Source organism: Oryx dammah, unplaced genomic scaffold (assembly GCF_014754425.2).
Source record: "Oryx dammah isolate SB20612 unplaced genomic scaffold, SCBI_Odam_1.1 HiC_scaffold_11, whole genome shotgun sequence".
NCBI lineage: Eukaryota > Metazoa > Chordata > Mammalia > Artiodactyla > Bovidae > Oryx > Oryx dammah.
This window is the reverse complement of record NW_024070195.1, coordinates 21,749,231-21,820,596: the sequence shown is the minus strand read 5'-3', so window position 1 is coordinate 21,820,596 and position 71,366 is coordinate 21,749,231. Positions and strand designations below refer to the sequence as shown.

At 41.4% G+C, this 71,366-nt stretch overlaps 3 protein-coding genes and 6 non-coding genes across 9 annotated transcripts; 8 read left to right on the top strand and 1 right to left on the bottom strand.

The window, feature by feature from the left end:
- The first annotated feature begins 7,203 nt into the window (after positions 1–7,203).
- Positions 7,204–7,275, top strand: TRNAA-AGC. Its single transcript has one exon. It is a non-coding gene; the product is annotated as a tRNA-Ala (tRNA).
- Positions 7,276–7,782: 507 nt separating this feature from the next.
- On the top strand, positions 7,783–7,856 carry TRNAT-CGU. The gene has a single exon. It is a non-coding gene; the product is annotated as a tRNA-Thr (tRNA).
- A 2,279-nt stretch (positions 7,857–10,135) lies between these two features.
- On the bottom strand, positions 10,136–10,208 carry TRNAM-CAU. The gene has a single exon. It is a non-coding gene; the product is annotated as a tRNA-Met (tRNA).
- A 3,866-nt stretch (positions 10,209–14,074) lies between these two features.
- Positions 14,075–14,156, top strand: TRNAL-AAG. The gene has a single exon. It is a non-coding gene; the product is annotated as a tRNA-Leu (tRNA).
- A 3,675-nt stretch (positions 14,157–17,831) lies between these two features.
- TRNAT-UGU lies at positions 17,832–17,905 on the top strand. Its single transcript has one exon. It is a non-coding gene; the product is annotated as a tRNA-Thr (tRNA).
- Positions 17,906–24,009: 6,104 nt separating this feature from the next.
- Positions 24,010–24,954, top strand: LOC120870368 (olfactory receptor 2B11-like). Its single transcript, XM_040250027.1, has one exon. It carries the CDS (start codon positions 24,010–24,012, stop codon positions 24,952–24,954), a length of 945 nt encoding a protein of 314 aa, XP_040105961.1.
- A 1,371-nt stretch (positions 24,955–26,325) lies between these two features.
- Positions 26,326–26,398, top strand: TRNAF-GAA. Its single transcript has one exon. It is a non-coding gene; the product is annotated as a tRNA-Phe (tRNA).
- A 5,071-nt stretch (positions 26,399–31,469) lies between these two features.
- Positions 31,470–42,686, top strand: ZSCAN23 (zinc finger and SCAN domain containing 23). Its single transcript, XM_040250001.1, has 4 exons — positions 31,470–31,521; positions 36,408–36,880; positions 37,130–37,277; positions 37,630–42,686. The coding sequence occupies exons 2-4, from the start codon at positions 36,503–36,505 to the stop codon at positions 38,241–38,243; spliced, it is 1,140 nt and encodes a 379-aa protein (XP_040105935.1). The 5' UTR covers positions 31,470–31,521; positions 36,408–36,502; the 3' UTR covers positions 38,244–42,686.
- A 12,823-nt stretch (positions 42,687–55,509) lies between these two features.
- ZSCAN12 (zinc finger and SCAN domain containing 12) lies at positions 55,510–66,952 on the top strand. Its single transcript, XM_040249972.1, is given in 4 exon segments — positions 55,510–56,928; positions 61,148–61,292; positions 63,477–63,641; positions 63,644–66,952. Coding segments are annotated over 4 exon segments (1,848 nt in total). The 5' UTR covers positions 55,510–56,505; the 3' UTR covers positions 64,759–66,952.
- The last annotated feature ends 4,414 nt before the right edge of the window (positions 66,953–71,366 follow it).

The following is a 71,366-nucleotide window of genomic DNA, read 5'->3' as shown; positions in this document are numbered from 1 at the left end:
ATTAAAAAAAACAAAGCTGGGCAGGGAGGACTTCCCTGTGGTCCAGTGACTAAGACTCCGTGCTACCAAGATAGGGGGCCTGAGTTCAATCCTTGGTCCGGGAACTAGATCCCACAAGCTGCAACTGAAGGGCCCACACGCTGCCACAAAGATTGAAGATCTTGTGTGCCGCAGCTAAGACCCAGTACCGCCAAAAAAAAAAAAAAAAAAAGCTGAGGCTTCCCTAGTGGTTCAGTGGTATAAAGAATCCACCTGCCAATGCAGGAGACACAGCTTTGATCCCTGATCCAGGAGGATCTCACATGCCCCCACATGCCACAGAGTGACTAAGCCAACGCACCAGAACTATTAGGCCTGTGCTCTAGAGCCCAGGAGCCCACACCTACCAAAGCCTGGGCACCCTAGAGCCCATGTTCCCCAACCAGAGAAGCCACAGCAATGAGAAGCCCAGGTCCTGCAACTAGAGTAGTCCCTGCTTACCACAACTAGAGAAAAGCCCTAGAAGCAACATGGACCCAGCAGAGCCAAAAATAAATAAAATTATATATATTTTAAAAAACTGAATGTCCTTGAACATGTCTGAATCTATGACCTCATGAACTGTAGCCCACCAAGCTCCTCTGTCCATGGAATTTTCCAGGCAAGAATACCGGAGTGGGTTGCCACTTCTTACTCTATGGGAACTCCCTGATCCAGAGATCAAACCCACATCTCTTGCATCTCCTGCATTGTCAGGGGGATTCTTTACCACTCAGCCACCTGGGAAGCCTGTCCTGGGTCATAACCCACAGGATTTGAGACCCCATACATCTTTTACTGGGCCCTGTGTTATTAGGGCAGTGACAGGATTATAGAACCAGCTACCAGTGGTGTTGAAAAATGTGTGCTTCATTTCTTAGTGAGGATGATGGGATGATACAATGTATAAAATCCTCTCACGATACTGGTCCAGCCCAAACCAGGAAACTAGTTGGACAAAAGTGGATGCCCCAGGGGAGCAACATCCCCTGTTCCACAGTGAAGACCTAAAATGATGAAGGCAGAGAACTGTGGCTTGACCTGAGTCTGTTACACTTGAGTGTCTAGGAGGTCTCAATCCTGCCACTGCTCTGGAAAGTCCAGATGTCATACCCCTTATGCCCTCCAGTGGCTGGCCCTGAAGAGAAAAAAGAGAGGTTGTTTAGGGGATAGCCAAGACCAGAGAAATGAAAAAAAAAAATTCCCTTGCACTGGGACATGAGGGCAGGTGAGACACAGGTGTGAAAGCAGCAGTCCTGATCAGAATATTGCTTCTGATGACAATGATGGTAGTCTTTATAAAAAGAAAAGATCAAGAGATACAACTTTCCACTTCTCCCTTCCTCACCAATCCATGTAACAGATCTTAGCCCCAGAGAAAGCCCCTGGGAGGGGCAGACTGCCCAGGAGGGTCTCAGGAACTCTAGTCTATTACAGCAGTTAACACTTGACTGTGACTATCATGGTGATCATCATTTTCATTACTGGCACTACTACTGCTGTGAATTTTTTATTTTTTTGAACCAGAGGTTCGTACTATCATGGAAAGACCTGAGCTAATTGTTCTAAAACCAGTGTTGTCACATGAACCTATTACCGGAACACACCATCCAGCAGGCATCTAGAATCAGTAAGGCTCTGCTAATCACAGAACCTTTGAGGAGAGTCCCTGGGGACAGTGTTTAAAGTCCCAGAGAACCAGGACTCAGACTTTCTCAAACTGTCCTTTCCCAGTTTGTTAAGCAGCCCATCCCTGGAAGTAAGACCCCAATACAGTCTCTCCCGTGAGAGATACTACAGAGATGTGGTATTTTCCCTGTGGACTGTGTGATTCTTAGGCTTTGAAAGTCCCCACGGTAGTTCTGGAAGCTGGATTCCCCAAACCTGATAAAGACTAGCCTAAGTCTCTTCCACAGCACATTGAATTCTGTGATCTCATGAATACTCCTTGACTTGGCTTCAGGTCCCAGTAGACAGAAGCTGAGACTAGGATTCAGGTACACATAATTTATTGACAGAGTAGTCTAAGGGAATCAGTGAAGAAAGATAGGATAGGGGAAAGAGAGATGTAAGGATGCAATTTCTGATGGAGTTTAGCTTCAGATAAATTGAACTATAATTATTTCCACCGTGAAGGAAGAGAGATGGACTTTTGTAACTCATGTCCGTCAATCATTAGCTATGGGCTCTCCCTCCAACCCGAGAGGAATAACCAATGTGAGACGGCTCCTCTGCTGCTGCTGCTGCTAAGTCGCTTCAGTCGTGTCCGACTCTGCGACCCCATAGACGGCAGCCCACCAGGCTCCCCTAGGTTAAAGGAAATTCTCTGAAGAAGATGGAGCTGAGGATAAATGAAACTTGGCTTTAGAACTGCGACGCCCCTGAGAAGAGTCTCAGGTTTGCCGGGGGAGTTTAGGGGTCAGCGAAAAGAAGTTACATTTCTTGTCCGCAACAGGAAAACAGACGAGTTCTCCTCCCCACTCCCAGCCCCCTCATGGCTGCTGCTGCTGCTGCTGCGAAGTAGCTTCAGTCCTGTTCGACTCTGTGCGACCCCAGAGACGGCAGCCCACTAGGCTCCCCCGTCCCTGGGATTCTCCAGCAAGAACACTGGAGTGGGTTGCCATTTCCTTCTCCAATGCATGAAAGTGAAAGTGAAGTCGCTCAGCCGTGTCCGACCCTCAGCGACCCCACGGACTGCAGCCTTCCAGGCTCCTCTGTCCACGGGATTTTCCAGGCAAGAGTACTGGAGTGGGGTGCCATTGCCTCATCTCTAACCACCTGGAATTCGAGGCCCGACCTTTTAAAGAACCTGTTGTAAAAGATATGGAAAGAAACATCTGTGCGACAGACGCCCTTTTTCGCGGAATACGTTCATGGCCTTAATTCCCAAAGGTCAGGGCTGGGGTCCGTGATGCGCATCTTCGTACCCACCCGGGCTCTGCGGGTTCCCACCTTAAGGACGGAGTCTGGACCGCTCCTCGGGTCTCTCCTCCCCTGTCCCGGGCCTCCCTGCCCACGTCAGCTCAGTCGTCTCAGCTCCCGCCTGTCCTGGGGGCCCCCAGACCCGCCCCAACTCCCACGGCCCTTCTCCCACGCACACGGGGCCTGCCGGGGACGCGCAGCTACGAACCTGCGCGCAGCGCCCCCTAGGCCGGCTTTCTGCTCGTGCCCCCCAGGGGTGGGAGGGGATGCGACCGAGGGTGGACGGCACCGGGGACGCGGAGGGGCTCACCGCGGGGTGCAGGGATGCTTAGAGGGGAGAAGGCGTTACCTTTTCTACGAGCTGATTTTCAAGACTACCTGAGTCCGAGAGAAACGGAGGAGGACAAGAAGTCGGGGGGAACTGAAGGGAACAGTCTTTTTCCGGGTTGGACTTTTTCAAGCGCTCACCGAATTTCCTGAGGCGGAAGCTGCCGAGGTTCCTGCCGACCCCTATCCCCGCTCCCACCTCCACACCCGTCTCAAAAGGCTCCGGGTGGAAAGGTGTCACCACAGATTTTGACCGTGCTCTTGAGAATGACAGCGCGGGATTTGAAGAGAACCTGCACGGGCTGACACCTGTAGCTGAAGGAAGATGGCCCTTGGGTTCCAGCCCCTCGGCTCCACCCGAAAGATGCAGGTTCCTCCTCCCACCAGTCTGGCACCTTCAGGTACCTCAAATGAGTTACTTTATCACATATGGTCCGTTATTTCCTGCAAATCCTTGAAGGTTTTTTTTTTTTTTTTAGATTACATATATTTTTTAAAAAATACATATTTTAATAGTCGTTCTCACTTATTTCCTAGCCGCGACTTTCTGTGACTCTTTTCCTTGGGATAACAGAAATATCCTTGTCTAATGCTCCACCTATTACTGTTGCTGTCCTATTTTTCTGCCTTCAACACGTTCTACAAAGTGAAACATCTCCCTGGAGTTGGCATAGTACAGCATAGTTTCGGAAGGCAAAAGATTAACAACTGGATTGTTGTTTAGACGCTAGGTCCTGTTTGACTCTTTTTCGAACCCATGGACTGTAGCCCACCAGACTCCTCTGTCCATGGGATTTCCCAGGCAAGAATACTGCGGTGGATTGGCATTTCCCAGGCAAGAATTGTGGGCTCGGTTGCCATTTCTTTCTCCAGGTAATCTTCCCGACCCAGGGATGGAATCCCCGTCTGGTGCATTGCCAGGAGGATTCTTTACCACTGAGCCAACAACCGGATAGTTGTTGTTCAGTGACTAAGTAGTGCCCGACTCTTTTCGACCCCATGGACTGCAGCTCTCCGGGCTTCCCTGTCCTTCACTATCTCCCGGAGTTTGCTTGAACTCACGTCCATTGAGTCCATGCGACCATCCAACCATCTCATTCTCTGTCACCTGCTTCTCCTCTTGCCCTTCTCCAGCATCAGGGTCTTTTCCGATGAGTTGGCTCTTTTCATCAGGTGGCCAAAGTATTGGAGCTACAGCTTCATCATCAGTCCTTCCAATGAATATTCAAGGTTGATTTCCTTTAGGATTGACTAGTTTGATCTCCTTGCAGTCCAAGAGACTCTTGAGAGTCTTCTCCAGCACCAGAATTCCTAAGTATCAATTCTCCATGGCTCAGCCTTCTTTATGGCAACCCAGCCCACTATTCTTGCCTGGGAAATGCCAATCCACCGCAGTATTCTTGCCTGGGAAATCCCATGGACAGAGTCTGGTGGGCTACAGTCCATGGGTTCGAAAAAGAGTCAAACAGGACCTAGCGTTTAAACAACAATCCAGTTGTTAATCTTTTGCCTCACAGCTGTACATGATTACTGGAAAAACCATAGCTTTGATCACAGGGACCTTTGTTAACGAAGTGATTTCTCTGCTTTTTAATATACACTGTAGGTTTGTCATAGCTTTTCTTCCACGGAGTAAGCATCTTTTAATTTTGTGGCTGCAGTCACCATCCACAGTGATATTGGAGCTCAAGAAAATAAAATCTGTTACTTTTTCCACTTTTTCCCCATTTATTTGCCATGAAGTGATGGGACTGGATGCCATAATCTTAGTTTTTTGAATGTTGAGTTTTAAGACAGCTATTTCACTCTCCTTTCATTCTCATCAAGAGGCTTTTAGTTCCTCTTTGCTTTCTGCATGAGTGGTATCATCTGTATACCTGAGGATTTTATTTTCTTGGGCTCCACAATCACTGTGGATGGTGACTGCAGCCATGAGATTAAAAGACACTTGCTCCTTGGAAGAAAAGCTACGACAAACCTATACCAAACCTGCTAAAAAGCAGAAACATCACCTTGCCAACAAAGGTCCCTATAGACAAAGCTATATTTTTTCCATAGCTTTTGTTGATATTTCTTGATTCCAGCTTGTGAGTCATCCAGCCTGGCATTTTGCATGATAAATACTCTGCATATAAGTTTAAACATGGTGATGATATACAGTCTCAATGTACTCCTTTCCCAATTTTGAACCAGTCCATTGTTCCATGTCCAGTTCTAACTGTTGCTTCTTATCCTGCATACAAGTGTCTCAGGAGGCAAGTAAGGTGGTCTGGTATCCCTATCTCTTGAAGAATTTTCCAGTTGGTCATGATCCACACAAAGGTTTTAGTGTAGTCAATGAAACAGAAGTAGATGTTTTGTTTGAAATTCCCTTACTTTTTCTATGGTCCAACGGACGTTGGCAATATGATCTCTGGTTCCTCTGCCTTTTCTAAATCCAGTTTTTATATCTGGAAGTTCTTCAGAAGTTCCAGAACTTCCTCAATTTTGGAAGTTCATATACTGCTGAAGCCTAGCTTGAAGGATTTTGAGCATTACTTTGTTAGCATCATCTATTACTCACTGGGAGAAGACATCTTGATTTAGTTCAAGTGTACTTGATCCTAGATTTGAGAAAAAGTTTGGAACCAATCAATTAAATGGCATAAAACAAGAAAAAAGTTGAAACACTCACCCCAGTTCCTCTAGTTTGATGGGTAAAGCAATGTATGTTCTCTCTAGAGAAGAACATGGGATTTTGAGGTAATTTCAATGAAAGAAAAAATCATCCCAGTGAAACCATTGGCTACATTTTTGTTCCCTTAGATTTCTCCACTCCAGTACTCTTGCCTGGAAAATCCCATGGACAGAAGATCCTGGTAGGCTGCAGTCCATAGGGTCGCTGGGAATCAGACACGACTGAGCGACTTCACTTTCACTTTTCACTTTCATGCATTGGAGAAGGAAATGGCAACCCACTCCAGTGTTCTTGCCTGGAGAATCCCAGGGACGGGGGAGCCTGGTGGGCTGCTGTCTATGGGGTCGCACAGAGTTGGACACGACTGAAGCGACTTAGCAGCAGCAGCAGCAGCTTTCTCCCACCATATTCTACAAGGCAGAGAATCTGTGATCAGTTCCTGGTGTTCAGTCACTGCTCCCAAAGTTTCCTGCCCATTCAATGGAGCCATGACAGCAATCAAGAGATAATTGCCCTATTTTAAGATGTTGTGGTTACTTGTATCTTCTAGCTCACCAGTCTTTCAGGCAACATTGATGATCACAAAATGGCCCTAGATTTTTCTATGAATGAAATCACAATGACTGTATGGAGTCTTACTCTAGCCAAAATACATGAGATTTTAGAACTTTTATTCAACAAGTGTCTGACTAGTTTGTTTGGGCACTGGTCCCCCAAGTCAAACTTAAGCTCAGGAAGTCCCCAAGGTCTTTGAAAGACATCATAACTACTCTTTACCATCCTCAGAGAAAAAGCTGGGGATCTTTTTATACTGGCCACCTCCTCACTCACACCCAGTAATTCAATCATCTTGTCTAGAAATAAGTTGTTCAGATTTCTAATTTATCAGTGACTTGTAAAACAAAAATCTTAACTGACCTTTCCTAGTTTACAAATTTCCTCCCTAGTTACTTTGTTACTACATTGCTCTAAATTTGTAGTCTTCAAAGCAATAGTTACTTCTTTAAGGTTGTAAGGAATCTTCCTTTAATCAACTATATCCCTAGAGTAGAACAGAATAAACCACTGCAAGTCGATAGATGTTACTCTAGTTTCTAGCTCTTCATACTCTTGTAGAGCCAAGAGCTTCATATGAGGAGGGCAAATGCATGGACAAGATTCTCCAGAACAGAGCTGAGTTGCACTAGGCTAGGGCTCTTGAAAAATAAGGCAGATAGCTATTGCCATTAAATATTTTCCACAAAGTAGGTGACACTGTAGGGGGTGTAGCTCAGTGGTAGAGCGCGTGCTTAGCATGCACGAGGCCCCGGGTTCAATCCCCGGCACCTCCAGTTTGGACTTGGCTTCTTGTGTAGCAATTCGTCAGTACTACTCAAAATGGTTTTTCGTTTTTCCTACCTGTTGAAACTTGTCACTCATAACTCGTGCTGATTTGCTCAAACTTATTTGTCAATCTTTTACTTTTGTAATTGGAGAATGTTGCTTTACAATATTCTATTGGTTTCTGCCCTACAACCATGCGAATCAGTCCTAATTATATACATATCCCCTCCTTCTGGAACTTCCCTCCCTTCCCCCTAGCCTTCCATCTCCCATCCCCCACCCTTCTAGGTTACAACAGAGCTCCAGGCTGGACTCCCTGTGTTATATAGCAACTTCCCACTTTACGCATGATAGTGTTTATATATGTCAATGCTACTTTCTTAATTCATCTCAGAGCCAACTACAGGGTACTGTAGTCTTTTTTTTTTTTTCCCCCTTTAGGCTCCCCCGACCCCTGCTCCCTACTGGAGCAAAGTAAAATGAGGTAGATTTAACTCTTCTATAGATGCTCAGGTGGCTCTATGGCTTAGTTGGTTAAAGCGCCTGTCTCGTAAACAGGAGATCCTGGGTTCGACTCCCAGTAGGGCCTCACCTTTTTGCTCGAAGGTACGGCAAATTCCTGAAAATTTTATTTTGGCTAGTTAACTGTGTCTTCTTACTGATCCCCCACAAATTCTCAACCAAAGTTAACAGCCCTAGAACTCTATCAGATACGTTACAGCTTGTTTCATTGCAACTGCTTCAGAATCCTTATTTTTAAAAAGAAGTAAATTCTTAGGAGATGACAATTCAAATGCAAACCACCTAATACTGCATGTGACTTTATATCTCAATCACTTTTCAAATAGGTTTTGCATTAAACTGTGGTAAAATGTTTTTGATCACCTACAGTGTGTTACTGTTTAAACTATCCAGACAGAAAATATGTATAAATCTCTCTAGACTTTAACAATCTCTAGCTCTACAATTGATTTCATTAAATAAGGTAATGAACAATGAATCTATTACTAGCTACAAAGGAAAATTAGGATGTTTGCAGGGTCGTGCTTGACATTTTGAAGGGAACATGAGGAAGAATAGTATATTCCCATGCTATCTCTCTTAAGGAAAACATTAGAGTATTTCAGGAATGATGATCAACTGGAAGGAAAAATGTCCTAGATACAAACACCCTAGAGCTAGGACAAAGTCGTTGTGAAAAGAGCAAGCTGGAGAATTCTGCCAGATATCTAAAGAAACTTAGATTCAGCCCTAGAGACTTACGGAGCTTCCTTGTCTTTTTGTCTCCTATTGATTCATCAATTAATTCAACAATGTAAGCTGCTGGTTTTTTATATACCAGGCATATTTCTGTCTGTCTTTCCTTTTATTTTCAGTTACATTTTTTCCCATATTATGGGAACTTTTAAGATCTACTGTCTTAGCAACTTTTAAATATGCAATTCAATATTGTTAACTATAGTCACCAACCTGTGCATTACATCCCCAGGACTTATTTATCTCATAAATGGAAGTTTGTACTTTTTGACCACGTTCACTCATTTTGTCTGCCACCCCTCATCCCTGCCTCCAGTAACTACCCGAGGAATATTTCTAAGGGCAGGAAATAGAGTAGCAAACAAAGCTAACAAGAAGCACTGCTGTCATGGATCTCACATTCTGCTGGGGGTGACATGAAAAATAAAGAAGTTAATATATAAAATAAGTAAGCATATAAGATACTGATGAAATCTGTGGAGAAGAATAAAGCAATGTAAAAGTATGAGGACAGCATATGTGAGAGCTGGACTAACCAGAGTGTCATCTGTTCTTTAATAAAATCACTGACATGTTAAAATATAATTTTTTAACTTTTTAATGAGAAATAGTTACAAAGTAGCTACTATTATTACTCTAAGAACTTGAGTAGCAATATTAAATAGAAAACTGATGCCCCTCCCCCCAACAATGCCTGGGTCTCACTTCTGTTCATTTTGAGAAGGAAATGGCAACCCACTCCAGTATTCTTGCCTGGAGAATCCCATGGACAGAGGAGCTTGGTGGGCTACAGTCCACGGGTCGCAAAGAGTCGGACACGATTGAGTGACTTCACTTTCACTTCACTTATTTAATTAGTTCCCACTGCCTGTACTCAAATCTCAACTGTTCCAGTTATCTGGAGATAGGGAGATTATCTTGGATATTTGGATGGCTCTGTGTAATCAAAGTGCCCTTATAAGAGGGTGGTGGCTGGGTCAGAGTCAGAGAAGGAGATGAGACAACAGAAGCAGAGGTCAGAATGATGTGAACACGAGTCAAGGAAGAGGAGCATCCTCTAGAAGCTAGAAAAAGCAAGGAGTGATTTCTCCCCAAGACCTCTAGAGAGAGGGCAGCTCTGCTACACCCTGATTTTAACCCCAAAAGACCCATTTCAGACTTCTGAACTCCAGAGTTGTAAAATAATAAATTTATGCTATTTTAAGGTGATAAATTTTTGCTAATTTTCTAGTGCAGCAAAGAGACAGTTAATCCAGATATATGGTTATAGGCAACATATTGAAAAACTTCTTTGCTGCCTAAGGAACCTGCTGCTACTGCTAAGTTGCTTCAGTTGTGTCCGACTCTGCGACCCCATAGACGGCGGCCCACCAGGCTCCCCTGTCCCTGGGATTCTCCAGGCAAGAACTCTGGAGTGGGTTGCCATTTCCTTCTCAGAAATCAGCTAAACATCTTGAAGGACTACAGTTCCATTTATAATCGCATCATGGTCACTGGGAGTTAGTTCTGGGGCCTAGATTTCACACAGAACTTGATTGGTGGGATAGGGAATTTTGTTCGTTACCCTGCTTCTTTCTCAAATGCGAGTTTGTAGGAGTGACAAAACTACTGTGCCTTCTCTGAGGCTCGAACTCAGGACCTTCAGATTATGAGACTGACGCGCTGCCTACTGCGCTAAGAAGGCTCTGAAGCAAGAAGGTTTCAGTAGAATTATTCTCTTTCATGTTTATACAAATTTTCTGAGAAGTTATATTTTTCAAACAGTGCAAGATAAGAGTATGTGCTGTGGCATATTTACTGTTGCTCTGAGTATGTCACAATGATCAAAATTATTTCAGGATTTCATCCTTGAATAAATATGCAACACGGTGAAATTTTTTCTCCCACAATGCTTTAAATGGCAACCTACTCCAGTATTCTTGCCTGGAAAATCTCATGGACAGAGGAGCCTGCTGGGCTGCAGTCCACAGGGTCGCAAAAAGTCAGACACTATTGAGCGACTAACACACACACACACATGCTTTAAATACCACTTACTGCTGGCAGATATCAGACTTCATTAAATTTCACTGTGCCCTGCTTCACAACTACGCGTGTAGAAAGTGGCATACAGATACAAGGGGCCTGAGTTGGGTCCACAGGCAGGAAGATTTCCAGACTGAAACAATGAGGGGCACAGAAATATGCTTAGCTCTGCTGAGAGCGAAGCTGGAGTCTCCTTAGCTAGCTCTGCATCTTCCTTGTCTGCCAGTATTCCCCTTAAAATCTATGTCTGACCAAGTCCGTGATCTGAAGGCCTTTCTATTCTGGCTAGAAGTCCAGAATAATGTAAACAGAGGCGAGATAAGGTGGAAGAAATGAGGTGAGATGATTGAAAATGGAGAAACAATATACTGGATTTCAATCTGGCAAAGTGAAAAATGTCCTAAAATAGATATTGTAGGATTGAAGTGTAAATCTTGTGTGTGCCATCTATTAAGTTAGGAAAAATAATTCACTTGGTTTTTCTGAGAATATGTCAATTTTTTAAAACTTCATTATCTGTAAAATAGGATATTTCACAGTATTATTTAAAAGACTGCGACACACAAAAAAGTTGTTCAATGAATACTAATAAATGATACAAATGATGATAGCAAACTGTACTGAGTGCATATTACAGGCAAGGTACTCTTATATGTATGTTACATGTAGTGGCCATCTATCTATCACTGTAGGCAACTTTTATTATTGTCATATCATTTACATATGATAAAAGTAAGACCAAATAAGTTTAAGTGACTTGCCGATAGGCTTGTGGCTACTCAGTAGATGAGAAGCAGTAGAACTTGGGCTCACTTAACTGTGACTACTATGAAGTCACTCGTGTTCGACTCTTTGTGACCCCATGGACTACATAGCCCAGCAGGCTCCTCTGTCCATGGAATTTTCTAGGCAAGAATACTGGAGTGGATTGCCATTCCCTTCTCAGGGGATTTTCCTGATCCAGGGATCAAACCCCAGTGTCCTGCATTGTTTATTGTCTGTTTTTTCTTCTAGAATATAAGCTCGACAAGGGCATCGACTTTGTATTTTCCTTGTTCACCGTTCCCGTCCCAGAACTTAAAATAGTGACTGGTACATTGTACGGTTTCAGTAAGTTTTTATTGGATGAAAACCCCTACCTTAATGTATGGGTACTATACAACTGACTAAAATTTTACTGAGTACCTATGATGTGTCAAGCCCTGTGCTAGTAAGGTGTAGTGACAGAGTGGTTATCATCTGTGATTTTACAGAACTAACAATCACAGATAAAATTTCAATTTTCTACTGAACAGGAATATTTTATTATTGATAAACTGTTATGTGATTACTTCATTAAAATTCTACATAATTTAGTTCATTTAGCAACACTTTATAACAAAAGTTTATCTTCAAAATGCTGTACTTTTTACCCTAAGATCCCAAATATTTCACAAACTATTTCAGTTACTTTTAAAAAACATCCCTGTTCTTCCATCACAGATTTAGTGATGTCAGCAATAGTAGTAGACTGAATATAGCCTAACTAGTCTCTACTTTCAAATTGCTCTCAGGCACTCTCCTTTGATACTTTTCCATACATTTTCTCTTTAACTAAAAAATATAGAAAGCCTTTGACTGTGGATCACAATAAACTGTGAAAAATTCTGAAAGAGATGGGAATACCAGACCACTTGACCTGCCTCTTGAGAAACCTATATGCAGATCAGGAAGCAACAGTTAGAACTGGACATGGAACAATAGACTGGTTCTAAATAGGAAAAGGAGTACGTCAAGGCTGTAAATTGTCACCCTGCTTATTTAACTTCTATGCAAAGTACATCATTAGAAACGCTGGGCTGGAAGAAGCACAAGCTGGAATAAAAATTGCCGGGAGAACTATCAATATCCTCAGATATGCAGATGACACTACCCTTATGGCAGAAGTGAAGAGGAACTAAAAAGCCTCTTGGTGAAAGTGAAAGAGGAGAGTGAAAAAGTTGGCTTAAAGCTCCATATTCAGAAAATGAAGATCATGGCATCTGGTCCCATGACTTCCTGGGAAATAGATGGGGAAATAGTGGAAACAGTGGCTGACTTTATTTTTTTGGGCTCCAAAGTCACTGCAGATGGTGATTGCAGTCATGAAATTAAAAGATGCTTACTCCTTGGAAGGAAAGTTATGACCAACCTAGATAGCATATTCAAAAGCAGAGACATTACTTTGCCAACAAAGGTCCGTCTAGTCAAGGCTATGGTTTTTCCAGTGGTCATGTATGGATGTGAGAGTTGGACTGTGAAGAAAGCTGAGCGCTGAAGAATTGATGCTTTTGAACTGTGGTGTTGGAGAAGACTCTTGCGAGTCCCCTCGACTGCAAGGAAATCCAACCAGTCCATCCTAAAGATCAGTCCTGGATGTTCATTGGAAGGACTGATGCTGAGACTGAAACTCCAATACTCTGGCCACCTCATGGGAAGAGTTGACTAATTGGGAAAGGCCCTGATGCTAGGAGGGACTGGGGGCAGGAGGAGAAGGGGACGACAGAGGATGAAATGGCTGGATGGTATCACCGACTCGATGCATATGAGTTTGGGTAAACTCCGGGAGTTGGTGATGGACAGGGAGGCCTGGCATGGTGCGATTCATGGGGTCTCAAAGAGTCGGACACGGCTGAGCGACTGAACTGAACTGAACGGAATCTCATTTTTCGGAAAAAAAAAAAAAAAGGACCACTTCTTCCCTGTATAGAATATAATCAGACCTTTTGAAGAATTACACACCGCTTCCCCTGATCATAGTAGGGCTCACTTAAACGGTGCAGCATATAATGGATCAGGCTGTTCAGCTAGAGGATGAGCGGTCTGGAGACAGTGATTAGGTGGGGGAGGAGACCCGGGGACTCGCTAAGTTCTCATAGGTGAGGTTGGAGCGGGTAGAACAAGTCGTCTCTGGGCTTGGAGAGTATGCTACACCACGTACTGAAAGCAAACTAATCCCCTCCCTGAACTTTGTAAATTAAGACCATGATCACATTCAGCGAAAAGTAGGTCGGTTTGCGCAGTTGTTTTCTTTAGTAAGAAATCACACACAGACACACAAACTCACAAACACACAAACCCAAGTTCCTTGTGAGCGGGGAGAAGAGCGTCTCTGTTTTCTAGGTGAAGAAATAAAAAATAACTTTCCACTGCTGACTCCCAAACGCAGTTGACAAATTGGAGACTCCTGATCTCTGCATCTCGAGTTTCGGTGGGTGCTGTGCCGGCGATTTCTAATCTTTTTTTTTTTTTTTTAATGACTGATTCGAGTTTATGACTTCGAGTTTGAGGGATGTTATGCATTGGCTGCGTCTCCCTTTACTTTCGAGTATCAGAAAAGTAGCACAGAAGGCAAATGTGAATCTCCCAAAGTAGGAACCTATTTGCGGATTTTATTCTTGGATGAGATGAGAGTTGTATGTGGAGGGGGAAAATACGCTAGGAAAAATAACACAGGCTTGTGCAAGTCTTTTCAACTGCTAAGAAGTTTCAGCAGCGTACTGACATGGTAGCGTGGCCGAGCGGTCTAAGGCGCTGGATTAAGGCTCCAGTCTCTTCGGGGGCGTGGGTTCGAATCCCACCGCTGCCATCTCTATTGTAGATCCACTTTAAAGCAGTCGTTTGACCACTTTAAAAGTTTCTGCAGAGAGTATGTCAACTGGTTTTGAAATGTTCTTACAGATTTAAGAAATAAACAAAAATAAGAAATAAGCAGAACTTTGATAGTTATTAGATGAGCAGAAATTGGTTGATAGTTATTAGGATGTTTTAATTGAAAATCAGTCTTCATCCTATTTCATTCCACTCCAGCACTGGATTCTGATTCCTCACACAAACATATAAGGAATGATAACTTCACGCCTGAAGTTAAAGGTGTGCTTTTTGCTTACAAACCAGAAGAAGCCTATTATTTTTCTCATATTTTGCACTTTTCAAATCTATTCTATTGCACCTTGCCTTTCAGTTCAGTTCAGTTCAGTCACTCAGTCATGTCAGACTCTTTGTGACCCCATGGACTGCAGCACGTCAGGCCTCCCTGTCCATCACCAACTCCCAGAGCTTACTCAAGCTCATGTCCATTGAGTCGGTGATGCCATCCAACCATCTCATCCTCTGTCATCCCCTTCTCCTCCCACATTCAATCTTTCCCAGCATCAGGGTCTTTTCCAATGAGTCAGTTCTCATCATGTGGCCAAAGTATTGGAGCTTCAGCTTCTGATCATTCCTTCCAAAGAACACCCACGGCTGATCTCCTTTAGAATGGACTGGTTGGATCTCCTTGCAGTCCAAGGGACTCTCAACAGTCTTCTCCAACACCACAGTTCAAAAGCATCAATTCTTTGGTGCTCAGCTTTCTTTATGGTCCAACTTTCACATCTATACCTGACTACCGGAAAAACCCTTTGACTATAGGGACCTTTGTTAGCAAAGTAAGGTCTCTGCTTTTTAATATGCTGTGTAGGTTGGTCATAGCTTTTCTTCCAAGGAGCAAAAGTCTTTTAATTTCATGGTTGCAGTCACCATCTGCAGTGATTTTGGAGCCCAAGAAAATAAATTCTGTCACCATTTCCAGTGTTTTACCATCTTTTTGCCATGAAGTGATAGGACCAGATGCTGTGATCTTCGTTTTTTGAATGTTGAGTTTTAAGCCTCCATTTCCATATCAGCATAGAAATAGCTTATTTTTCTTTTGTCTCAAAAATATTCCATGTTATGGATATATTTTTATTTAACAAGCCACATTTAACAATATAAACAACACAAATAAATAATATCTGCATTTCATAAGTGTGTGTATTATAGAAATTTCAGAAAATACAATTGCTAAATTAAATATGTGTGATGGTAATTTCGGTGGTTCTTGTCTTAGTCTTTCCTAAATGTTACTAATTTATCCCCAGAGAGCCAAGGAAGGGCTTGTTTCCTTGACACCATGACCCACACAGAACATTGCTGTGACATTGAGAATTAACAGCCATTAAATTCTTACAAAGCCCCAGATATTGTCATAGTTCTTTTATATTCTCAGTAATATATAAGAAAGTTCATATTATTATTCCTATTTTATTAAAAGAAAGAAACTGAGGTTATAACCAGTTAACCTCTTGTCTGTAGGTGGAGGAATCAGGATGTTTCTACTGTAGGGCAGACTGAAAAAATGATCCTTCAAAAAATATTTCCATCCTACATCCTAATTTCTGGAAGCTGTCAATATTACCTTATATGGCAAGAAGATAAAAAATGAAAAATGAGAGCGTCTTTGCAGAGGGGATTGAGTTTGGGATCTTGAGATGGGGAATTTATCCTGGATTATCCAGATGGAGCTTGAATGCCATGCCAAGTGTTCTTAAAGGAGAGAGGCATAGGGAGATTATGGAACAGAAGACAATGTGAATACAAAAGCAGAGGAAATGCAAGTACAAATCAAGGAAGGCTGGTAGCCACCAGAAGCTGGAAGAGACAAAGACAGATTCTCCCCTACAGCCTCCACAGGGAGTATGACCCTGTCAAAACCCTGATTTCTGCCCAGTGATACTGACTTTGGACTTCCGACCTCCAGAACTGTGGGGAAATTAATTTCTGTTCTTTAAAGCTACTGAGACGTGGTAATTAGTTACAGAAGCCAGAGGAAACTCATACAATGACTTCAAGTGCTAATAGGCAACACTACTACAATTATTTTTGTTTAGTCTGCTTGATAGAAAATATTATTTCATTGTAGTTCTTTAGTTTGAATGTCTCTGAGAAACTCCATGAACTAGGACAGAGGAAAGGACTGGATTAGGAAGGTTTCCCACCCTAGAGAAGGAAGTGGCAACTCACTCCAGTATTCTTGCCTGGAGAATCCTATAGACAGAGGAACTTTGTGGGCTCCAATCCATAGGGTCAGAAAGAGTCCGACACGACTGAGCTGCACACACACACCCCCACACCTTTAGCTACTTGCCCTCGGTGAAAGAACTCTTACCTAAACTAATTCCGGAAGCAGGAGTTTTCCTTTAGCTTTTAAGGAAGGGCCTATTTACTTAGGTTCCATTTGCGGACCTGTGGGGCCTGGGATATGGGAGTGGGGTCTGAACCCATGTTTCTAAAGAAATGAGAGACTTAATTCTGCATCCTAGAAGGGCTCCCACACTACCTCCAAAAGGGCTTTAAATTAAACATTTTTCTCATTTCCAAAACTTATTAAGAAACTTCTGTAGTCTGTTTAAATAGACTGCTTTTTTTGCTTCCTTTGAACAAAATAGGAGATTTGATTTCTACCCTTGAGAATATCAGAGGCCCACGTGCTAGCTTCACCTGCTTTATCCTACCACGATCCCCCCAGTCAGCTACCTCTGTCGCCTTCCGGGCGTTCAGGCGGACCGCAGTCGCGATCAGGGTACTAACCTCAGACCTAGATCTCGGCCTGTCCCTGCCGGGGTTGCGACTTGGGAGAAGGAAGGGCGGGTCATAGCGGAGTGCAGGAACCTGGTTAGAGGGAAGAAGGCATTGCCTTCTTTGCGACTTGAGGACCTATTGGCCTGGAAAGCGGGCCCTTGGTGGGCAGGGTTCAGTGGGTGATTCTCTGGAACTGTAAGGCTCTCCACCTAAAGAGGATGGTACCTGGATCCAGTGAACACCCTGTGGTCCGCAGGGGACCGTTAGGCCCTCTCCCCGTTCAGCACTCCGAGGGGCTTTACAACTGTGGTTGTGTGATCTGAGTCTTTACAACCACCTTGACGCTGGCGGTTTTGGATTTTTAGAGGGCGATGTGCCTGACTCTGTAGCTGAACTCTACACTTCCAGCCGCCTTCTCCGCTCGCGGTCCTTCCCCTTCAAGTCACCGCTTGCTGAGTGCAAACGTGTAGGAACGCTAGGTGCCCCCACTCGGCGGTCTAACGGGCTTAGACCCGTTAGTGGAGTTCCATTTTTAGAGCCCCTCATTTAGGTTACTGGAATGAAGAAACTCAGTTACAAAAGTCGAGGTGCAGTAACAGCAAAGTTTGCTTTTAGAAGAATTTATCCCTTTTGGAAAAAGTGAGTAGCTGCGACTTTTAATGACGATTCCCATTGAATTAGTTGAAGTCCTGTTGGTTCCAACATTCAAGCTGCCTGAAACTTTTCCAGCTTGTATTTTTCAGCAGCGCGTCTAAGTAAGCAAAACGTCTTCTTGAAGTTTGTCTCTTTTCTCACAGTAAACTGCTCTAAACCCCACAAACTGCCTCAAAAATATTTAATCTCACGGTAAGGACAGACCGAGTATAACGCGGGCTTAAGTGCGGGCTCCATGGCTTAGTTGGTTAAAGCGCCTGTCTTGTAAACAGGAGATCCTGGGTTCGAATCCCAGTGGGGCCTCTACTTTTTTTCTTCCCTTTTCATAGGGGCCCAAATTCTTCATTAACTCCGCACTGCTTCTAATTCTCCAGTGTACTAGGTATTACTGTAAATTTTGATTCAATCACGCAGAAGCAGCTGTAACTGCAAAAATTCTCAGATCTAAAGATAAGGCGAGGACTTCCCGACATTCCAGCCTCAAGCCGCTGCCCTTCCAATGCAGAAAGTGAGGGTTCATCCTTGCAGGATTGGAGCCAGAAACAAGCAAACAAACAAACAAAACTTGGAAGAGAAGATGGTGGGTCACTTTATGGAAACAAAGAAAATGGCCTTTTGTTTTTCATCTTTCCCTGTCCTCTCATTTCTAACTGGGAGGTGGGGGGTAGGGTGTGGCGACAAAACTGTACCAACTCTTAAAGCCTATTTCTGAGCTCCCATTGCAATTTATTAGTGATTTTAGGGAACTCAGCATTATGTTATCTGTTTTATATATGATTTTCCAAATATTACTACATTATAATAATGGTAATTTACATTTGCTTATGTTCCTTCAGTCTTCATGGAAGGGCTTTAGTCCCAAAGGGAATATATAAATTGGCCCCACTAGAACCTGAACTTTAATTTTATAATTAAAAAGAAAACAACAAAATGATTCTATAATGCAATGATTCCCAAGCCCAATATACATTTAAATTGCCTTGGGAACTAGTTAAAACTCATCCCCAGAGGTTTTAATTCTGTTTTGGTGGACGTCCCAGATATGTGTGTTTTTCACAAGCACTCCAAGTGATTTTGAAGTAAGTGAATCACATTTGCAAGTATCTAGCTTAAAATATTGCACACACAACAGAACTGAAAGTGAGGTCACTTTTGTACACTATTAGCACTTTTGTACTGATTCATGAACATCTGCTTACTCTCATTATCATCAAGTTACCATTATTGGAAGTCTGCTACATTCCAAGGGTTTCCAGACATGCCGTCATCTAATTAGCCCAACAATCCTATCAAATATGTGTTATAATCAGTTCTTTGAAGATGAGGAAACAAATTCAATAATATTCATGGTAACAAAGTGACAAAATTAAATGTCAAATTCAGATCTAATTCTGGAATCCATGCTTTTCTCATGATATCTATCTTCTAATTTCATTAGAGTCAAGAATGAAGTTTTTGGCCACAAAGCTAAATAACATTAAGCAACTTAGACTGATCTCAATCCTTAGTCCTATTGGTTAGGGATCCTGAGATAACGTTCTGTTTTCTGCTGGAAGATAATCAGCCCAGTGAACAGTTGCTTAATGCATTTAACTTAGGGAGGAGGAAAATATAAAACCTCAGAAGTCTCTGTAGGAGGTTCTCCATGAAAAAATGAGCAGGCCATATAGACAAATTGAATTAATCTTCTTCATCTCCTAGATTCTGTTATTTGGTTGGTTTTGGTTTTGTTTGTTTGTTTTTGTTTTTTGCCTTGGACATGCTCTCTTCATGCCCTGATTCTTTAGATTTAAATATAGTGTATTATTCAGCTAGTGAAAAATGATGGTGTCTCAGTCATGACCAGCTCTTTGTGACCCCGTGGACTATAGTCAGCCAAACTCCTATGTCCATGGAATTCTCCAGACAAGAATACTGGAGTGGGTTGGAATGAGTAGCCATTCCCTTCTCCAGGGGATCTTCCTGACTCAGGGATCAAACACAGGTCTCCTGCATTGCAGGCAGATTCTTTACCGTCTGAGTCACCAGGGAAGCCCTATTAAGATGGAATTAATGAGTGGAAGAACTGATGCAATCTTCAATCGTGACCAAAAGTGTAAACAAAAGATAGACAGTATCTCCAAGGAGATTAATTCACCAATGACAGCCCCTATGGCATCACTGGCACACTGGATGCAAACTGGTTTTATCTGCTTTTAAATCAAATTTGGAACCAATACAGATCATTCGATGCCTCCAGAATCACATTCACCCTACTTGCATATCGAGACCCTTAGTGAGTTTTACTGAAGCCCTGACCTTATCATATTTGCTTCCCTCTCTCAGGATTGTTGGGATCCAACTCTTTTGCAACCTTTCTCCTGACTAAACTTCTATAGCTAAAGACATCTCCTAAATACAAATTCAAATAAGAAGAGGTAAGTTCTAGTGATGTCTCTTTCTATTCATACCATCCTAGATGATATTGGGTTTTGTTCAGTTTTGTTTTGAGATAGAAAGCGAAGGTTCTGAGTTTTGGACAAGATCAGGCGGGATAAGATACCTCTATGAGCTAAATGATTTCTCATTATGCCAGACCAATGGTTGTCATTTGTTCAAAATTATGTTAATCCCAGAATTATGTCCAACAAAATCCAATTGTCTAGGAGATGGGGAGGAATCAGAAGGCAGGTCAAGCCACCAAAAAGCAATTCTCTAAAGACTAATACTGTCATTTTTGTTACACCTCAATGTGAAGATCAGAAAGAATTTCTCAGTAATAAAATTTTTCTTTTTGCTTTAAAATGAATGAATGAAGGCCAGTACTCTGAAGATAAATTTGAGGATCAAAAATATAAACAATAACCAATGGTTAAAAAAAAAGTGAGGATTTGCAAAGTGGAGTGGGGGCAATGGGATCTTGGTTTTCAGCCATTTTATACTCAAATGTATGAACTTCCTGGCAAATATAGTCTATTATCTTTTCTGGAGACATACTCCATTGTCTCTGCTTCTGCCTCTTTCTATCTGTGTCCCTGTTCTTGGTGATTAAACAGCCACAACAAACCATCCTTTTCATGAATTCAGGTAGCTGTATGATATTTTATAAGTGGGTAGTTGGTCAGGTTGAACTAGAGATGTCTGGATGAAGCAGGAATCCATCCTCTGGTGAATGGATCCTCAGGGCCAATTTTTATAGGTCAAGTTTAAATTTTTTTTTTTTTCTGAGCTCTTTTCTTGGTTAAATCATGTATTCCTATCAATTTTCATATACATGCTTCTTTCTGTTAACTGAATTTTCATTCTTTCAGCACCTCAGATTGAAACTTCAAACATTCTTTCTGCTCTTTCCTCTCTCCGACATTCTTAATTTGCTCTTCATTCCCACTATCACTATGAGAGCTAACATTCTCAGACTCTCTCCCACATACTTTTGTAGTAACCTCCCAGCTTCCAGTCTCTTTTTGAGTCCCTAGTTATTCAGTCATAATAAATGTTTTAAAGTGCTGCTCTAATCATTTCACATCTCTTCTTTTTTTAAAAAAAATGAATTTTAAAAATTCATTTTTTAAAGGAATTTGATTAGATTCCTTGCCTAGTATTCAAGATTTTCCATATCCTGGACCCAAGCTGTTTTTACAACTTGATTTTCCACCACCTCATATTGTGTACCCTGTGCTGCAATAATTGATGATGTGTGCTTTCCATGCTTTCAAATAATGTATATCCCTCCAGTGCCTTCACCATCATTGGTAAATATTCAGATCCCTTCCATTCCTTCATACTTAATTTTCTTTTATATTAAAGACATATATGTTTAAAGTTCAAAAAATAAAATAATATTTTACAATGAAAAATAGCAGTTCCCTTCCTCATCATTTCTCACTCTCAAATCCCATTCCCCTGAGGTAACATATTTTTAATAACTTAGTGTTTTCTTCTATTTACCCATATTTCTTAATAACATGCTTTTATTCTATCTGCATTTTTAGTTTTAAATATGATTTATTACTTACTACAAAAAATGAGAACTTTTAACCCTTACATAACAAAGAGCAAAAGTAAGAGTGAGAGAGAGAGATCTATGCTTCACTCTCCAGATCCTCTTATATCTTTTTGGTTTGATCACCGTGGAGTGTATACACTTTCACGACCTTATAAACATTAGCCACAGTGGAATCATGTAATGAACTGTTACCTAAAAAATAAATCTCTCAGTTCTCATAGATGATCAAATTGTACAACTCCTGTTGTTTTTGTTTGTTTTTGGAGACATTACAAGGAATCTTGTCTTCATCACCAGTCTGTTTTCATCAGTCAAGTTAATGCAAATATTACATAATCCACACATGTCTTCGGGGTCCTTCTACTATATGCTAAGGGAATTCTGACAAGTCAACATTATTTAGGTGGGACCCTTTAAACCCAGGTTTTAGTGTTAACTAAAACAACAGGAAAAAGAAAATTAAAAATCATACCCATGGCTCCAGGCAGTAAATTGAAACAAGCCTCTCTGGTAAAGGTAACAATGATAACAAATTCATAACTAATTTTTTTGGTCTAACAATCTCAGAATTCATTCTCGTATACTGTCTCCAAATTTCTGCCCCAAATTAGGAAGAACCTGTAGTGTTTCTTGCCCTGGCAGAGCCTGCAGCAATCTTAACCCTGTTTACTTGGTGGAGAGGGCCATGAGGAGAATTGTTCCTTTTACTCTGAGTCCCACTCAGTAAGGAAGTATTAGGATTTTTAAGATTTTATCTTTAGAACAGTTTTATATCACAGCAGAATTGAGCAAGAGTACAGAGATTTCCCATATAACCTTTACTCCCCACACATGCATAACCTCCTCCTTTATCAACATCTCTCACCAGGGTGGTAGAATTGTTACAACTGATGAACTTACCCAGGAAATCATAATCACCCCAAATCCATAATTATGTTATGGTTCCCTCTGGTACTGTACATTCTGTGGATTTGAAAAAATGTATAATGACACGCATACACCATTATATCATACTGAGTAGTTTCATTGCCTAAAAATCCTCTGTGTTCTACCTAGTCATCCCTCCCTTCCTCCTAAACATTGGCCACCACTGATCTTTTTACTGTCTTCATAGGTTTGCATTTTCCAAACATACTGTATGATAGTTGGAATCATACAGTATATTATGTTGCCTTTTCAGATGGCTTCTTTCAGTTAGTAATTAGCATTCGAAGTTCTATGTCTTTTTGTGGCTTGACAGCTTGTGTCTTTTTAGCACTGAATTGTCTGGATGTACCACAGTTAATTTACCCATTCACCTTCTGAAAGACATCTTGGTTGCTTCCAAATTTTGGCAATTATGAGTAGAGCTATTACAAATATCTTTGTGCAGGCTTTTGTGTGGATATAAGTTTTCAGCTCGTTTGGGTAAATACCCAGGAGTGTGATTGCTGGATCACATTATTAAGAGTATGTTTAGTTTTGTAAGAAACTGCCAGACTGTCTTCCAAAGTTGCCATACCATTTTGTATTCCCATCACATCCACATCAGCATTTGGTATCACTGTTCTGGGTTCCATGCACTCTAATAGGTGTGTGGTGGAATCTGATTGTTGTTCTAATTTGCATTTCTCTGATGACATATGTCTTAGTCCATTTGGGTTGCTGTAACAAAATGTCAGAGACCAGGGGACCTATTTACAACATTTATCTCACAGTTCTGGAAACTAGGAAATCTAAGATCATGGCATTGGCAGTTTCAGTGTCTGATTAGAGCCCACGTTTGGGTTAATAGATAGCACCTTATAGCTGTAACTTTGTCTGGTGGAAAGAACAGGAATCACTGTGGGTTCTCTTTTACAAGAGCACTCCTTACATGAAGGCTCTACCTTCATGATCTAAGCACCTACCCAAGCCCCCACCTCTTAGGTCGTACACTCGTTTAGCTGCAAGGTAGCTAGGAGAAGACCGCCTCCCAGTGGCTTCTTTAATCATACAGAAGAGCCAAAACAGGTGATGAATGTCTACTAACCTATCACAGAGGGCATTGACATAGGGGGAAAAATGAAGCCACTTTCTCTACTGCGAGGATTGTTTCAAATGTGACTTTTAATATTAATTTTAATTATTATATTCCTTAATGTTTCTATTGAGGATATACTCCATTGCTCCCCCATAAAGGTATAATTTTTCCTTTGGTATCGTCAAAACTTCTGCCAACTCAGGGTTGTTTTTTTTAAGATATGTTTTTATTCATTCATTCGTTTATGCATGCTATGCCAGGTCTTAGTTGTGGCAACCCCTGATCAGGGGTTGAACTCAGGCCCCTTGCATTGGAATATCTGAGTCTTAGCCACTGGACCACCAGGGAAGTCCCAAATCAGGGTTTTTAAAGTCATCCTTCTTTTTCTTCATTTTAGCAGGTGTCCCCCATCAAAATTCAATGAAGCACATGAATGAAAGTTTTCCAGAGGATTTCATTCTCATGGGCTTTACCAAATATCCATGGTTGGATGTTCCTCTCTTCTTTGCCCTCCTAACCGCCTACATGTTCACACTATTGGGAAACATTGCTATTATTCTGGTTTCCCAACTAGATTCCCAACTCCAAAGTCCTATGTATTTCTTCCTCACAAGCCTCTCCTTTCTGGACCTCTGTTTCACCACCACGACTGTACCCCAAATGTTGTTCAACTTAGGTGGACCCAACAAGAACATCACTTATATAGGCTGCATGACCCAGGCCTATGTATTTCACTGGCTAGGCTGTACTGAATGTGTCCTGCTTGGCACCATGGCCTTAGACCGCTATGTGGCTGTGTGTAAGCCTCTGAGATACCCTGTAATCATGAACCAGAAGCTCTGCCGACAGCTCTCCAGCACTGCTTGGCTCATTGGTCTGGCCAATTCACTACTGCAGTCCACACTCACAGTCCAGCTGCCCCTGTGTGGGAACCAAGAACTGGACCACTTCTTTTGTGAACTGCCTGGTCTGATTAAGATGGCTTGTGTGGACACCACAGTCAACGAGCTTACTTTAGCGGTGGTGGCCACCTTCCTGATAATGGGTCCCCTCTCTATGATTCTTGTCTCTTACAGTTATATTGCACAAGCTGTATTTCGAATCCCTTCTGCTGATGGGAGACTTAAGGCCTTCAACACTTGTTCTTCGCACTTATTAGTGGTGTCTTTATTTTATGGCCCTGGCATTTACATCTATATGCAGCCTTCAGGGGACAGCCCTCAAGACCTTATCAAAGTTCTGACGCTGTTTTACTGTGTTATTACTCCCATGGCCAACCCATTCATCTACACCTTGAGGAACAAGGATGTTAAAGGAGCTTTGAGGAGACTTCTGAGGAGGGACATTTTGTCCAAGAGACTATGATGCTTTATTCTGAATAGGAAAGCTCAACAATAACATGAAATATATCCTCCTTTAAATAGATGTTCCATCAAAATCATGCTCAAAAGTCAAGTCAAGAAAACCTTTGTGTGTTCTGTTTACCACTTCTGATACCAAACACATTGGGTTCCCACCCCCCCTCCAATAACCGATTCTCTAAAACCAACTGGATGGTTCACTTCTATTTTTTGGTTGTGCTGCGTCTTCCTTGCTCAGTGCAGGCTTTCTCTAGCTGCGGCAAGTGGGGGCTACTCTCTCTGGCTGCAGTGAGAGGTCTCCTCATTGCAGCGGCTTCTCTTGTGGAGCACGGGATCCAGGGTGCATAGGCTTCAGTATGGGCTCCAGAGCACAGGCTCATTAGTTGTGGTGCATGGGCTCAGTTTCCCTGGACAGGTGGGGTCCTCCCAGGCTAGGGGTGGAACCAGTGTCCCTTTCATTGCAAGGTGGACTCGTAAACCACTGAACCACCAGGAAAGCCCCCTCAATTTAATTCTAACACTACTCCGGGAGTTGGTGATGGACAGGAAGGCCTGGCGTGCTGCGATTCATGGGGTTGCAAAGAGTTGGACACGACTGAGTGACTGAACTGAACTGAACTGAACCCAAAGTTAGGATAGACCTCACAGATTAAGGGCTCAATTCCACAAAATTTTATTATTGGAGAATAGGTTCTATTCTTGTTGCAGTAAGAATTCAGAGTTGAGACAGGGAAGCTAAGACAGCAAAGTGAGAATTTACTAAGCAATAGTACACTGTCAGGAGGGAGCATAGGCAGGATCAGGTGAGCAGCTGCTCTGAGTTCCTTCAGCAAGCTGGTTATATGGAATGTGAAAATGATTGCACAGATAATATTCATTGAAGAGGCAGAGGTGTTGGATCAAATCTTTTGATTTTCATCCCAGCTCTACCTTCCCCAGGGGAAGAGAAAATTTTCACCCCTCTTTAGTCTTGAGCAGAAGTGTCATGGTGTCAGTACATAATGGGCACGTCTTTTCTGTAAGGCTAACTTTATTGTAATGAGGGCATAATGAGCAAAAGGTGACATTCAGAGACCAGAAATTCCCATCTAGTGCATCCTTTCTTTGCCTCTAGGACTCCTGTTGCCACAAGATGGACCATTTCCAGTCACCTGGCTCTTGCTCCCACCCCCTTTCTCAGCTCACATCTAGTTAACTACCTGCTCTCATACCTCCACTTCAGAAGCCAATAACAAATTCAGGCCACCTGTACTTCTGACCAGCCAACTATAAAGTCAAGCGCTTCTACAACTCCCTCCTCAGATTTGATAATTTGCTAGAACAGCTCACAAAATTCAAAGAAACATTTTATATACTTTTACCAACTTATCTTGGGGCTGAAATAGCTCAGCTGAGAGAGCGTTAGACTGAAGATCTAAAGGTGCCTGGTTCAATCCCAGGTTTTGGCAGAAAAGCACTTTTTGGGGGGTTTCCCAGGCCGCTAGTGATAAAGAACCCGCCTGCCAATGCAGGAGACCTAAGAGACATGGGTTTGATCCCTTGGAGGAGGGCACAGCAACCCACTCCAGTATTCTTGCTTGGAGAATCCCATGGACAGAGGAGCCTGGAGGGCTATGGTCCATAGATCTCAAAGAGTCAGACATGACTTAGCACACACGTACCAATTTATTATAAAAAATATAACTCAGGAATAGCCAAATTCAAGGTATGCATAGGGCAAGATATGACAGGGAGGAGCAGTGGGCAGAGCATTCACTTTCAGGGCATGCCTTTCCTGCGTCTCAGTGCGGTCACCAGTTAGGAAGCTCTCCAAACTTCATTGCTCAGTTAATTTTTATTCTAGGTGCCAATGGACACAAATAAAAAATTCAAGTTCTGATATCTAATAAAAAGGAGCTACTTACTTAGTGGGCAATCAACAGCCTGCCTCAGTCCTAAATAAAGTCATGGCATTTTGAGTCCTAAAGTGCATGTACCTACTCTTAATGAATGTGTGCTAAAAGATCAGTGATGGATGACTGAATGATAACAGGTGCAAGGAACAAAATGAGAACCCGGAGATACAGTGGTCTAGTGGTTATTAAGAGGGGAGGAATAGAATAAGGAGAAGGGAAAGTGGAAACCGGAGAATGAGAACTGATGAAACTCCTGAATTGGAGTGTCCTTAAACTCACTAAACTTCAGTAATGACAATATTTTTCAGTAATAATAATAATATTTAAAAGCCTCGAGGAAAAATTACTTAAATCCATTTCTCAGTTTCTTCATCTGTAGAAATTGTTTGATTTAAAAAAATACAAACTATTGAAATATAGTATATCTATTTTAAAAGTACACAAATCTTAGGTGTACAGCTAAATGAAATTCCTGAAGTGAAATCACCCACACAACTACCACCAACATCAAAAAATAGAACATTACCAGTTCCCCAGAAGACCCCAGTTGTGTTCCCTCCCTAACTATTCCTTTCTTTCTCCCTGTTGTGGCTTCTAACACAGAGATTCGTTTTCCCTGTTTTAAACTTGATATAAATGGAATCATGAAATATGCATCTTTTGTGTCTGGTTTCTTTCACTCATCATTACGTTTGTGAAAGTTATCACTGTGGCTTGTAGCTGTAGTTCATTCACTTTCATCATTCGTACCATTTTATGAATAAACTTCCATTTTTGTATTCATCTTTCTGTTAATGGACTTTTGGATTGCTTCTGGTTTAGAACTATAAAAAATGCGGCTAAAGTGTGTCTTCATATGTAAATATATATACACTGCTGGCAGCAATATAACTAAAAGTGGAACTCCTGTGTCGTAGAATATGCACACGTTCAACTTCAGTAGATATACCAAAGAATTTCCCAAAAATGGTGTTGCCAATTTTACACTCTTATCAACAGTGTATGCAAATTTCCATTGCTCCATAATCCTCAGCAACATTTGGCACTGTGAGTTCATTTTTAACAGGGATTTTAGCATTTAGTGTGTAGTTCTTTCAGGTCAGTTCAGTTGCTCAGTTGTATCCGACTCTTTGCGACCCCATGAACCACGGCACGCCAGGCCTCCCTGTCCATCACCAACTGCCAGAGTCTACCCAAACCCATGTCCATTGAGTCAGTGATGCCATCCAACCATCTCATCCTCTGTCGTCCCCTTCTCCTCCTGCCCTCAATCTTTGTCAGTATCAGGGTCTTTTCAAATGAGTCAGCTCTTTGTATCAGGTGGCCAAAGTATTGGAGTTTCAGCCTCAACATCAGTCTTTCCAATGAACACCAGGACTGATCTCCTTTAGGATGGACTGGTTGGATCTCCTTGCAGTCCAAGGGACTCTCGAGAGTCTTCTCCAACATCACAGTTCAAAAGCATCAATTCTTCAGTGCTCAGCTTTCTTTATAGTCCAACTCTCACATCCATACATGACCACTGGAAAAACCATAGCCTTGACTAGATAGACCTTTGTGGACAAAGTAATGTCTCTGCTTTTTAATATGCTGTCTAGGTTGATCATAACTTTCCTTCCAAGGACTAAGTGTCTTTTAATTTCATGGCTGCAGTCACCATCTGCAGTGATTTTAGAGGCCCCCAAAATAAAGACAGCCACTGTTTCCACTGTAAAGCCCCCCAAAATAAAGTCAACCACTGTTTCTACTGTTTCCCCATCTATTTGCCATGAAGTGATGGGACCAGATGCCATGATCTTAGTTTTCCGAATGTTGAGCTTTAAGCTAACTTCTTCACTCTCCTCTTTCACTTTCATCAAGAGGCTTTTTAGTTCTTCTTCACTTTCTGCCATAAGGGTGGTGTCATCTGCATGTCTGAGGTTATTGATATTTCTCCTGGCAATCTTGATTCCAGCTTGTGCTTCCTCCAGCCCAGCATTTCTCATGATGTACTCTGCAGAGAAGTTAAATAAGCAGGGTGACAATATACAGCCTTGACGTACTCCTCTTCCTATTTGGAACCAGTCTGTTGTTCCATGTGCAGTTCTAACTGTTGCTTCCTGACCTGTATACAGTACCTAATGACCTATCAGATCAGCAATATTCAAAAGCCTGAAAACATACAATTAGGGAGGTTGTGTGAAAGCAGGCACCATCTCACATTGTTGTTGAAAGTGCAAAATGATACAACGCTTACAAAGACACCTTCCTTCTCTCTTCATTGTTCATTGCAGCATTATTTGTTAAAGCAAAATACTGGAAAGAATCCAAATACCCATCACTAAAAGATTGGTTAAAAAACCAATAGTGTGTGCGCTTAGTTGCTCAGTCGTGTCTGACTCTTTCCGACCCTACAGACTGTAGCCCATCAGGTTCCTCTGTCCATGAGATTTTCCCAGTCAAGAATACTAGAGTGGGTTGCCATTTCCTTTTCCAATGCAATGAAGTACCATGTCATGGTAAAAGAAAAAGACTATTTCCATCAACAGATTTAGGATGATTTCCAGCTTATTCTTGGAGAAGGAAATGGCAACCCATTCCAGTATTCTTGCTGGGAAAATCCCATGGGCAGAAGAGGCTGGCAGGCTACAGTTCATGGGGTTGCAAAGAGTTGGACACGACTGAAGCAACTGAGCATGCACATGCACCAGCTTATTTTTATTAACGTAAGATGCAAAAGAGTATATATAACATTATTTATAGATATAAAGTGAGAAGGCAATGGCAACCCACTCCAGTACTCTTGCCTGGAAAATCCCATGGACAGAGGAGCCTGGTAGGCTCCAGTCCATGGGGTCGCTAGGAGTCGGTCACGACTGAGCGATTTCACTTTCACTTTTCACTTTCCTGCATTGGAGAAGGAAATGGCAACCCACTCCAGTGTTCTTGCCTGGAGAATCCCAGGGATGGGGGAGCCTGGTGGGCTGCTGTCTCTGGGGTCGCACAGAGTCAGACACGACTGAAGCAACTTAGCAGCAGCAGCAGCGTAGATATAAAGGGGTAAAAGTTTGTTTTTGTACAAGAAAGGAAGGGAAGGGATGATAGAAGGAAGTAGGAAGAAGGAAAGGATAAAACTAATAAAAATGGGGCAAGAGTATATATGAGATGAAGGAGTTAGGGATGGACCCAAAACTCTGAATATATATTTTTATGTAATTTTAATTTTGAACTGTTTTGCATGTTCAGAAAGGAGAAGAAAGCAAATCTTGAAACTGAATAAAACAGAAACAAATGACTAACTGTATATCAAGTTTATAATATAGCTACACAGAGAAAAGAATTCAAATAAGTTATGTATATGTACTCTATCTCCCTTAATGGGATACAATTCAAGAACAAATAAAGCAAGCAAAGAAACTGAGAACTGAACATAGTAGATGTGTTATTGCTAATGATGTTGATATTTTAAAAATTAAAAAAAAATATATTGTAAGAGCAAATTGAGTGACTATATGGATGTTGTTCGGAACAGGGTTTTTTTTTCCTATGGAAGAACGGAAGATCATATGTGCAACGGTGAAAACGAAGAAGAAATCTGTGAAGTTGTATTTGAATTGGCAATATTTTATAAAATCCTTATCAGATGTATATTTTATTCCAGCCTTAAGGTCTAATGATGACTTTCCAGGTGGCCATAGTGGTAAAGAATCCACCCGCCAGTGCAGGAGATGTAAGTGATGCGGGCTAGATCCCAAGGACAGGAAGATCCCCTGGAGGAGGGCTGGGCAACCCACTCCAATATTTTTGCCTGGAGAATCCCCATGGACAGAGGAGCCTGGCGGGCTATAGTCCATAGGGTCGCAAATGAGTCGGATGGTAGTGACCAGACTTAGCACGCACGCATGTGTTACTAAAAAAAAAAAAGGGGGGGGGGGGGGTCTAATGATAGGGCCTAAAAACAATGATCTATCCCAGTAGCAATGAGTTTATTATTCAAAATTCAGATCTTAGTTTCTGTATATCATTCTACATTAAAAGGAACCACAGCTTCATGGAGCAATGGCGGATTCCAGGTCTAAGGCAGGAAAAGTATAAAATGAACCTGGAATATCTTGTGCTAGAAAATAAGGTGCACACAAAGTTTTCTTTGCAGGAAATAGTAATTGATAAATGTAGATAGAATGTGCCGAGGGATTGAGGGCAGGAGGAAAAGGGGACGACAGAGGATGAGATGGCTGGATGGCATCACCGACTCGGTGGACGTGAGTCTGAGTGAACTCCGGGAGCTGGTGATGCACGGGGAGGCCTGGCGTGCTGCGATTCATGGGGTCGCAAAGAGTCGGACACGACTGAGCGACTGAACTGAACTGAAACGGATATAATTATATCGAACCCACAGGACTGTTATGTAGAATAAGTGAGTTAGTATCTGTAAATGAAATAGTGTACAGATAACACTGTGTTGGACAGTTATTGTATACCCCACGCCCAGCCCCTTGAAAGAGACTATGAAAGCCAGCGCCTCCCTACGCCTAGCAGCGGATTCAGAGCGGCGACCACAGAGGTGTGAAAACCTCCGGGCTTACTAGAAGGAACACATCCTGAGAGCCGCGGTGTGACGCACTTCCGGCCTTTGTAGTTTATCGTTATCCAGGCTGCGGTTGTCAAGGATTCAGAGGTGGTGCCACGGCTGCCCGGTGAGCTTCGGAGTCGGGCTACCGCAGGGCCTTTGAAAAGTCCGGACTGTGCGCTGTGACTCTGGATTGGGTGTGGGGAGGAGGCAGCGGGTCTTCTTGGCCAGGGCTTGGCTGGAAAGATGAGGGCAGAGGAGGCTGCCCCGGAACCTGGAAGGGCCTTGTTAGTTGAAAGTCAGCGTCCGTGCCCCCACCCCCATCCCCTTCGTCTGTTCCTGAGCCCTTCAAACACTCGGTCCTAGCACCAGTGTCCTTCGGAACTCTCTTTCCCCTCATCCTAGGATAAGATTAGGTTCCGATAGCCAGAATGGTTTGTATTTTCCCACGGCTGCCATTATCTACTGGGGGCTTATTTTAAACAATGAGCACGATAGTTTTATAACATTGCCACAGCGTCTTTTAGTCTGATTCACTCAAGAATGTATAGGCTTTTGCCAACTGTTGATTTAAAAAAACAAAACACGAATATTTAAATAGCACTTACGTGTCCGCCAGCACTGTTCAAAGCACTTTCCCAATATTAACTTAGTTACTTCTGGTAACTTTATGAGGTAGACACTAGTAGTATGTTACTTCCCCTCCCCCCCCCTTTTTTTTTAAAGTCCAGGAAGAAAATGAAGTTGAGTAACTTGCCCCGGGGACCACAGCTGGTAATGGGATGTAGTCAGGATTCAGATCCAGGGAGTCTGACTTTAGAGTCCATTTTCTTAAACCCTTTGCCGTGCTGACTCAGCTCTTTTTTCCTGTATTAGCTTTATTGTAAGGGAAGTGAGTTCCCTTATTTGAATATGGTCCTACCCCTTTTACACCTTAATAATCCTGAACTTCTAGTTAGGATTTAAATTTAGAGAGAGGAATATATTTGAGGACGTGTGCCGTCTGCAAACCTGATGAAACAGCCATTTCATTTGTGTGTCTACACCTGTTTTCCCACCCACTCGCTGGTGTTGCGCTTTGATCAGTAGAAAAGATGACAGAGAAGAGGGAAATTGATCTTAGTGAAACTGAGTCAAGATTTGAAACACCATGTACCAGAATAGCACCAGGTGGCGCTAGTGGTAAAGACTCTGCCTGCCAATGCAGGAGACATTAGAGACGCGGGTTGGATCCTTGGGTTGAAAAGATGACCTGGGCAACATGGACAGGGAACCCGGCAGGCTGCAATCCATAGGGTCGCAAAGAGTCAGACACACTGAAGCGACTTAGCACCCTCGCATATCAGAAATGGTTTTCTTTTGGCAGAGCTCAAAGCTTCAGTTGCATTGTCTCTGAACAGAAAAACTTTGACTTGAAACCAAGATGAGTAGGTGGCAAATAGGGAAAAGATATTTTTCAGGGGCCTGAAAAGTTGACTAAACAAGTGGTGGTTTATTCCTTTGAACCCAATCTTGGTTAATTGAGTAATTTGTACCCTAAAACTTTCTCACCCTAGAACAAGCTCAGCAGACTGGGTTCATGCTACCATCATCTCGCCCCTGGATTATTGCTTTAGCTTCTCTTCCTGCTTCTGCTTTTCCCCATAGTCTCTTGTAGCAGCAGCCAGTTATGTTTTAATATTAAAACTGAGTAAAATTTTATCACCCCTCTTGCTTGAAACTTCCAGTAGCTTTACTTGTCTCTTAGAGTACAAGGCAGAACCCTTATAATGGCTTTTCATGATCTGTTCCTAACCTGACTTCATCTCCTGTTCCTGTCTTGTTTGCCTTCTCTCTAGTAGCCACATTGGTTAACTCACTGTTCCTTGAAAAATGCATACATGCTCCTACCTCCAAGAACTCAGTGTTCCCGTGCATGCAACAGTCTTTATCCAGATAGTTCCATGATTTGCTCCTCACTTCCTTCAGGTCTCTGCTCAAATAATAGTTTATCAACAAGGCCTTCCTTGACTAACCCACATAAAATAGAAACCTTTCTTCCCTCTTACTATATCCTTTACATTTATTGTTCTGCATAGGATTTATCACTACTTAACATACATTTAATTATCATCTGGCTCATCTGACCCCCTTTTGTCCTCCTGTCCCCTTCTTCCCCCTACATAGAGAAGAAATAGTGGTATAGTGATTGAGAATATGAATTCTAAAGGTTTTCTGGGTTTGAACTGCAGCCTCACCACTAACTACCTGTGACGCTTTGGGTGAATGACATAGACTCTTTATGCCTCAGTTTTCTTATCTGCAATATGGGGTTAATAATAGTACCTTAACTAATGGTTGCTTTGTGGGTTAATTGAGTTAATTTATGTAAAGCATCTAAAATGGTGCCTGGTACATTAAAAGCACTATAAATGTCAATTATTATTATGTTATAAGACTGTCAATTCCTTAAAGTGAAAACTATTTTTGTTTGTAGCCCAGAAGAGTACCTGGAATATGGTAGGCTCTGAGTAAATATTTGCTGAATGAATGAATTGGTATATGAAAAGTTCAACAGAAAAAGATAATGTGGTAGTCAGAGTGGTGGTGAGTTGGGGAAAGATGAACTCAGGGACCTTATCTTTTGAGTAGAAACTGTCTCCACTCTTCTTGAGGTGGTCTATAGAAGTCAAGCAAGCCAAAGGTGTTAGAAATTTGTGAAGGGATAATGTTCACAGGTTACCCAGAAGGATGCTGTCTCATACCAATGTGCTTTTTTTTCCCTTTGATGACTATAACCAGTAATGGCAATATGAATTTAACTTTTCTTTTAGTTGTAGTATGATCAATGTTTACTAACAACTTAAATAATCTATCCTTAGTTTTTTAAATTTTGTGATGCCTGCCAATACTTAAGAATGATGTAGGGTTATTTCTACAGTGGATTACAGTAATTTTACTTAAAATTAGAACAAAAATGTTTAAAAAACTATAGGTATAATCCCTATGTGGGTCATGTAATCTATGTAATGGGTTATGACCAGGGTTTTTTGTTTTTTCATTTTACAAAATAGGATTTTGAAAATAAGAGTATATATCACATAAGGTAAGTATACATGGTATTTTGTAAAAGAAAACAATTATTTCCATTTTTGTGTTTGTGTATATCACACATGCACAAGCATATACTCATGCACATGTATATGTGTTCTGGGTCACAATATAAAATATTTCTTACTAAAGGCCCTGGTCAAAAAAGTTTGAAAGCCTGTGCCCAGAAATGGTGCTTGGAAATCACTAGGTCACATAATTAGTTTTCTTTCAGAAAATTGCCTTAATTAATTACTGTCCTGATTAAGATTGTTCATAAGTGGTCATAGACATTTGTCTCTTTTGTAAAAAAATATTTATATTTACTTCCCTGTTCCAGGTCTTAGTTTCAGCACACATGATCTTTGACCTTTGTTGCAGCATGCAGGATCTTTAGATGTGACATGTGGAATCTAGTTTTCCAACCAGGAATCAAACCCAGGCCCCGTGCATTGCGACTGTGGAGTCTTAGTCACTGGATCACCACTGGAAATTTCGCCGCTGGAAATTCTGACATTTGTCTCTTTATTAGCACTTATTTTACATACAGGTGCCCACTCTCCATCCTTGAGGAGCTTCAAAGAGAAACAGTTTCCAAGAAATTAAAAGGCAAAAAGAGCTAAAATTCTGTATTTTAAAAATATTAAAACTAATATTTTCTTCATTTTACTATCTATGAGCCAAGACCACTACAGTTGACTACTTTTTGATTCTTTTGCCATTGTGTTTAGATCACTAGGATATTCATTTAATCTTTCAATAAAATTTATGAGAAAAAATATTTGAAAATTTTATAAGAAAAATAATAATAGTGGTAATTAATTTTTTAAAAAAGATTATTTATTTATGGCTGCTCTGGTCTTCACTGCTGCATGCAAGCTTTCTCTAACAGTGAGTGAGGGGGCTGGTCTGTAGCTGTGGTGTTCAAGCTTCTCAGTTCTATAGTTTCTCTTTTTTGCAGAGAAACGGGCTTCAGTATTTGTGGCGCTTGGGCTCCATAGTTGTTGCTCGTGGGCTCTAGATCACAGGCTTTGTAGTTGTGGCCCATGGGCTTAGTTGCTCCACAGAATGTGGGATCTTTCTGGACCTGGGATTGAAACTATGTCCCCTGCACTGGCAGGCAAATTCTTTGCTACTGAACCACCAGAGAAGCCCCACAGTCATGGTAATTTATAATACTTTGTTGCTGCTGCTGCTAAGTCGCTTCAGTCGTGTCCGACTCTGTGCGACCCCATAGACAGAGTTTACCAAACTACCTGCTTCTTTGTGTTCTTTATCTGTGCTCTTATTTAATTTCTATATCAACCTAGAAAGGTAGACAAAGTTGGCTTTGGGATTCCTATGTTCCTGATTAAGTAGACTAAAGCACAAAAGGTGAAGCCCAAGACTGTGGAGGGGGTACCTGGGGATCAGTCTCAATTCCAGGTTTCCCGGCTCCAAGCAGACAGCTCTTTCCTCCACACCTAACTTGCTTCAAGGGATTCAGTTTCTTTTCCCCAGGCACATTTTTTTGTTGTTCCTCATTCTATTTATTTATCCTCTTTACTTTCCCTCCCTCTTCCTTTTTCTTTCCTTTTTCTCCTTGAAAAAGTGTCTTCTGTGACATCTTCGAACTAAAGTGTTTGTATACCTCCATTCAACTAAAAACTGCCTGAGTCTAGTATCTTGCCATTCAGATGGAAACCCAGTATATTCAAATTGATTTATTTGAGCTGATTCATTCAGGATGATCAAACAGTCCCTTCAATAAAATTCAGGGCGGGGGCATTGTTTTGTTTTTGTTTCCCTTCCTATCTTACTTTCACCAGTATTTGCATAATCATTATTATTATTAATCATGCATTCATGTTCTTCATTAGAGTTACTGATTTGGGTCTAAATACTTCCAGTGCCTACCAGCAAAAAGGATTTTCTTCATTTTTTCCCCTGCAAATTATTTTTTAGATTTTGGGATTTCCAGAAGGAAAGATCAAGAGGGAATTATCAAGATTAGATTCTTTTTCTGAATAGCCACAGCCTTGGCCCTTCAGACTCCAGAGATGCACAAGGGACTTCTAGCAGTGAAAGTAAAAGAGGAAAAGGGGGACCACACAAGAATGGTCCAAGAATCTGGCCTGTCAAGAGATAACCCTCATACCAGAGAGATCTTTCGTAGACGCTTCAGACAGTTCTGCTACCAGGAGACACCAGGGCCCCGAGAGGCTCTTCAAAAGCTCCAGGAGCTCTGCCATCAGTGGCTGAGACCGGAGATGCACACCAAAGAGCAGATCCTGGAGCTGCTGGTGCTGGAGCAGTTCCTAACCATCCTGCCCGAGGAGCTCCAGGCCTGGGTGAGAGAGCACCGCCCAGTGAGTGGAGAAGAGGCGGTAATTGTGCTGGAGGATTTGGAGAGAGAGCTGGATGAACCAAGAGAGCAGGTGGGAAGAAGGGAGAACAAGGATTTGTGCTTGCATGGTGAAGCATGGGGTTTCAGTGCAGTGAGAGAAAGAGGAGGAAAAGATGGATTTCTTTATACCTGACTTGATCAGATATACTAGACTCTTTAATCTCTCGACCTTTTCTATTTGCCAGTTTCTTGATCCATCTTTTCCTATCCATTGATCCTGAGAAGGCCTTGCAGTGTCTTCTCTGATACTTGGTTCCCAATTGTCCTTAATTTTTGCCAGGTCCCGGTCCGTGATCATGAACAAAAGGAGCTTGTGAAGGAGAAAGCAGCTCTAGGAACAGCCCAGGAGTCATCAGGCAGCCAGCTCCAAACCTTGGAAGAGCGGCCTCAGTGGAACTTGCGAGGGGTGTGCCCGATTCAGGAGATTGGTGAGGATTAGAATTTGCTTAGGAAGCCTAAGTCATTCCCCGAAAGGTCATCAACTCAGCGCATTTACTTGGTGTCTGCTGTGGGCCAGGCACTGTGCTGGGTACTGGAGAAAACAGTGATGAGCAAGGTAGACATGGTCCTTGCCCTTAGGGAGTTTACATTCTGGGGAGAGGTAGACAGTAAACAGGCAGTTGTGATACAGGGCACTTCTCACTGAAGCCCAGGTGTAATTGTTAAGAGTGGGAAAGTAAATAGAAAACATGGTTGCTTGTCCCCTTCCACCCCCTCTCCTGACCAGTATTTTTCTTTCTTTGGAAACACAACATTCATGTAATCCATGTATTATTTCAGACAGTGAGACTGGAACTTGGAATGTGGAGTTGGCCCCAAAGAGGGAGCTGTCTAAAGAAGAAAAGTCTCTTGTGGAGGCACCTGACAAACTGAATGGTGATACTATTCCAGGGCCTGAATATGGAGAGACCTGTGACCACGAAGGTAGATTGGAGAGGCAACGGGGAAGCTCTTCAGGGGAAAGACCCTATATCTGTAGTGAATGTGGGAAAAGCTTCACCCAGAATTCCATCCTTATCGAGCACCAGAGAACGCACACGGGCGAGAAGCCTTATGAGTGTGATGAGTGTGGGCGGGCCTTCAGCCAGCGATCAGGCCTGTTCCAGCACCAGAGACTCCACACTGGGGAGAAGCGTTACCAGTGCAGCGTTTGTGGCAAAGCCTTTAGCCAGAATGCTGGGCTTTTTCATCATCTCAGGATCCACACAGGAGAAAAGCCTTACCAGTGCAATCAGTGCAGTAAGAGCTTTAGTCGACGTTCTGTCCTCATTAAGCATCAGAGAATTCACACTGGAGAAAGACCTTATAAATGTGCCGAATGTGGCAAGAACTTCATCTACCACTGCAACCTCATCCAACATCGGAAAGTCCACCCCATGGCTGAATCCAGCTAGCTCCTTGGAACAGGTAGGGCAGCATTTCCTGATGCCAGACCACTAGGCAAGGAAGCCAGTAGGCAAGGAAGCCAGGGTCCTGGTTCTTACTTTATCCCTGAGAGAACAATAGTATTAATAATTTAATCCTCTAGTAATAAGAAGCTCCAGAGAAAGCCAGTGAAAATGTCCTGATTTTTATGCTGAGAGAAGCATAATATCTTAAATGCAACTGTCAAAGTCTCTTTGGTCAGTGACATCCATAACTTTGCAACACTGACTATTATTGTATTGATTTCATAATTTCACACATATCTGTCCAAAAAATTTTCTAGATATGCTTCAGGAAAACTTTATCCTAGTTTTTTAAAACTGATTTTAAGTCTTAAAAATTATATGCAACCTGAATACAAAAAGTCAAAGGTAGTATTTAAAAATTAATTTTAAAATAATTTCAGTAAAATCTGTAATGTAAACTATTAGATTAGTTTCTATTTGCATAAGATAGGAAAATTTGCCTTTTAACCTACAAAAGGGGGCACTTGGATCTTTCCATACACAAAAGGCTTCTCCCTATAGAGGTTTAGAAATTCAGCCTTCAGTTAAAAACCAAGAAATTGACTCAACCATATATTATTACTAGCTCAGTGTCTACTCATAACAAATATTGCTCATGATTTTAAATTTTACAAAGACTAAGATACTTAGCTTAAAAATCTGATATCTCACTTAAGATCTTTGTTGTGAAAATATAGGCCTAACTGTATTTTTCCTGTGACTTTTGAGCATTTGGGGGTTTTTCTTTATTTAGCCTTTTGTTAAGGAAAATTTCTGACGTATACAAAAATAGAGAGAAAAGTATGATCAGTCTTCCATGCTGATTGCTTTTTATAGCCTCCATGCTTCTCGCTGCTATTTATTGATTATTACCAAAGTCATACATTAAAAAACTCCTTTCCCTTAACACTGAGTGTTACGAAAAAGAAGTGGAATATCTATGGTGCTAAGAATCTGGATTGGAATATCATCTACACAAGCGGGTAACTTAAGAGTAATAGAACACAGTAAGGGACCTCAGCGTCATTTCTGCATGCCCTTATTTAACAGATATGGATACAGAAGCTCTAGAAGTGACTGTGTAACATCACACAGCTAGTTAATGCAGCTGGAACTAGAACCCTCTCTCCTTATTTTTAGTGCAGTGCTCTTTCTGCTAAGCCGTCGGAAGCATTGTATTGCCGTATGCAACTTAGAGCACTTATGAGGCATTACAATTTTGCTTTTTAGCTCAACAAACCTGCCCGTTTATTTGTTTCAATAGACGCACAGCCTATTTAATTTACAATGGAGTTCCAAGAAAGATTCCTCCCATTTATATCTCATTTGAGGCATTTTATTTATTTTTATAACGAGTGATTATTTTTAACTTTAAATTTTAATTTACTTAGAAGGAGTTTTTACAAAAGATAATTCATTCTGCACCTGGTTCTAATAGCAAAACAACATTAAAAAAGGTCCCTATCTTTCTCCTTGTAGGTAGTCATTTAACTAGTTTCTTACTACTTTTCAGGGTTTCTTTATGTAAATACAAGAAAATATGAATATATAATTTTATTCCCTTAATTATGCAGAATGATAGCATACTATTCACACCCTTCTACATCTTTTTGTTTTCATGAAACAGTGTAATCTTCAGATATTTCTGCCTTATAACAGAAAGCTTCCTTATTCTGTTTACAAGTTGGTGATATATCATTTGTTGGTGCTCTGTAGTTCAACGTACTCCTACAGATGAAAAATTGCCATTTCAAAATGTTATATATTATTTTATTCTTTTCCCTAGTTTGGTCCAAGTCAAACTCTTTCTGTTTAAAAGCTAACAACCTCCACATGAGCTAGAAAACAGGATTTGGATGACAAGAATTGCACATAATGCTTATGTGGAGAAATGAAGTGATAGGTGATGTTTTTGATTTCATGTATTTTGTTTGTTATATATTCTTAAACCTAACATTTCAAACTGTTAGTGTCACTACCTGTGACTAATTGTAGGTATTATCAACAATCTTAAAAGAAAAAAAACTTAAATTTCCTCAAGAGTATATAGTTTATTGTGTCTTGAGGTTTAAATTATATCCAATAGAAATACATAGGGATTTTAGGATGAAGTTAAAGAAAATATAGTAGGATAAGTTTGCAATAATCAACTTCTCAAGTTAAATATATACTCCATATAGTGATATAATAGGCTTCCCAGGTGGCTCAGTGGTAAAGAATCCACAGAGCTATTTCAGGAGCCACAGGAAATGTGGGTTCGATCCCTGGTTGAGGAAGTGGCAACCCACTCCAGTATTCTTGCTTTGATAATCCCATGGACACAGGAGCTACAGTCCATGGGACTGCAAAGAGTTGGACACGACTAAGCAATTGAGCACATAGTGATATAGTATATATACTATTATAATCTGAGTTCATAAGTATTTTAAATGCTTCTCCAATATGCTGAAGCAGCATGTTTGGATAATTCAATTATGTCAGCTTTTAAAATATTTAAAATATGAACAGATTAGGATTTTAGAGGAATTATTTCTAATGAACTGAATTTTTACATTTGCAATTGAAGGTTGAATGTTTGATTTGTTCTGTGCTTGTTTTTTTGTTTTGTTTATAGCTTTTCAAAATTCTTAATTTTCTTAACAGCTGGTAAAACACCAAGAAACAAAATATGTTATATATGCTGTAGAGACAGATGTACTCTTAGAATGCAATGATGGTTCACGCAATTAAAATGACTTACAGTTTACCAAACTAACTTTCCTTGTTTTCTGATACTGATTGTACTAATTCTCTTATGCTAATTCTTTTATCTAGGATCCACATTCCTCATTATTTGAGAAATAATATTTGACTTAACTAACCTGTAGGCAATGGGGTCGCAAAGAGTTGGACATGACTTAGCGACTGAGCATGGACACAGTGACATGAAGACCTTGGCTGTTTCTGTGATTATTCCAGTCTTCCAGACCAGAAGTTCTTAGTTGTCTCTTTACATTTCTAAACTTCCCTCACTTCTCTCTTTTCCCATCCTGGCTCCTTTTATTCAACCTGTGAAGTCTCTAGTGTTGAACTCATTTCAAATGTTTCCTGGACCAGTATGCATCCCTCCCTGTGCGCTTGGAAAGTCCAATCTGAAAGAGATTTTTGGTTTTATGTTTGAGCAAAGTATAAGAAATTCAGTTTTATGATTGAGCAAGGTATAAGAAATATTGATTCAAATCCAATTAAATAGGCTTATTGGTTCTTGAAGGATAGTCCAGCACCCCTTTGAGCAGTTAGGACAGTGGACACTACATCAAGAAATGGCTCAGTGGGATGTCCTTGGTGGTCCAGTGGTTGACTCTGCTTCCACTGCAGGGAGCATGCTTCTGTCCCTGGTCAGGGAACTAGGATCCTGCATGCCTTAGGTGCAACCAAAAAAAAAGAGGAAGAAATGGCTAAGTATCTTGCAACTAAAACCTACCTAGAGTTGTGGATAGAGCCCTGAAGATTCTCTTTCACTATAATTTTGAGTTGAAGGTCAGGACCCTAGGAGAATCGAGACCCTGTCCATATTTTTATATTTGGAAATGATTCCTATTTTCTGTATCTGACAATGCTTTCCTTTAAAAGAAGTAACTTCTAGTAGAAGATTTTTTTTATATTTTCCTAGTAAGACAAAAGTTATTTCTGAAGAGATTCTAAATAAAAGTATACCTAAGGTCAAAATTTTATAAAATATGAAGATTTTCTGTTTTAGAATTTTGAATTATAAAGTATATACCAACATATGTGGGTCATTGGTTAAATATTGAGTTAATAGTTGAGAGAAATGTAGATTCTTTGCAGAGGGAGATGGAGGATAGAGGAAAGTGTTTTTGGCCGAAGGGCTATGGTGAGGTAAGACTCCAATCTAAGACATGTTCAAGAGGCAAGGGGTTTCCAGTTTGTCTGGGTCACAGAGTTGCTGCTGGGAAGTGCAGGAGTGGGAGATTGTAGCTGGGGGCCAAGCTGAGGGCCTTGAACACTTTTCTAATGCATTGAGTCTTTGTTTGATAGGCAGTGTAGAATCATCAAAGGTTGGAGCTTTTCAGTATATAGTCAGAGAACGCATACATGCATGCAAGTTGCTTGAGTTGTGTCCGACTCTTTGTGACCCCAGGAACCATAGTGCATCAGCCCCCTCTCTCTGTGGGATTCTCCGGGCAAGAATACTGGAGTGGGTTGCCATTCTCTGATTCTCCTATTCCAAGAATCAAAAAAATACTGAGGTTTAAAAAGAAATTTTGGAGTTTAGCTCATTTCATACCTACTTGAGAAAAGTGAAACCCAAGTGGTTAAGTAGTTATGGTGATCTGTTTTTTAGCCACATTAAAAAAGTTTTTTTAAAAAAAAACTATGAACAAAGATCACTGTGAATTATATGTAGTTTCATGAACACTTAGACTTGGAGCCCTGAGACACATTTTAGGCATCAGCAAAAAAACAGATGAAAAGAGGAAAAGGGTGGCCAAAATGTGAGAATATAAAAAGGAATCAGAAGGCAAAATCAGACCCTAAAACTCTGGTCAACAATGGTGTCCAAAGAGAAAAAAATAAAAAGATAGGTGCATAAAAAAATAAAATAAAAAGACATCTTTACCAAGTGATGTGCTTCATCCTCACAGTACGTATTAGAAATCCCTCCATCTCAGTTGTTTCAAGTGTCTTAAGTACTAGTGTCTCAAGCAGTGGTAATCTCTGCCTTTGGTTCTCATTTATTTTAATAATGTCCATAAAAAGGAGAACTGGGAGAAGAACACAGCCTGTAAATTACCCTGTGATGTTTTTAGGTCTCTGGACCCACATTCAGATTTCCATGCTAGCCACCTTAGCTCTATGATGAAGCCACTGTTTCTAGGTGTCTACCTGTGTTACAATCACCTGGGCTGTTTGAAGTGCAGTTGCCCAGCCCCACCCCAGACCGACAAAATCAGTGGTTAGGTTACTCAGAGGGACTCAAGTATTCCAAGAATTGAAAACAGTGGAGGGCAAGCCGTCCTCTGCCCCTTTTGTTGCTGCTCTTTCCGTAGGTGGGTGTTGATTATTGCTTCTGACCCTGGGAACCGAGTGAAGGTAACTGACAGTTGGTATCTTAAGAGACTCTTCGGTAGAGCGATCCTAAGGGCTGGAAGCTCAGAGGACCCGGTGTGAAGGGAACCTAGGGCTGCACACCATCCGGTGGGAGTGGCCAGGTAGCCTCATTGGGGTAGAAAGATACAAGCCCAGACTGAGTGGCTCCTGGACACCAGAGGTCAAACGAACCCTCGTCGACTTGCCTGCCTGAGCAATTAGGAGGAAACCTCTGAGCACGCACTTTGATAGCTCAGTTGGTAAAGAATCCGCCCGCAATGCGGGAGACATGGATTCAATCCCTGGGTTGGGAAGATCCCTTGTAGAAGGGAAAGGCTACCCACTCCAGTACTCTGGCCTGGAGAATTCCATAGACAGTCCATGGGGTTGCAAAGAGTCGGACATGACTGAGCAGCTTTCACTTTCACTTTCTGAGCACGCAAAGTCAGGTCAGTTGCCAGTTCAGTTCAGTTCAGTCTCTCAGTCATGTCCGACTCTTTGCGACCCCATGAATCACGGCACGCCAGGCCTCCCCGTCCACCACCAACTCCCGGAGTTCAGTCAGATTCACGTCCATCGAGTTGGTGATGCCATCCAGCCATCTCATCCTCTGTCGTCCCCTTCTCCTCCTGCCCCCCAATCCCTCCCACCATCAGAGTCTTCTCCAATGAGTCAACTCTTCGCATGAGGTGGCCAAAGTATTGAAGGTTCAGCTTCAGCATCAGTCCTTTCAGTGAACACCCAGGACTGATCTCCTTTAGGATGGGCTGGTTGGATCTCCTTGCAGTCGAGGGGACTCAAGAGTCTTCTCCAACACCACAGTTCCAAAACATCAGTTCTTCGGCGCTCAGCTTTCTTCACAGTCCAACTCTCACATCCATACATGACCACTGGAAAAACCATAGCCTTGACTAGACGGACCTTTGTTGGCAAAGTAATGTCTCTGCTTTTGAATATACTATCTAGGTTGGTCATAACTTTCCTGCCAAGGAGTAAGCCTCTTTTAATTTCATGGCTGCAGTCACCATCTGCAGTGATTTTGGAGCCCCCAAAAATAAAGTCAGCCACTGTTTCCAGTGTTGCCCTATCTATTTCCCATGAAGTGATGGGACCAGATGCCATGATCTTCGTTTTCTGACTGTTGAGCTTTAAGCCAACTTTTTCACTCTCCTCTTTCACTTTCATCAAGAGGCTTTTTTAGTTCCTCTTCACTTTCTGCCATAAGGGTGGTGTCATCTGCATATCTGAGGTTATTGATATTTCTCCTGGCAATCTTGATTCCAGCTTGTGCTTCTTCCAGTCCAGCGTTTCTCATGATGTACTCTGCATATAAGTTAAATAAGCAGGGTGACAATATACAGGCTTGACGTACTCCGTATCCTATTTGGAACCAGTCTGTTATTCCATGTCCAGTTCTAACTGTTGCTTCCTGACCTGCATATAGGTTTCTCAAGAGGCAGGTCAGGTGGTCTGGTATTCCCATCTCTCTCAGAATTGTCCATAGTTTATTATGATCCACACAATCAAAGGCTTTGGCATAGTCAATAAAGCAGAAATAGATGTTTTTCTGGAACTCTCTTGCTTTTTCCATGATCCAGCGGATGTTGGCAATTTGATCTCTGGTTCCTCTGCCTTTTCTAAAACCAGCTTGAACATCTGGAAGTTCACGGTTCACATATTGCTGAAGCCTGGCTTGGAGAATTTTGAGCATTACTTTACTAGCATGTGAGATGAGTCCAATTGTGTGGTAGTTTGAGCATTCTTTGGCATTGCCTTTCTTTGGGATTGGAATGAAAACTGACCTTTTCCAGTCCTGTGGCCACTGCTGAGTTTTCCAAATTTGCTGACATATTGAGTGCAGCACTTTGACAGCATCATCTTTCAGGATTTGAAATAGCTCCACTAGAATTCCATCACTTCCACTAGCTTTGCTCGTAGTGATGCTTTCTAAGGCCCACTTGACTTCACATTCCAGGATGTCTGGCTCTAGGTGAGTGATCACACCATCGTGATTATCTTGGTCGTGAAGATCTTTTTTGTACAGTTCTTCTGTGTATTCTTGCCACCTCCTCTTAATATCTTCTGCTTCTGTTAGGTCCATACCATTTCTGTCCTTTATCAAGCCCATCTTTGCATGAAATGTTCCCTTGGTATATTTAATTTTCTTGAAGAGATCTCTAGTCTTCCCCATTCTGTCCTTTTCCTCTATTTCTTTGCATTGATCCCTGACAAAGGCTTTCTTATCTCTTCTTGCTATTCTCTGGAACTCTGCATTCAGATGCTTATATCTTTCCTTTTCTCCTTTGCTTTTCACTTCTCTTCTTTTCACAGCTATTTGTAAGGCCTCCTCAGACAGCCATTTTACTTTTTTGCATTTCTTTTCCATGGGGATGGTCTTGATCCCTGGCTCCTGTAAAATGTCATGAACCTCCGTCCATAGTTCATCAGGCACTCTGTCTATCAGATCTAGTCCCTTAAATCTATTTCTCACTTCCACTGTATAATCATAAGGGATTTGATTTAGGTCTTACCTGAATGGTCTAGTGGTTTTCCCCACTTTCTTCAATTTAAGTCTGAATTTGGCAATAAGGAGTTCATGATCTGAGCCACAGTCAGTGCCCAGTCTTGTTTTTGCTGACTGTATAGAGCTTCTCCATCTTTGGCTGCAAGGAATATAATCAGTCTGATTTCAGTGTTGACCATCTGGTGATGCTCATGTGTAGAGTCTTCTATTGTGTTGTTGGAAGAGGGTGTTTGCTATGACCAGTGTGTTCTCTTGGTAAAACTCTTTTAGCCTTTGCCCTGCTTCATTCTGTACTCCAAGGCCAAATTTGCCTGTTACTCCAGGTGTTTCTTGACTTCCTACTTTTGCATTCCAGTTCCCTATAATGAAAAGGACATCTTTTTTGGGTGTTAGTTCTAAAAGGTCCTGTAGGTCTTCATAGAACCATTCAACTTTAGCTTCTTCAGTGTTACTGGTTGGGGCATAGGCTTGGATTACCGTGATATTGAATGGTTTGCCTTGGAAATGAACAGAGATCATTCTGTCGTTTTTGAGATTGCATCCAAGTACTGCATTTCTGACTCTTTTGTTGACCATGGTGGCTACTCCATTTCTTCTAAGGGATTCCTGCCCATAGTGGTAGATATAATGGTCAAGGTCAGGAGAGGTGGCTATGAAGAGATACACCTCTTCCAAGGTAAGGAGCAGTGGCTGCACTTTGCTGGGGCAGCCGTGAGAGATAGCTCATGTCCAAGGTAAGAGAAACCCAAGTGAGACGGTAGGTGTTGTGAGAGGGCATCAGAAGGCAGACACACTGAAACCATAATCACAGAAAACTAGCCAATCTGATCACACGGACCACAGCCTTGTCTAACTCAATGAAACTAAGCCATGCCATGTGGGATCACCCAAGATGGATGGGTCATGGTGGAGAGGTCTGACAGATTGTGGTCCACTGGAGAAGTGAATGGCAAACCACTAAAGTATTCTTGCCTTGAGAACCCCATGAACAGTATGAAAAGGCAAAATGATAGGATACTGAAAGGGGAACTCCCTGGGTCGGTAGGTGCCCAATATGCTACTGGAGATCAGTGGAGAAATAACTCCAGAAAGAACGAAGAGATGGAGCCAAAGCAAAAACAATACCCAGTTGTGGATGCAGCTGGTAATAGAAGCAAGGTCTGATGCTGTAAACAATATTGCATAGGAACTTGGAATGTCAGGTCCATGAATCAAGGCAAATTGGAAGTGATCAAATAGGAGATGGCAAGAGTGAATGTCGACATTCTAGGAATCAGCGAACTAAAATGGACTGGAATGGGTGAATTTAAGACCAGCCACCAAAATGACAGGTCCTCCAAGTTTCCTAGAGAGGTGGCTGAGGAACCAACAGAGATGCATTTGAGCATTTGACAGATTTCCAGTTCCTGGTGTGAGCTGTGGCTTAAACACTCCTTTCGTTGATTGACTCTGGACTGTAACTGGGAGTAGGTGGAAACCTGGTTCATCCCGAGGCTGGATGCTCCATTTGTGGTTTAGTCGCCAGGTCGTGTCTGACTCTTTGAGACCCCACAGACTGCAGCCCGCCGGACTCCCCTGTCTGTGGGATTTCCCAGGCAAGAATACTGGAGTGGGTTGCCATTTACTTCTGCAGAGATCTTGGGGCTGGATTGGGGGTGTTGTCCTCTTTTCCTAGGCCTGGCTTAGGTTCCTCTCCCTTGCCATACATAGATCCCTCAGGACCCGACTCTTCCATGTCAGTGCTTCTGTACGTTTTGGAGATGCAGAGAACTGAACACAAACACGGTACAGAGCTGGGTCTGTGCAGACCATCTGGTTTTCAAAGGAGATACAGATTTACTAACGGGGAAACTCCTCCAGTGTCCATCGGCTGACGGACCCTTAAGGCTAAAAGATGGTTTCTTATACCTTTCATGAACTTAACTGAGCAGTTTCTCAGTTTTCATGAAATCTCTTATAGTAATGGTCATGATTACATATTTGTAGAGGTTTAGTTCTTTAAAAAACAAAAACAACACTATAACGCAATCCTCCCAGTTTTGCAAAGCAAAGAGAAGTGCTCGTTCATTTCTGTGGCTAAGAAAACAGATTCAAAAGTGTGGCAGGGGAAGTAGAGGAGGGTGGCAGCTCATTACTGTCAGGTAGATGTAGAAGTCCAAGTTTCTACTTGATTGCCATTTAGCTTCTCCTTACTGTTGGGTAAGGGTAGAAATTCTGACTTCCACGTGGTCACCACAGACACTGTGTGAGCGCTGATTAGTTATTGCTGAGTGATGGTGAAAGTCCAGACTCCACTGGCCCTTTTCTGACGTTGCCTTAGTGTCACCGTTCCCTACTTAACCTGCCACAATAGTTTCAGGGAAAACCAGTTAAAACTTAAGGTTCAATTAAGATCCAGTCTCATAACACAGAACAAAATAGCAATAAAAAATCCGAAATACCAAGACCCAGGAAGATCGCAAACGGAATGAAAAGAGATGCCAACACCAAGCTAATAGAGGTTTTAGAATTAACAGAAATTTATAGCAACCATGATTTAAAAAAAAAAATCTTCGATGAGGGACTTTCCTGGTGGTCCAGTGGCTACCACTGCTCTCCTGATGCAGGGGGCTCCAGTTTAATATCTGGTAGGGGAATTAAATCTCACATATTGCAACTTAGGGGCTTCCCTGGTGGCTCAGAGGTTAAAGCGTCTGCCTGCAATGCGGGAGACCTGGGTTCGATCCGTGGGTCAGGAAGATTCCGTGGAGAAGGAAATGGCAACCCACTCCAGTATTCTTGCCTGGAGAATCCCATGGACGGAGGAGCCTGGTGGACTATAGTCCATGGGGTCGCAAAGAGTCGGACATGACTGAGCGACTTCACTTCACTTCTATTGCAACTAAAGATCTGTATGCTGCAAGATCAAAGACCCGGTATACTGCAACTAAGACCTGGTGCAGCCAAATAAACGTTTTTTTAAAAAAGCTTCAGTGGGAAATTGTGAACACATATAAAAGAAGTGAAAATATAGAAACCCTCAGCAAGGAAATAGAAATTCCTAGCAAGTAAATAGAAAAATGTAAAAAAAAAATTCAAGTGGAAATTTGAGAACTGAAAAATACAGTTATGATATTAAAAGCTCTGTGGGTAGTCTTAACAACAGGATGGAGGCTAGAGAAAATCTGAACTAGAAGACTAAACAACAGAAATAACTCAATTCTAACAAGAGAGAAAGTAAGCTGGAGAGGGGGAAAAGGAGGAACAGAGGGTAGTAGGCTGAAAAAAGTCACCCAAAGATACGTTCACTTCGTAATCACCAGAACCTATAAATATTATGTGGCAGAACAGTGAATATTATTTTATATGGCAAAATAAGTGATTAAGGATCTTGAGAAAAGGAGATTATCCTGAATTATCCAAAAGGGGTCCAGAATGCCATAATAAATATTTCTATGAGAGAGAGGCAGAGGGAAATTAGACACACAGAAAAAGGTGATGTAAAGATGGAGGTACAGAGTAGAGTGGTGTGACCTTGAGCCCCAGGGACACCAAGGGATGACCAGGAGTGGAAGAGACAAGAAATGGGGTCTCTACCTCAGAGTCTCTGGACAGAGCCTTGAGTTTAGACTTCTGGCCCCTAGAATTGTCAGAATAAATTTCTGTTGTTTTAAGCCACAAGTTTGTGGTAATTTGTTATAGAAACCAAAAGAAACTACTGCAGTGATACCTCAGGGACTTGTGCAACTGTAGAAAGATGTAATGATCATATCACTGAAGTCCCAAAGAGGATGGGGCTTAAGAATTACTTAAAATAGTGGCTGAAAAGTCACCAGTTTTGGCAAGAGAAGTAAATCTGCATATTCAAGAGGCTGATCAAAAAGGAAACAGGACAAACCCAAGGAAATCCTTTCAAAACAGCATCACAATTAAACTCCACAAACCCTAAGACAGCAAAAAGATTTTGAAAGCAGCCAGAGAAAAATGACATCTATAGGAGAAAATTCAAATGACAGTAGATTTCTTATGAGTAATGAGGCCAGAAGAGACTGACATGGTATTTTTAAAGAGCTGAAAGAAAGGAACTATCAAGCCAGAATCCTGTACTTGGTGAAAACATCCTTCAGGAGTGAACAGAAAAATCAAGACATCCTCAGATGAGTAAGATGTAGAATTTGTCACCAGGAAACCTACATTAAAAAAAAAAAATGGCAAAAGGACACTCTCTAAATAGAGAATAATCAGGAAAGAATATGAGTAAATACAGCAAGCTTTCCTATATCTCCTGATTTTTCTAAATTATGTTTAACTGTTGAAGCAAAAATTGTAATTTTGTCTGCTGTGGTGCTAAATATATTTAGAGGAAATATCTAATTAAGAGAATTATAAGTGGAAAGGGCAAGAGATGTAAAGGAAAGTAAGGTTTCTATACTTCACTCAAATTGGTAAAAAGATGATACCAGTAGAACATGATAACTGTGTATATATAACTGGAAACCTAGAGCAACTACTTAAAAAAGTGTACAAGAAGATTTACCAAAGATGGTAAAAGTGGAAGCAATGACAGATTTTATTTTCCTGCGTTCCAAAATCACTACAGATGATTACTGCAGCCACAAAATTAAAAGATGCTTGCCCCTTGGAAGAAAAGCTGACAAATCTATCCAGCATATTAAGAAGTAGAGACCTCACTTTGCCAACAAAGTTCCATGTGGTTAAAGCTATGGTTTTTCCAGTAGTCATGCACGGGTGTGAGAGTTAGACCATAAAGAAGGCTGAGTGCTGAAGAACTGATGCTTTTGAACTGTGGTGTTGGAGAAGACTCTTGAGAGTCCCTCGGACTGCAAGGAGATCAAACCAGTCAATCCTAACAGAAATTCACCCTCAGTATTCCTTGGAAGGACTGGTGCTGAAGCTCCAATACTTTTGCTACCTGATGTGAAGAGATGACTCACTAGAAAAGCCCGTGATGTTGAGAAGGACTGAGGGCAGGAGGAGAAGGGAGTGACAGAGAATGAGATGGTTAGATAGCATCACAGACTCAATGGCCATGAGTTTGAACAAACTCCGGGAGATAGTGGAGGACAGAGGAGCCTATTCATGATGTCACAGAGTTGGACACTTGTTACCAACTGAACAGCAACAAAATACCAAAGATAGATAAATCAAAATGCAATTAAAAGGGGAAAAATGACTTCTTGAAGTAACCTACAAGAAGCCAAGAAAATAAAATAGAGAAATGTGGGAATTCCCTGACAGTTCAGTGGTTAGGACTCCATGCTTTCACTTCAGAGAGCCTGCAGTGATCAAATCAGGTTTGATTTGGGAGACTAAGATCGTACAAGCTGCACAATTCTGTCAAAAAAAAGAAAACAAATGAAAAAATAAATATGAAATGGCAAAATTATAGAAGCAGAAAACAGAGTCCTGGTCGCCAGTCATTAATGAGAAGATGGGAATAAAGTGTGTTCATAAAAGGAATTAATGTAGTGATGGAAATGTTCTGTATCTTGACTGTAACAATGTAAATGCTCTGGTTGTGACTGTACTGTAGTTCTGTAAGATATGCTATTAGTAGAAACTTGGTAAAGAGTAAATGAGATCTCTGCATTCTTTCTTAAAACATATGAATCTATAATTATATTAAAATAAAATGTAACTTTAAAAAACAAAATATAAGCATAATGTTTTGTGAGTAGAGAAAGTAATATTGAATTCAAGTTTCAGTGTGCAGAAATCAAGCTTTATTGGAACAAAAAAGTTAATTCTCAACTTAGAAAACCTATCTTGAGGTCAGTTGGATAGAATTAGATGAATTCTATCTGCAACCTGAATCCCTCTTGCCAGGTAACATAATAAATTCACAGGTTCTGGAGATGAGGTGAGGAGTAGACTTCTTGGTGAGGGTGGGGCAGGTGGTGTCATTATTCTACCTACTACCAGCACTCTGCTGTCAGCGCCCAACAGTCACTCTATAGCAGTACATCAGAATACTTCTCATTCTTAAAGCTGCCTTGGTAGTTATGCCACAGTTTATTCATGGACATTGGGTTTGTTTCCAGTCTTTTAGCTTGACTATCTAAATAAATAACTGTGTGCATATGTATTTTTTAGAATTGTCAATATATCTTTTGGATGGATTTCTATTGCAGGGACAAAGAATAAACTTATGTAAGCAATTTTGCTACATTTTATTATTTTTCTAAATAGGGGCTGTACTATTTTGTGTTCCAATTAAGACTGCATAAGTGCTTCTCTTTCCTCATGAACAGAGTATACTGTCAAACTTCTGAATTTTTTCCAGTCTGATAAAATGACTAATGGTACTTCAGTGCACTTTTTAGTTTGTATGTTTATATTTGGAGTGAAGTTGAGCATCTTTCCAGACATTTGAGCACTGCTACAATTTCTTATTTTGTCAGCTCTTCCTTTCCTTTGTCCAAGTTGAGCATCTTTCCAGACATTTGAGCACTGCTTCAATTTCTTACTTTGTCAGCTCTTCCTTTCCTTTGTCCATTTTCTCCATTGGATTATTGGTTCTTTTCTTTTTTTCTCTCTTACATTAAAAAAATATATTTCATTTATTTGACTGGGCCAGGTCTTAGTTGAGGGATGTGAGGTCTTTGATTTTTACTACAGCATGTGAACTCTTAGTTGTGGCATGTGGGGATCTAATTCGATAACCAGGGATCAAACCCAGGCCCCCTGCATTGGGAGCTCGGTGTCTTAGCCACTGGACCACCAGGGAAGTCCTCAGTTATGTTCTTTTTAGGAAATATTTTAGGAACCCTTTATATATTGGGGATATTAGTCCTTTGTGATATGTTGCAACATTTTTCCAATGTATCATTTTTCTTCTGACTTTTCTTTGTGGTATTTTTTGATAACCAATCCATTTTATTTTTAGGCAGATTTACTTTTTTTTTTTTTTTTACTGCTTTTGGAAATTGAGGCAAGGTTTCCTGTTCCTTAGATCTTTGAATTACTACTAATGTTCTTCTAATACATGAATAGGTATATTTTTTACATTTGTTTTTTTGATCCATTTGGAATTTATCCTGATTGTGATATGTGATGGGCGATATTAATGCAATTTTACTTTTGACCAAATGGCTATCAGTTGTCCTAATACAACTTATCTACAAGCCCTTCATTTCCCCCATTGATTCAAGATGCCACCATCATTTACTAAATATCCATATGTACCTCAGTCTACTGTGTGGTGCATGCATACTTAGTTGTGTCCAACTCTGTGACCCAATGGACTGTAACCAGCCAGACTCCTCTGTCCATGAGATTCTCCAGGCAAGAATCCTGGGGTGTGGTCTATTTCTGTCTGTTCTTACACAGTATCACACTCAATTGTAGGGATTTTATAACTTGTGGTGATATCTGATCAGTATGTCCCTCACTATTGTTCTTCAGAGGGTGTCATGGCTATTCTTATTTTCCCATTTGAACTTTATAATCAATTTGTCTAACTCTAGAACAGTATTTGTTGATACTTTTATTTTAGAAGATTGACTTCTTCGTTGAGTCTTTTGAACCAAGACTATCAGCAGTTTTTTTTAGCATGTGGCTTTCTATTTGTCTAACTATACATTTGGCCTTTCAGGAGGTTTTCCCCATACAGGTTTTGCAATTTTTTCCTACACTTGGTCCCACTTATTTTCTTTCTTTCTCTTGTTGTTGCTGCTGCTATTGTTACTATTATAAATTAGGTATTCTCTTCCATTATATCTTGTAACTTATCACTGGTTATTTGCACATAGGAAAGTACTGCTTTCAGTGTGTTAATTTTACATTTTTGCTGCTGCTGCTGCTAAGTCGCTTCAGTCGTGTCCAACTCTGTGCGTCCCCATAGACGGCAGCCTACCAGGCTCCCCCATCCCCAGGATTCTCCAGGCAAGAACACTGGAGTGGGTTGCCATTTCCTTCTCCAATGCATGAAAGTGAAAAGTGAAAGTGAAGTCGCTCAGTTGAGTGGACTCTTTTTACTAAATTATCTTTTAGTTTTCCCATTGAACTCTATGGGTTTTCAGATGTATACCCATTATTAGTAGTACATAAAAGGGAAAAGTAGAAGGTGAAAAAGTAAGCAGAAACCACCAGGTTGACCCTTGAGAAGTGTGTAGAAGAGGTCCCCTCCTGAGTCTGGAAGACCTGGAGAGAAATCCCTTTGAGTCATCTTTAATATCAAAGGTGCTGAAACCCAAATAAACGTGAGTGAAAAAGCATAAGATTCATGACCACAGGAAAAACCTTAGCCTTGACTAGATGGACCTTAGTCAGCAAAGTAATGTCTCTGCTTTTGAATATGCTATCTAGGTTGGTCATAACTTTTCTTCCAAAGAGTAAGCATCTTTTAATTTCATGGCTGCAATCACCATCTGCAGTGATTTTGGAGCCCAAAAAATAAAGTCTGACACAGTTTCCACTGTTTCCCCATGTATTTCCCATGAAGTGATGGGACCAGATGCCATGATCTTTGTTTTCTGAATGTTGAGCTTTAAGCCAACTTTTTCACTCTCCTCTTTCACTTTCATCAAGAGGCTTTTTAGTTCCTCTTCACTTTCTGCCATAAGGGTGCTGTCATCTGCATGTCTGAGGTGATTGATAGTTCTCCCGGCAATCTTGATTCCAGCGTGTGTTTCTTCCAGTCCAGCGTTTCTCATGATGTACTCTGCATATAAGTTAAATAAGCAGGGTGAGAATATACAGCCTTGACGTACTCCTTTTCCTATTTGGAACCAGTCTGTTATTCCATGTCCAGTTCTAACTGTTGCTTCCTGACCTGCATACAGATTTCTCAAGAGGCAGGTCAGGTGGTCTGGTATTCCCATCTCTTTCAGAATTTTCCACAGTTACTCCTTGGAAGAAAAGTTATGACCAACCCAGATAACATATTCAAAAGCAGACACATTACTTTGCTGACTAAGGTCTGTCTAGTCAAGGCTATGGTTTTTCCTGTGGTCATGTATGGATGTGAGAGTTGGACTGTGAAGAAAGCTGAGCGCCGAAGAATTGATGCTTTTGAACTGTGGTGTTGGAGAAGACTCTTGAGAGTCCCTTGGACTGCAAGGAGATCCAACCAGTCCATCCTGAAGGAGATCAGCCCTGGGATTTCTTTGGAAGGAATGATGCTAAAGCTGAAACTCCAGTCCTTTGGCCACCTCATGAGAACAGTTGACTCATTGGAAAAGACTATGCTGCTGGGAGGGATTGGGGGCAGGAGGAGAAGGGGACGACAGAGGATGAGATGGCTGGATGGCATCACTGACTCGATGGACGTGAGTGTGAGTGAACTCCAGAAGTTGGTGATGGACAGGGAGGCCTGGCGTGCTGCGATTCATGGGGTTGCAAAGAGTCGGACACGACTGAGCGACTGAACTGAACTACCTAGCTCAGATAGGCTCGCCATGCCTCGACCACCCATCAGTTGGGAGGAATGGGGATACTAGCAAGCGGAAGACTAGCAGAAGGCGAAAACTATTGTGAAACTGCGGGCCTGTGAATCCTCTGTAGTCATTTCTCGAGAGTGCACGGGAGAACTACCGAGTAGCGGGCTCACTCTTCCTAGAGTGGCGGCGGAAGTGACGAGATGCTCCGTACTCCACGGCCGCTTCCGGCCTTTGTGGGTCGCTCTTGGTGGGTTCCGGCTCGGAAACCGTTCGAGACTTCACTCCCTTGAATCCGGGAGGGAAACTTCTGCTGGCCTCCTGGGGCTGCGGTTGAGCAAGCTTTTGCTGCGGACGCGGCAGGTGGGCTGCTGGCCATCATCGGGCCAGGCTGGAGCGCGGCGTCCTCTGGTGCTCACTTGCCTAGGTGGATGCGCGAGAAGCTACTTGAGGCAGAAGCTAGCCCCCAGCCCTCTGAGATGGGGGTGACAACCCAGGATGAGCGGGGAGACCCGGCTGTGCGCCTCATACCTTTCGGGCTTGCCTCGCGCTGTGTACCCTTCTTGATTCTGCGCCATCTGACATTTCTGAACACTCGTCGGTCACAGGCGCTGACCCACGTCCTAGGGCCTCTTTTACAAGCATCACCTTATATTTAGAATTACAGACACTAGGGTAGAAGAGGGCCTGAAAAACCACTGTCTCCAGCTTTTTCGCTTGATAAAGAATCAGGAGCAGAGAGATTAAGTCCCTTAGGAAATAAATTCATGTAACTGCAGCTTTTATGACTTAATGATTTCCCGTTATGCATCATCTGAGTTTTTAAAGAATTTAAAAAGCAACTACTCAAGAATGTCTCAGCTTTTTGTTATAATTTGTTTGCTCTAAATGTTTGTTTATTCCATTTAATTCTCCTTTTTTTCTATTACTAAGTGGAAATATTTCCTTCTTAGTCTTAATTTTCTTGTCCTGAAAATCCTGAAACAACTTTGCACCTTTTACTTATTCTTTTTCTTTAAATTAGTCTATTAAGTCTTTTTTATCAGAGCATTTCTCTGAGTATAGTAGATTACTCTGGAGGCAGCTTTCAAAGTGCATATTTAAATTCTTAGAATTTGCAATTTTTGTGTATGGTGTAGTTTGGGTTAATGATGATAGCTTCTCCCTCAGTTCCAGCCAGAAAGAAACGACACAGGAGATCTTGCTTGAAGCATTGATAAGCTTTTGTGTAGCAATGATGGCATATACTTGGTCTATCCAGGCCAAGAAGGACCGGGAAGAACTTTTGGAAGTAAAGATAGAGGAAGAGGAGCTGGGGGAGGAGCATAAATATGCCACTACGCAGGATCAAAACCTGCAAAAGAACAACACCCACAGCAGGGAGGTCTTCCGACAGTACTTCAAGCAGTTCTGCTACCAGGAAACATCTGGACCCCGTGAGGCTTTGAACCGACTCCGGGAACTTTGCCATCAGTGGCTGAAGCCAGAAACCCACACCAAAGAGCAGATTCTGGAACTGCTGGTGCTGGAGCAGTTCCTGACCATCTTGCCTGAGGAGCTCCAAGCCTGGGTCCAGGAACAGCATCCAGAGAGTGGGGAAGAGGTGGTGACTGTGCTGGAGGATTTAGAGAGAGAGTTGGATGAGCCAGGATATCAGGTGAGAACACAGGTGTGGTGTCTGAGAAGTGAATTATGGATTTCTAGGCCAGAATGAAGTCTAATACTATTTCACAAAATGTATCCTTGACAAAATTGGTGCATCAGAAAGGGGCCTAAGTGTCACAGAACATTGGTTAATGTAATCCTAACTTATTTATATCTTTTTTGTGGAAGGATTGTGTATTTCTTTATTAAGCTGCAAAATTCTGTTTGGTGAAATGCTGCCCAGAAACAGACTTCTAGCACAGAGAAAATGTTAGATGATTAAAGGGTGGGGAGCAGCCTCTTGAAAGGGACATCACTTCCGCACAACACAAGTAATTAAGAAATAAGGTTTTGCAGATATATCCTCTGCCTTGTCTCCATTAAAGGATTAAAAGATTGAGAAATCAAAGTCACCAGCTCAGAGGAATGAGATGTAGGAGCAGAATGGAAAGTTAGCAAGGAGGCGCATGGAGGGGACCCATGTTTCTTTGAGTGGTTGAAAGCCCAGTTGAGTTGAAAAGGTGAGATGTTAGTAGAAGAGTTGAAAACAGAGACTGGAGGACCTTGAATATCAACCTCTGGAGTTTAGATTTCATTCTGTAGGGCAGAAGCTCCTAATCTGTTCTCTCTGAGTCTAAGTGAGTTTTACTAAAACCAAGATACCAAAAAAAAAAAAAAAAAGAGGCAAATTATGTTGGACCATTTTGTTTTGTTTTAACATTGATAAAGACAGTGGTTTTCAACCAGTACCTCAAAGGGCATTTGGCAGTGTCTTGGAGCATTTTTGGTTGTCCTAATGTTGGGAGGTACTGCTGGCATCTAGTGGTTGAAGGATACTGCTAGATGATTGCAGTGCTAATGAAAAGGAAGTATAATCTGGCATCGAAGTACAAAGCCTGAAGAGGGAAGGACCATGTGGCAAAAAGGTCTAAGTTGAAAATAGGATCATGAAAGTGTGACTGCAAAGGAAGAGGCATATCTTAGGTAAGAATTAATTGAAAATGATAAAGATGGAAGTATAAAGAAGGAAGAAATAGTGGAGAACTCTACTCAGCAGTCTATCCTAGGCTAAGCACTAGGGATTTTCATACTTGAAAGACTAGTATAATGGAAACACTCCTAACTGAGTTCAAGGTCATAGGGGAAAGTGAATTGGTACTCTTGCCTGGAAAATCCCATGGACGGAGGAGCCTGGTAGGCTGCAATCCATGGGGTCGTGAAGACACCTTCTACAGTTCCCTTTTATGTGCTAATGATAATGGGTATACATCTGACAACCCATAGAGTTCAATGGGAAAACTAAAAGATAATTTAGTAAAAAGAGTCCGACTCGACTGAGCGACTTCACTTTCACTTTTCACTTTCATGCATTGGAGAAGGAAATGGCAACCCACTCCGGTGTTCTTGCCTGGAGAATCCCAGGGACGGGGGAGCCTGGTAGGCTCCCGTCTGTGGGATCTCACAGAGTTGGACATGACTGGAGCGACTTAGCAGCAGTAGCAGCATCATTCAGCAGATATTTATTGGCCATCTGTTGTTTACTAGGCACTGGGAATGCACCAGTGAAAAAACTATAGAGGGTTGCTGCTCTTTTTTCTTGGCCACACCATGTGGCATGCAGGTCTTAGTTCCCTAACCAGGGGTTAAACCTGTGCCCCCTGCATTGAGAGCACAGAGTCTTAGCCATTGGACCACCAGGGAAGCCCCAATCTGACTTTTAATTCCAATTTAAAGTTTTTAATTTTAACATAATCACTCTAGCTTCTGTGTTGGGAAAGTTCTGGATTGGGCCTGGGGGTGGTGAAGGAGAACATAGGAAACAAAGTTAGAAGCAGGGAAACCAGTTGAGGAGGCTATGCGTATAAGCAGTAATCCAAGAAAGAGATGCTGGTGCCTGACTAGGATAATAGCATTGGAAGTGGCAAAATGTAATTGGATTCTGATACATTTTGAGGGTAGACCTTGAGAGGATTTGTCTTTATGTAGGTTGCAGGGTATGAGAGAAAGTGAGTTAAAGATTATGCTAAGGTTTTTGGTTTGTACATCAGGTAAAACGAATTCGTCATTCACTGAGATGGTAAAGATTGAGAGAGACATAGGTTTGGAATAGAGGGACAGGAATCAACAGCTAGGTTTTGGATGTGTTAATTTTGAGATTCTCATTAGAATCCAAGTAGAAAGTTTGAGCAAGCAACTAGATATAAAGAGTTAGGATTCAGTGGGGGTGGGGGTGGGGGTGGGGGTGGAAATCTGTTCTAGAAATACAAAATTGGGACTTTCCAGAATATGAATGGTATTTAAAGCCATGAGACAAAAAGAGCATCAGGGGAGTAACTAGACTGGAAACTGGGGAGTGGCCAGGGAGGTAGGAAGAGAACCAAAAGAAAGAAAGGGATTCTTAGGTGCCGGCAGAAGTAACTTGGTCTTAGTCATGATGAATTTGTATTGCCAACCACCCCTTTCCTTTGAGGCTTGCTGTGGGTAGCAGTGGTTTATAAGGCCTAGTCAAAGATCCAGGGACAGAAGGCACAGTTCACTGTACTGGGCTTTTTTTTTGCTCCCTTCTTCCCCAAATTTGAGGGCTTCTCAGGTGGTGCTGGTGGTAAAGAATCTGCCTGCAATACAAGAGATTCGGGAGACGTGTTCAATCCCTGGGTTGGGAAGGTCTCCTAGGGGAGGAAATGGCAACAAGCTCCAGTATTCTTGTTTGGAAGATACCATGGACAGGGGAGCCTGCTGGACTATATTCCATGGTGCTGCAAAGAGTTGAACAGGACTGAGTGACTGAGTGCACACACCCCAAAATTTGAAGTATCAAAACATCTTTTTCTGTACATTTGAGATAGTATTCTGCTGATTTTGGCTCTTATTCTGAGGGAAAGATTACAAAATGAAACTGTCAGAGAAATAGTGTCAGTGTATGGTAATTTTTTATTTACAAACTTTAGCCATTGAAGGGTGTGTGTGTGTGTGTGTGTGTGTGTGTGTTAGTTGCTCGGTCATGTCTGACTCATTGTGACCCCATGGACTATAGCCAGTCTCCTCTCTCCATGAGATTTTCCAGGCAAGAATATTGAAGTGGGTTACCATTCCCTTCTCCATGGAATCTTCCTGATTCAGGGATTGAACCCAGGTCTCCTGCATTGCAGGTAGATTCTTTACAGTCTGAGCCACTAGACAAGCTATTGAAGAGGGATGGGGAAGTAATTTGAGGGCCTATCACATGCCAATGCCTGTGTGAGGTGCTTTACATGCATGATGTCATATAATCTCAGAATAATTCCTAGCCCAAGGTGACAGCTATCGATACTAAACTAAGAAACAGAGTAAGTAATTAGATTCCGATTCCTGTTTTTATACTACCATGGTGGGGAAACCTTTTCTTCTTTTATTTTATTTTTTTTTAAGTGCAAGAGGCAGTGGGCCCATGGAGGAATGGAAGCTACGAGTGGTTGAAATTGCTGAGTAAATGAGTTAATTGAAGGATCGAGGGTCAAAGGGAAGCAGAAAGGGATGAGATTGAAGGCAAAAGTAGAGATACAAGCCTTGAAAAAGAAAAGACTTCTTCCTCTAAGATAGAAGGAAAGGAGAAGAGTAAGAGAGTGGAGATAGGTAAAGTGAAGGAGAGAGGATTTTTTTGAGATGGTCGTGATCTTGGAGAAATAGTAAACAAGATCATCTTCCCAGAAAGAACAGGGATGGGGGCCTCAGAAGAGCATTGTCTATTAGGAATATGAGAGATTTCTCTTTTTCCTTTCCTCTTTCCTTCTCATACCCTCTTTCTTTTCTTTCTCCTTCTCCTTTGTTCCCTTCTGTCTGTCTTTATAATTTCTCTCATTTCCCTTTACTTTTCCCCCTTCCTTTCCTTCTTTCTCACTTCTGTCTTATTTCCCCATAAATTCTTCTCCACTCCTTTCTGCCTCTGCCTCTTTTTACCTTCTTTTCCTTCTCCTTGTCACTTCTCTATTTCTTTGAGCATAGACAAAAATGTAAAAGTGGTACATTTAATATACTTTAACTGTTAAGATAGGGGAAATTACTTCCAACTGGGGAAGCGAAGGTTTCCCAGAAGAGGTGACATTTGTATTGGCCTTGAGTAGGATTATGGCAGGCTGTTACGTGGAAAGAAGTTTATTTCAAGTTTCAGAGGGCTGGGTGCCACTGCCCTGGATAGTATATTCTTGTTTAATGTTACCAGAGTGAGGTTCTAAGCTATATCTCATTTACCTCAGGTCTCAGTCTGCACTGAGAAACAGGAAATGTTCTTACAGGAGATTGTACCTCTAAGAACAGAACAAGAATCCAGAATGTGCCTTCCGTCTGTGCAAGCCCAGCCAAAGAGTGAATCTGCAGAACTTGCAGCCCAACAGAAGCAAGGTAAGGAAGGAAGACCCATCTTGGGAGGAAGGGGAAGACGGGGGCCAACATAGGACCCTGGGACTCTTTTGTACTTTGTGTTGTTTGTGAGCACTGAAGTCAGGAAGGTCTCTCAAGAACTCTGATGGCTCATGCATAGACCTGAGGCAGCCTGGTTTATCACTCTGCAACTCTTTTTTTCTCTTTATGTTAATACTTTCTAAATCCTGGCTGTATTTTATTTGAAATCACTTAGTTTAGTCCTTCTGATAGTTATTTTCCTCTGTACTGACTTCCTTCCTATGTATAGCCTTTATCCTACCAGACAACACCACTGTCTTGCAATTTATTCTGTGTCCTTCAGTAAATAAACCTTTGCCCCATGATCTCTTCAGCTAACTTTCAAACGGTTCAGGGAAGAATACATATATGTGCGTATGAGTGAGTGAGTGAAGTCACTCAGTCGTGTCCGACTCTGTGACACCATGGATGGTAGCCTACAAGGCTCCTCTGTCCATAGAATTTTCCAGGCAAGAGTACTGGAGTGGGTTGCCATTTCCTTCTCCAGGAGATCTTCCCAACCCAGGGATCAAACCCAGGTTTCCCACATTGTAGGCAGACGCTTTACCATCTGAGCCACCAGGGAAGAGCCCATATGTGCGTATACATACACACATATATATTACTCTTATAAAGAGAAGGAGTAACAAAGCAGATGTGGCAAAATGTTCAAAATGGGTGAAGGGGTGAAAGAATGTACCTTCCTTATTTCTACTTTCTCTGTTTTTTCACTTACTTTTTAAAAACAGGTGAAAATTCACATGGTTGAAAAAAGTAATAACCTAAAGTTACCCAGTATAAAGTTATCCTGCCACTCAATTACCCTAGCCATTTGGTCTCCTTACCTCTGTTTTGAAATAGGTTGTCACTGTTACTAGTTTCTTGTGTGTCCTTCTAGTGATTTTTAACTATATATGTATATTTCTCATATTCAAATGTATTTCCTCTATCACTAAGATTATAGAACCTTGCATTTTTAATTTCTTAACAGCTGCTTAATTTTAAAATATATGACTATATCAGGCTCCCCAGGTGGCTCAGTGATAAAGAAACTACCTGCCAATGCAGGAGACAAGGGTTCAATCCCTGGGACAGGAAGATCCCTTGGAGAAGGAAATGGCAACCCACTCTAGTATTCTTGCCTGGGAGATCCCACGGACAGAGAAGCCTGGTGAGCTACAGTCCATGGGGTCACAAAAGAGTTGGACACGACTTAGTGACTAAACAACAGCAACAATAATATGGCTATATCATGCAGTTAACTTAGCCTTCTCCTGCTAATAACATTTAAGTTGGCTCCACTCTTTTACTATAACAAATAGTGCTGTGATAAATAACCATATGTGTGAACATATCTGTAGCATAAATTCCTTCTAGGTGGAGTTACTAGGTCAAAGGTTATATATATATATATATTTGTAATTTTGATATATATTGTCAAATTGCCCTCTAATAAAGCTTGGATCAATTTACACTCTTACTGGCAATGTTTGATATTCATGTTATGAGCACAGTGTTATATCAAGATTTTGGCAAATCCAGTAGGTGAAAATTATACTCAATATTGTTTAAATCTGCTTTTCCCTTATTGTGAGGGGGAGCATCTTTTCTTGTGTTTAAGAGCTGTTCTATTTCCTCTCTTGGAAGCCATCAGTTTTTTTTCTTTGCCCAGTTTTCTATTTTGGTCTTTTTCTTAACAGTTTTTGGAGTGCTTGAGTTATTAGTTCTATATTCTAGTGCCATTTATAGTCATGCGGGATCTCTAAGTTCTGTAATATTTCTTTTGAATAATTTTATGTTGCCTAATGAAAGTTGCGGAGAAGGCAATGGCACCCCACTCCAGCACTCTTGCCTGGAAAATCCGTGGACGGAGGAGCCTGGTGGGCTGCAGTCCATGGGGTCGCTAGGAGTCGGACACGACTGAGCAACTTCACTTTCACTTTTCTCTTTCATGCATTGGAGAAGGAAATGGCAACCCACTCCAGTATTCTTGCCTGGAGAATCCCAGGGACGGCGGAGCCTGGTGGGCTGCCATCTCTGGGGTTGCACAGAGTCGGACATGACTGAAGTGACTTAGCAGCAGCAATGAAAGTTGCTTTTTGCAACCATAAGAAACTAACGAGTATCACCCATTTTTAATTTCAGATATTGAGACTGGAAATGAGTATAGGAATTTAAAGCAAGAAGTTTCTCAAGAAATGAAACCATATGGGAATATAGCTGGCAAATTTGAAAATGAAATGTCTCAATCAGCTAGGTATGAAAAAACATATGAACCTGAAGAAGAAACAGGAAAGTCTTCTGAATATTCAAGGAAGATAAAGAACCTACATGTGATGAAAATGGAGTAAGTTTGACTGAGAACTTAGATATTTCTGAACACCAGAGAATTTGTCCAGGAGAAAAGCCTTATGTATGTGATGTTTGTGGAAGAGCTTTCAGTCAACACTCACGTTTCGTAGAACATCAGAGGATCCATACTGGAGACAGGTCCTACAAATGCAAAGAATGTGGAAAAACTTTCCGTGGGAGAACTGTGCTTATTCAACACAAAATAATACACACAGGAGAGAAACCCTATACGTGTAATGAGTGTGGCAAAGCCTTTGGCTAGTGGTCAGCTCTTAGTCAACATCAGAGACTTCACACAGGAGAGAAACACTACCACTGTAATGAATGTGGCAAAGCCTTTAGTCAGAAAGCAGGCCTCTTTCACCATCTCAAAAGCCACACAAGAGATAAACCTTATCATTGTACTCAGTGTAATAAAAGTTTTAGTCGGCGATCAATTCTTAGCCAACATCAAGGAGTTCATACTGGGGCAAAGCCCTGTGAGTGCAGTGAGTGGGGAAGAGCCTTTGTTTATGACTCCTCCCTTGTTTCCCATCAGGAGATCCACCACAAAGAAAAATGCTATCAGTGTAAGGAATGTGGGAAGCCCTTCAGTCAGAGCGGCCTTATTCAGCATCAGAGAATCCACAATGGAGAGAAACCCTACAAATGTGATGTGTGTGGAAAAGCCTTTATTCAGAGGACAAGTCTTATAGAACATCAACGAGTTCACACTGGAGAGAGAGCCTATACATGTGATAAGTGTGGGAAGGCTTTCACTCAAAGATCAGTCCTCAAGGAACATCAGAAAATGCATACCACAGAGAGACCCTATAAATGCGATGGGTGTGGGAATGCCTTCCAAGGAATCATCAGCCTCATTCAGCATCAAAGAATCCACACTGGGGAGAAACCCTACCAATGTGATGAATGTGGCAAAGCCTTCAGACAGAGGTCAGATCTTAGTAAACACCAGAGAATCTATAATAGAGGTGATCCCTATACATGTAAGGTGCGTGGGGAGTCATTTACACAGAACTCAGCTCTTATTCAACATCAGACTACCCACAAAGCAGAAAAATCTGGTTCTGTATGATAACTGCAGGGAAACTATCTCACAGAATTCAGGCCAGGGAGAAATACTAGCTATGAGATGATCAGGACAAAATGTTAGTCACTATACCTATAAGGAAACCTTGGATATTTCATAAAAAATTCACTGTGTGCTCTTTTTCTCAAAAGAGTTTACAACCTAGTTTCGAAGATAATAGGTCCACCTATTTAGTTAAGGCCATAGTACAGTAGAATTGATGCTCAAATATTATAGAATTAAAGTGGCACTTGACAAGCAGTAAGTGCTATAAATTCTGAAGGAGAGATCACTGTTGCCTGAAAGATTTTGAAGATAAAGGTTTGATGGGGATATTTGGAAGGCAAAAGGGAGAAAACATTGAGAACAGAACAAATTAATCGGAGTGCATGTGGTTTGCAAGCATCAGTGACAAAACAAGCCAACCTAAAGAGAGTTCATTCAGTTGGGCAGCTGATGGTATTGTGTTAGAAATACAACTTGAGGTCAGAATGCCAGTAATTTCACCGAATACTTTGACACTTAAAGATTTTTTCTCATTTAATTTCTAAAATGTTTCTATAAATTAAAATGATTCTCCAATGTAAAAATGAGGATATTCTTGCTTATGGAGATGACACAGCTACAGTATTACACAAAGGAAGAGACCAGAGGCTTAAGTGCAGGTCATTACAGTTCATTAAGTACTGTTCATTACAGGAGTGATTCCTCAGCATCAGTGAACATCAGAATCACCTGTGCTGCTTGTTAAACATACCAGAGTCCCACTTGCAGATACTGTGCTTCTTTAGGTCTGAGATGGGGATTGAGAATCTTCATTTCTGTAGCTCCGGTCACTTGATGTGCTATACGATTTGAGAAACATTGCATTGAATCATGGTTGCCAGTGAAGTGAGGAAGCATGAATACAGGCCACTGCAGATTTTTAGCATGAGGAAAGCCCTTCAGGGGACATGTGCCAGCAGCTCTTCACAATGAACAGGGAATTAGACCACCGTCATGCCTAAAAATTAGGGCTTCACGATGGCCTTTCTAGCCCTTCAAATTTAAATGTTTCAAAACAGACCCACCTACATTCCAAGGCTCCCAGGGATCTTCTGAGTGCATGCTTTGTGTGTGTGTGTTTGTGTTAGGGGAGGGATGCTGGTGTTCTCTGTTTTATACTTCTCTTTTTTCTCACTTCTGTGTTCTGAATTCTTTTACAATTTTTTGGCTTGTATACTTTCTTGAGCATATAAAAGAGCCAAAGATTAGTGATTCTTTCCTTCAGGTTTCAGGAAAAAAAATCAACTGAAAACTGGTTGACATTTACTGAGTAAATTCTGTTTTTGATGAGAACCTATGATGATTACTGTAGTGGGTAGCAGGCAAGTCACAGAAATACATATAGCTCCTGGTCTGTTTATCTGTTTACAGAAATCATATTTGATCTCTGCTGAGATGTTCATTTATTTCTTTTCCTTTCTGCCTTGCCACAGCAAACTCCACAGTTCCTAGGACTACATTCCCACCCCACCCCACCCAACTTCAGTCCCCTCATCTCCCCTCACTTCTAGCTGGTCAGTGGGTTTGAAGTGGTGAGATAGTGACAGAAGAGGTAGAGGAGAAAAAAAAGGGTAATTCACCACTGTTTAACTAGTCCTAACAACCTTTCTGCCCAGCCCTGTCTTTATCCCACCTCCCCATTCTGTAAAAGACTCTACGCCCATTTCCCTAGTGCCCCTATCTCCTGTCCATCTGTCTGTAATCCCTGTATAAGACATAAGAATATCATCATTGGCTTTGAACCAGAAGAGTCCCTAGTCCTATAGAAATATGTATGTTCCTAGCTTTCTAAATTGTAATTGTGAACACATTTTCTCTTAAAAATGATAATAGTACTTTAGGCATATAAACTGTCATACTGGTTTTTGGGATTAGAATTTATGACTGTGGGAAAACTTTCTGGGTTCACAACATAGGAAAGCAAATTAACATTTAGAAAACAATTCATTCACAAGTGGACTGTTTATTTAATAATAAGACCAATATTGGAATTGTGCACATAGGCACTGAGGCAGCTAGGATTGAAAACCTAATTTTTTATGTCTGGGAAACAAGGATCCTAGAACTAAGCCTGAAGGCCCTAGCTGTAAGTATTGATGCATGCTAAATCGCTTCAGTTATGTCCAGCTCTTAGCAACACTATAGACTAGCCTGCTCCTCTGGGATTCTCCAGGCAAGAATACTGGAGTGGGCTGCCATGCCCTCCTCCAGGGGATCTTCCTGACCCAGGAATCAAACCCACATCGTATGTCTCCTGCATCGGCAGGCGGGTTCTTTACCACTAGCACCAGCCACCATAAGTATTAATGTATGAGGCCTATTCCCTAAGGTTACTCAGTCTCAAGTTTCTCTCATGTAAACTCAACCATTTAGAGGGGACTTGACTTAGTAACAAGAACCTTCATGAGACCATCCCTGCCAAACCGATGCTTGTCCATACTTGTCATCTAATCAGATTTCACAAACATGTTCTCCAAACTGAAATTACTCTTCATAGTAATGTCAGAGCCACTCTCTCTAATCTGACTGCTCAGTAGAATGCAATTCTTATTTTAAATTTGCTCTCTATTCTTCAGTGCAGTTATTAGTCTCTCCAGTTCATCTGCTTAACATGTTCTCTCAGTGCACTCAAGTTCCTCCATTTCCCTCTCGAGTACAGAGAACTGTAAAGGAACCATAAACAAAGACCCAGAACAATGGACTATGCCTATTATATAGAAGAATACAGTTCATAACTTATTTAAAATGTGGGAGGTTTGTTCTGGTTGTTTCTTATGCTTAAATACAGTTGTGCCAAAAAAAAAGGGGGGGGGTGCATTGGCATGGGATTTCCAGGTAGGCATCAAAGGGGTCAAACTAGTCCACGATAAGGAAAAGGTAAAAGGTTACCAAATGGAACTAATTCGGCAACAGAGAAAACTGAAGGCTATGAGAGGGCAAGTGGAGGACATGTTAGATAAGGAATTGGAGAGTGCAGTAACAGAATACCTTGTGACGAAGTCGAGTACATTTTTATGTATAATAGATGGCATGATAATGACAGGATCTTGGAAATCTAGGAAATCAGTTCATTTATGTGGATTTTTAAATCAACAAAACAGGAGGTGATATGAAAGTAAAGCCAGTCCAAAAGAGAAGTATTGACAGTAATACAACAGCCAAATAGAGCAGCTGGTGTAAAGCTCAAATGAATTATGAAGCAGCAGCTTAGAAATAACATTAAAGATGAGAATAAGATTGATTAGCTTCTCCTTTCTATTTGAATGAAGATAACCAAGACAGCCTTGACGTACTCCTTTTCCTATTTGGAACCAGTCTGTTCCATGTCCAGTTCTAACTATTGCTTCCTGACCTGCATACAGATTTCTCAGGAGACAGGTCAGGTGGTCTGGTATTCCCATCTCTTTCAGAATTTTCCAGTTTATTGTGATCCACACAGTCAAAGGCTTTGGCATAGTCAATAAAGCAGAAATAGATGTTTTTCTGGAACTCTCTTGCTTTTTCCATGATCCAGCAGATGTTGGCAATTTGAGCTCTGCTTCCTCTGCCTTTTCTAAAACCAGCTTGAACGTCTGGAAGTTCATGGTTCACGTATTGCTGAAGCCTGGCTCTATATTGTCACCTTGCTTATTTAACTTATATATGGAGTACATCATGAGAAACGCTGGGCTGGAGGAAGCACAAGCTGGAATCAAGATTGCCGGGAGAAATATCAATAACCTCAGATATGCAGATGACACCACCCTCATGGCAGAAAGTGAAGAGGAACTAAAAAGCCTCTTGATGAAAGTGAAAGAGGAGAGTGAAAAAGTTGGCTTAAAGCTCAACATTCAGAAAACTAAAATCATGGCTTCTGGTCCCATCACTTCATGGGAAATAGATGGGGAAACAGTGGCTGACTTTATTTTGGGGGGCTCTAAAATCACTGCAGATGGCAATTGCAACCATGAAATTAAAAGACGCTTACTCCTTGGAAGGAAAGTTATGACCAACCTAGATGGCATATTAAAAAGCAGAGACATTACTTTGCCAACAAAGGTCTGTCTAGTCAAGGCTATGGTTTTTCCAGTGGTCATGTATGGATGTGAGAGTTGGAATATAAAGAAAGCTGAGTGCTGAAGAATTGATGCTTTTGAACTGTGGTGTTGGAGAAGACTCTTGAGAGTCCCTTGGACAGCAAGGAGATCCAACCAGTCCATCCTAAAGGAAATCAGTCCTGAATGTTCATTGGAAGAACTGATGCTGAAGCTGAAACTCCAATACTTTGGCCACCTGATGTGAAGAACTGACTCATTTGAAAAGACCTGATGCTAGGAAAGACTGAAGGCGGGAGGAGAAGGGGATGACAGAGGATGAGATGGTTGGATGGCATCACTGACTCAATGGACATGAGTTGAGTAAACTCTGGGAGTTGGTAATGGACAGGGAGGGGAGGCCTGGTGTGGTGCAGTCCATGGCGTCGCAAAGAGTCAGACATGACTGAGCAACTGAACTGAACAGAACCAAGACAGTGTTTACTAAGGCAAAAGCACTTGGAGAGGTTGGGGGAGAATCAAATTTCTAAAGCAATGAAAAGTAAAGTGAGCTTTAAACATGGGTTTCAGATGAAAAGGTATCCTGACAATCACAAAAGGGTTCCAGAGTGTGATAGACAGGGACTGAAAGGAAGGAAGATGGACCCCCTCTGATAAAAAAGAAAAAATGTGGGGAGGGGTTGACCAGGGCTGTAGGACTGAGAAATTTCCTGGGGCATGGTGGGTAAGGATGTAGGTGGAGAGTGATCAGATGGAAGCACTTAGAAAAGCTGTGCGCTCGTGTCGTCACAACAGAAGTAGCCTCTTCCATTAATATCCAGTGATTGACCATAGAGTTGTTACAGTTAAAACAAAGTCATTATCATTGGCAATCTTTAGGAATAGATGAAGGGATTCATTAACAGTATTATGTGATATTTACTAACTGCTTACTAAGGGCTGGGCATTACTAAATGCTTTGCTCACACTATTTCATTTTTACCTGGGGAAACAGAAGTCAGTAAAGCTACTTGAGGTCACAGAATTAGTATGTGGGGGGGCAGGATATGAACTCAGCAGATCCAGAACCCACTCTGTTTCAGAACAAACTGCATATTGCAGTGGTTATTCAGGGCTTTGAGTTATTAGTGAGTAGTAGTAGTGAAAGTCACTTGGTCATGTCCGACTCTTGCGACCCCATGGACTGTAGCCTGCCAGGTTCCTCTGTCCATGGGATTCTCCAGGCAAGAATACTGGAGTGGGTTGCCATTTCCTTCTCTAGGGGATCTCCCTGACCCTGGAATCGAACCCATGTCTCCTGCATTGCAGGCAGATTCTTTACCGACTGAGCTAGGAGGGAAGCCCTCTTTTGAGTTATTACCTATAGAAAAAATTTCAACTCCTATCAATATTATGGAAAATACTTAAACTCCAGAGTCCTAGAGTGATAATATCCCCATCCTCTTGTATACTAAATCTTGTATGAAGTTTGGCCAGTGTAAATATCTAATTCTTGTTGCCCCTACAGAATGAGGATGTGTGCAGGAGACATTTCAAGTTAAAAATGGGCTCTTTATAGGAAAGGATCACACTTCTGGCTTAGAATCATTGTTTTCTGCGTTATTCTGACAGAATAAAGGATATTTGACTGTCTAATACAAATCATAGAAATTAGATAATATCCCCATTATGGATCTATCCAGTAACTCACTATGGGTATATCAATACCTTTGATGAGGGTTTTTAAAAGCGATTTTATATTTGTAGCTAGTACCATTTCTTGGACTTAAAAAACTGTAGATAAGTATATATTATATATTTCTTTCAGTTACCCTTCCTGACTCCACAAGCCCAGAATTTATTTGAGCAATGAGTGTGCTTATTTAACAGAGGATAATCATTTTGATTGGGGCTTCTCAGGTGGGTCAGTTGCAAAGAATCTGCCTGCCAATGCAGAAGTGGGTTTGATCCCTGGGTTGGGGAGATCCCCTGAAAAAGGAAATGGCAACCTACTACAGTATTCTTGCCTGAAAAATCCCATGGACGGAGGAGCTTGGTGGGTTTCAGTCCATGGAGTCGCAAGAGTCAGACATGACTAAGTGACTAAACGATTATTTTGATAAACTTTTAATTGCATTTTTCAACTTTCAACCTTTTACACTGCAGATTTTACATTATAAAGCTCCTCCAGCAGTTCATCATTTTATAAGAATTTCTTTGCATCTTTTCTCCTTCCAAATGTTTCTGGGTATAACTGGTAAGGAGTTCTTGCACATTATTCTTGTACATAGTACTTTTATTATATTTATAAAGTAGGTATGGGTATATTATATATATATAATATGTATTGTATTTAACTTATATATATAATCTGATTATATATATATATAATTTGATTTTGACAAAACCAACTTTGATAAGTATTTTAAACTTCTCAGTTGATTAGCTCTCTAGCTTACATTGTGAGGTCATTATTGAGAGCCATCAGTTTTCCATTGCTTTCTTGGAAACGGTTGATTCTCTTCACACTGATGTAAAAGACCTTTTCCAGGTCTG

Excerpts from the sequence above, each read along its gene's own strand:
- LOC120870368 (XM_040250027.1), top strand. The coding sequence starts at position 24,010 with ATGAAGCACATGAATGAAAGTTTTCCAGAGGATTTCATTCTCATGGGC.
- ZSCAN23 (XM_040250001.1), top strand. The coding sequence starts at position 36,503 with ATGCACAAGGGACTTCTAGCAGTGAAAGTAAAAGAGGAAAAGGGGGAC. Across the intron at positions 36,881-37,129 it reads TGGATGAACCAAGAGAGCAG|GTCCCGGTCCGTGATCATGA; the intron begins GTGGGAAGAAGG and ends AATTTTTGCCAG. Across the intron at positions 37,278-37,629 it reads GTGCCCGATTCAGGAGATTG|ACAGTGAGACTGGAACTTGG; the intron begins GTGAGGATTAGA and ends GTATTATTTCAG.